We start from the raw sequence: 64,012 nt of genomic DNA, 5'->3' as shown, positions 1-64,012 counted from the left end.
ACCTCGGATAACGCGGTGGAACAAGGAGAAGTGGTGGTGGGGGGGGGGGGGGGGGGGTGTGATGTGAGGAACACCCCCTCCGGGGCGCTTCGTCCTGCATCGTCACGCTCCGTCGTCCCGCCGCTCTGCCTTCATATTTAAATCGACACCCCCACCCCCCTTTTTTCTCCCCCCCCCCCCCTCCTTCAAGACGGGATGATGAAAGTGACAGGACTCGGGTGAAAGTCGCCCGGTTGTTGGAGGTTGAGGTCACGGCGAGCGGCGACAGACGCGATGGCGGGGACTCGTTAGGTTGGCCATTCTTCCAGCTCGTGTCACAGAGGAATGACAGAACTCAGCAGGTTTCAATTAAAAAAAAAAAAAGAACCTGATTCAGTCGTTGGATTCTGGGAAGGAGTGAATAGACGGAAGGTTCGTGGACACAAAATGACCTCTGTGTGCGTTTCGGCTCGCTGACGCTATAAAATGTTTCGCCGCCATCGTGAAGCGAACAAAGAAAGCGACCCGGACTCGATCTGCGACGTGATTACGAAACGCCGAGCGGCCGACAGTGGGAACAAACATAATCGCATCATGAATTGTTTTTTTTTTTTTTTACGTTTTTCACCATAATCCACCGTTTTAATTTGTTGTTAAACGCTCAGCTGGTAGATTTATGATCGAACGCCTCGTCCTAGTAAAGCAGTCGCGTCGTCGCGCTACGGAAGTTCGTTAATCATCTGCGTAGCACCGGAGTTGACCCGCCTCGGCAAATAAATCAACGTCTAATCATGCACATCAAGTTTTCAAGTCAGTGACAGCGCAGATAAATCAGAGTGGCGAAAACGCCCTGATAGTGAAGTGCAAACTAACATCAACGCTCTGACCTTTAGTAATAACAATTAAAAAAAGACTAAAATAAATAATATAAATAAAAAATATATAATGCATAAATTCTATTAAAATAAAATAAAATAAAATAAAATAAAATAAAATAAAATAAAATAAAATAAAATAAAATAAAATAAAATAAAATAAAATAAAATTTAAAAAAGTAAAAACAATTTTTTTTTTAAATAAAGTTCTAAAACTACGAGCTTTTGTGTGCTAATAAAGTGAAGTGCGGGTCACAAAACGTGGGAATATGAAAGAAAAATAAGTAAGATTTAACCCCTTACATACAGAACTCACCTCTTTTGACATTTCACAGTTGTAAAAATAATCCAATTTTTTATTTTTTTTTTATTTTTAAGTAAATTTTTTGTATTATGGCTGCATATTGATATACACAGAAGCTGTTCTGTGTCCTTTTTGATTCATACCTGTTGTGAAAAGTGGTTCAAATGGGCTCAAGTTTCGACAAATGACGCGATGTTGATGCACGATGTGACTGGATCTTCAAATTGCCCGGTGACTACCGAGGTTCCTGCTGCATGGGTATTAAACCTGAACGGTATGTACCCAAAAGTGCTGAGTCATGCTGCCTCCGTGCAGTATCAGTGGTGAGTCAGCGTCTCACCGCCACTCCAGCTGAGAAAATAAACACACATCTCTGATTATGCGAGTCGGAGGATTTCAAATGACATTGAAGTCTTGTGTTTATAGACAGTTTGCAACTGTTGGTACTTTTATTGTTTTTTGCTTGAATCTCAAAGTCACACCTGAGAACGTCAACAAATCCAAGTGAAGAATGTTTACTTTATTTGATTTTAATCTATTTGTTTCTGTCAGATAGACAAAGACAAATTCTAACACCACACCTGAGGCTCTCCTGCACCCCCCAGTGGAGACACCGAAAGTTCAACTTTTTGAAAACTCTGCGTACGTTTGAAAATGCAACTTTTCTGAAACCGCGCTTGAAACGCCACGACTATCGTCAACAGTTCTTCTGCACACGTTGCACAAAAACGACACCGTTTGCAGCATTTCTACCACTTCCGTGTAAAACAGACATCGTTTTCACTACAATGCTAAACTTTTCGCAAACGAAAATGGAAAAAAAAATTATGCATTTCAACTCGAAGCATCGTCGGGTAAACAGAATGAGTCTTAAAAAAAAAAAACTATAACTAAATGTTGTATATAGTCAAGACTACTACGGCATTGTATTTCAAAATGGATCGTTACATTAAAAAAAGTCTCTAAATAGGCTAAAATTCTCAAAAGAGCTCCTGAAAAAGCTTCGGTGATCATAGATATGTTTTTTATTTTCTATAAAGCTGGAAGTCACCAAATATGGAAACATTCCTGAGGAAGGGTCGTTATATTGGGCTAATTTTGTGTCCGATATTAGATAATATAATAAAACAAAGAGAAACATTTTGGATTATAGATTGACACTCCTTCATTGGATCATTTCTGTTGTAGGAATTTGAATCACACGTGCATGAACAGCATTTTCTTTTTTTTTTAATAACTTTAAGTCACGTTAAAAAGTGTAATCCACTTTATTTTTTTCCCCATTTTTTCACACCGGCGCTGACAATCGAAGCTGCGTCTCAAACAAAAGCCTGACGGAGGAAGAACACGGGTCCCCCGGAAGACATCGGGGTTGTCGGCGTTGCGGGCGGAGCGACGGCCTGCCGTGTTCAACCCGGGGAAGAATCCGGTTTTCCAGCAGGAAGACACAATAGCGGAATTAGGATTGGCGGAGCGTGGCTCTGCAGGTACTCTTCCCAAAACGACTCGGCGGAGCCCTTCAGGCTACTGTCAGCCCGAAACCCTCGCAGGAGACGTACAGATAATATGCCCTCGGTGTTCCGGCGCGCCGCAGCAGACGGTTATGATATGGATTACGCTGACAGTAAGTCAATAAGACCCACAATCCCAGGTTCGCACCGGATTAGTCGATTGTCTCTCTCTGGGCCCCCTCCCCCCTCCTCTTTTTATTATTATTATTATTATTAGTTTTGTTTTCAGATCGCTCACGCTCCATCGACACGATTCTGACTCGCCCTGGAAAACTCATCCACGACTAATTTTATATATATATATATATATATATAAATTAAAAAAAAACAGGTAACCGCCTGCGGAGGGCGAGAGGGGAATTATATATATATATATATATATAGTATATTTGACACAAAAAACACAAGATCATCATGTTTTCCTTATCGTCGCCCACCAAGCTAAATTTGAGTAATTATCAAGAGAAACAAAGCCAATAGGATGTTTTACTAGATCTGTCAAGTTATCGGAAAAAAATATCTATCAATTAAAATTAACAATATGTAAAAGTACATTGCACAGGATCTATTTTTTTTTTTTTTTTCTTCCTGCTTTCAATTAACCGACGCTCCGTCCAACCAGGACCGGCCAATTAAACGCCGTCCAATCAAGTTTGGGTGAGGAGGAGGAGGAGGAGAGGCCTTTCATCACAGCGGGGGGTCCAGACGGCTCCTCGCGGCGCCACCTGCCCCGAGCACCGACTCGGAGATGGTCTGGAATGGATAATTAGCTCCTCTTCCATCCAGCGCGGGATGCTTCACACACACACACGCACACGCACACACACACGCACACACACACACACACACACACACACACACACACACACACACACATAATTCCACTTGATCTCGTCATCAGCGCTCGCCACGTTTTGATTCTAGATTTTCTTTTTTTAAATATGTCGGCATTCTGTTGTTTGATCCGTCGTCAGCTGGAGACTGGAGGAGCAGTTTGGGTTTGTTCAACAGAGTTTTGAGTGCAACCTGCTGAGCACGTCGCACCGCAGGAGGAGGAGGAGGAGGAGGAGGAAGAGGAGGAAGAGGAGGAGGAGGAGGGGGGAGGAAGGAAGGAGCTGGACTGGGACAAAAGATCTTTATTTATCTATTTATTTATTAATGTTTTGGTAAACGGTGGACTCGTCTGCGCTCGTCTCGGCTGTCATGTTGTTGCGGGAGCGTTCGGGGGGGGGGGCGGAGGGGGGGCGGGGGGGCGACGCATCGCACCTTCGCACTTCAAACGGCTCGTCTCGGCTTCGCTAACACTTTTGTTAAAAGCGATTCCATTTTTAGCTATCGTTCCAGGTTTTTTTTGTTTTTTTTGGGTTAATGCAAAAGACAAGGAAGGTGGATATTGGGGGGGGAGGGAGGAGGGAGGGGGGGTGATTTCACCGCAGAAAGAGACGAATGTATAAATAAAACCAGACAAAAGCCGGCGAGTTAAGTCGCCTCCTGCGCCGCTGCAAAACGTGCAGAAACTCCGTCTGCAGAGGAGAAGTGTTGAGTGCTCTCACAGCTGGAAAACAATACCACAACAAATAATGCATGAGGGGCCGGCAGAGAGAGGGGGGGTTAGGGGGGGGTGCACGGCAGCCAACACAAATAGGAATTATTCATTATACATGCAGCATTCACTGAGTGTGTGTGAGCGAGTGAAGCACGCCGGCGCTGGTTAATATGCAGTGTTTTCCATAAGTCAGGCAGGGCACCTCACCCCTCGCCGCGAGAAACAACCTTCTGAAACCCCCCCCCCCACTTCCTCTTCCTCTCTCCCAGCAAATAGGCAGAAGCACCATTTTACCACGAGAATACCGACGAGCCTGTAACGAGTCGCGGGGTTGGGGGGGTGGGGGGGGGGGGGTGTCATGGGGGGGGGGGTAAAGTGCTCCTTCCTCCTCTGGCGTTGAAGGAACAGTGGACAAAAAAAAAAAAAGGGCCTCAAAACCGAGACGCTCATCAGTGGTGACATACCATTAGTGTTCAAAAGGCCAATTACAGCAAAAAAAAAAAAAAAAAAAAAAAAACACAAAAAAAAGAAGAAGAAGCCCTACAAGGCACTCAGAGTCACTAACCGGCAGCCGTCGATTAGAGGCCTGACCCCGCTGCGATCTGCGTGCACAGCTAAGCACCAAATAATAGATAGAAGATCTTTAACATAATTACGCCTTAATGGACGGCGAAGGCGTGCTGTCAAAAAAAAAAAGAAGAAAAAAAAGAAAAAGATTTGATATGAGGGGGGAAGATGGCAGAGCGCATTTATCTCCACGTCAAAGAGAGAGAGAGAGAGAGAGAGAGAGAGAGAGAGAGCGAGAGAGAGAGAGAGAGAGGGAGGACAGATGGAGGAGTGACACCGTGACGCCACCCTCTCCACGATCATGTCCCATCAAGCAATTGTGGGTGCAAGTGCTATCCAGCTTAATTGCAAGCGAAAACACCCCCAACCCCCCTCCTCCCCCCTCCCCTACCACCACCCCCCACACCCCCCCTCCCCCCAAACAACCCTTTTATATTTAATCATATCCCCGCTCCTGTGTTGACAGAGCCAGATGAACATTCATCCCCACCACTGTTGCCTCTCCGTGTTGACCAACCCGTCCAAGGTGACCGCCGACCACCGTGGTCAGCTGCAGTTCAGCCACCAACACTTTTTTGCGAAGCTAACCCCTATTAAGTCGGGGGGGGGGGGGGGGATAATAGTGTGTGTGTGTGTTCTCCGCCGCGAATATTTGATCCGCTGTTTGCCCTTTGCCGGGCCACACGCTGCAGAATAATGGCCGCCTTTGAGCGTCGCGAGGCGGAAAAACCTCGGGCTCCTCGGAGCCCCGGCCCAATTACCCCATCAATTATTAATTCATCATAAAGGTCGTCCCTTTGCTCTGTTATAGACACACACACACACACACACACACATACACACACATACCGGCCTGAGCATGCCAATGTCACGAGTGTTAACCGGGCCTCCGGGTCAGAACGCCGCTCACACTTCAGACGACTCGTCTCGCCGTCAGAGGCGTCGAGGAATCCTATGTGTATGATTAATTAGGACCGTGAGGTTTAAATATTAAAAAAAAGGCTGGGATTGTATGTAACTAGCTAAAATTAGCATTTCGCCGACAGCGCTTGGTTGAACGATTCCAAACAGGAAACAACAAAGACGATAAAATAAATACTTGGGGCTAAAGTATAATGGCAGCATTAGTTAGCGGCGCCTTTAATTTTGTATTTTTTTTAATAAAGCTCTCAAGGACCAAGGGGAATCAAAATAATTGGCATTTTCTTGGTACGGTTGATACCTGCGTCCTAAAAAAAAACAACTTTAGGACAGATTTAAAGAAGCATTTATGACGTTATCAACACAAACTGCTTTTGCTAGCTTGTTGCTGCTAGCTCAACCGCTAATGACGCTAGTAAAATGACCATTTAACTTTTTTAAACGTGCTCTACACCTTCTGAATATTTGATTGAATTCATGCAACAGTATTGAAGTTTTAATATACTTTCCTGATATTACCCTCCAAAATAAAAAATAAACCCAGTTAGCAACAAGAATTATTTTAGCATGTGTTCGTAGTGACCCAACATGTGATGTATTTAAGCTTTCACGTTTAATAAAACACATCAGATGAGACTACAGGGCTTGTTAGGCCGCTATACCTCACACACTCCTCTGCTTTTAGAGGAATTCTATGTTTTTACACGTTTTCATGAGAATTTTCAGATAAATTTAGCAACTGTTGGATATTTACACCCCAACAATGGAACTTTTCGGAGCCAATTCCTTTTGCATGTTGATCATATCGATGCAACAAACAGAAAAAAAAATAACATCAATTTCTATGCAAGGTGGAGAATTGAGCCATGACCTGGATAAGTAACATGACGAATACGGTTACTATCGTAATCAAGTAATTTCGGAGGATGCGCAAAGTTTTCAATGTAGAAAAGCATCCCAGGTAACAGATAAATGAAAATAGGTTCACGATTCAGCGACGTGAATAATTTAGTTGTGTAAAGACTTGTGTAAAGACAGAGCAGTCCAATATGGCAAACATGCTGAGTCATCATCTCTAACAGGGAACAAATTAGGGTTCCTACTAATATATGTCGACGTGTCTACTTATATATATCTAAGAGACAGATGGCTGCTGATGTTTAGAAGTGAGATCCGGAATTTGTTTTTGCGGCTGAATTTTTTTTGCAACTGAATTTTTTTGTTGAGCTGAATTTGTTTTTGCAGCTGAATTTTTCTTTTGCGGCTGAATTTTTTTTGCAGCTGAATTTTTTTTTGCGGCTGAATTTTATTTGCAACTGAATTTTTTTGTTGCAGCTGAATTTGTTTTTGCGGCTGAATTTTTTTGCAGCTGAATTTATTCGTGCGGCTGAAATTTTTTTTTCAGCTGAATTTTTTTGCAGCTGAATTTTTAGACACGGTGAATTTTTACACACTGAATATTTTTAGATGTTGGGAAAAAAATCCAAAGCAAAAAAAAGATGCGTACTTGAAATTCGACAGCTTTTAAAATTTCTGATTTCGATGGTAAAAAAAAATTCCGAGTTAGAAATCTGGTGGCACAGTTTTACTTCCATAACTTGGCGCTACTGAAATAAAACTAGAAGTGAACTAAATAGACTTTCAGGAGGGCTCTTCCTCATTTGTCCGACAGTAACACCGTCTGGTTCGACGCGCCCCGGATGTCCAGGTGCGGCCGGCGCGCGGGGAACCGTCCATCATTGTCACTATTGAAGTGAAACCACACCGGCGACGCGAATGGGATCGATCCGGTTCCTGTACTCCTGTGTGGCTACACGTCAGCGCCGGCGGCGACCGCGACGGTTAAACGCGTCGTCTGCTTTGACCTTTCAAGTTAATGGCGCCGGCGCTACCTTCAGCAAAAAGGTCACGCTTTCGACCAATCGGGGCTCGCCGCGTTAACCTGAGGGGAAGGACGGGAATACGGACGCATTTGGACCGTCCCGTGATTAAAAAAGAAAGAAAAAATGACGACGTGTGAGCGTGTGACGATGGAATCGACGGCGGTGACACGGCGTGACCTTTTTTTTGTGGAGGATCCGGGTTCTATTCCACCATCAATATTTATGGTAATAACACCTGAGCATGTTATTACGCCTCTTCCACCTGCACTTCCAGCGGGCCGTCAACGCCGCGGCGCCGGTGGAATTGGACGGCGAGAGGATTAAATAGTTTCCGCGCATTAACAGTCAGAGCAGATTTTCAATTACGCAGCAAAGCAGGCTGCTTTGGTAAATTATAAATTGTCAAGGCTGTCTTCATTAAACTGTATTATTACTCATATTAGCATTAAGTGCATAATTGAATACGATTATCTGTAATTATTCACATAAATTACACTTAGGCCACTGATCACTGAAGACAAAAAAAAAAATAAAACCCCACAAGAAATTGTCTGTGGTTTATTTTTCCCCCCCATCTTCTAATTTGGCTGTCCTATTTAGAAAAATGTCCCCAAACCAAAGTTTAGAATTAATTTTAAATCAACTTTTCTCTCCCAAGTTGTGTTTGTTGAAAGTAGTGGGGGGGGAAAAAAGTGTGGACACATTTCTTTGGAGACTTGACAGCCTAAATAAGAAATGTGATTTCTATTACTATTAATTCTGAAGTAGTGTAAAAATGAAGAAGGGGAAAAAAAAAAAAAAAAAAGTAGCTAATGCAGTTATAATTCAGGCGCCGTCATGCTGTAATTTGTCACCATGAACGGAATAATGATAGAAACAGACCCACACGTCTCTTTCAAATCTTCTCTCTTCATCGGATTTCTTTTTTTTTTTTTTTTTGAGGGGGGGGGGGGGGGGGGGGGGAGAGAAAGAGAAACAAGAGTAAGGGCATTTTCAAACAGCGTGTCAAATCGTCATGGCAACATGGGAAAAGAGAAAGGCAACATGTTTGAGGAAATAAAGAGGAATAAAAAAAAAAAAAAAAAGTGTGTGTGGTCCTGGTGGGGTAGTGGAGCCGCCTGCCAGCCGCCGGCGGAGGAGACAAAACCGAAACAAAGCAGGAGCGTGCACGTGGGACCGGTGTGTGTGTGTGTGTGTGTGTGCGTGTGTGTGTTTGAAAGTGCTGACTGCAAAAAAAAAAATAAAAAAATGTGGGTTTCTTCAAGAGCTCACAAAGCCATGAAAGCATGCGATGACAGAGTCTGGTGAACACACTCGATCACTCATGTGGACACACACACACACACACACACACACACTCACACACACACACACACACACACATGCTTCACACTCAGAATAAAGGCTGTCACAGCAGATGGAGCCACTTAAATTTTGTTACAAGTACCTGCCTGGAATATGAGCACTGTTTGAAATCTGTGATACCATCTTGTAGCCCACGTCTGTCTGTGTGTTGTTGTTGTTGTTGTTGTTGGTTTTTGTTTGTTTTTTTGCAGAGTAACTGTACCGTCGGATTACAAACACAGAGCCAGTGAGCGCCACTCAAACGCGCTACAAATGTGCGCCTGTGCAGCCGTTAATTACTGGATTACTGTCACCCACTGAAGCATGTGTATCAACACCTTTACTTTCATTTAGACAAATATAAAAGAGCGTGTGTGTGTGTGTGTGTGTGTGTGTGTGTGTGTGTGTGAGTGTGTGTTTATATTTAGACACTCTGGGCTGTCGATTGAATATTCCTCTGTGATGGGTGGGCTGAGAGGACCACTTTACATAAAAGCCCTGAGAATCAAGTGACTGGCATGTTGCTGCACAAGAACCATTTTTTAATAATCAAATTCCCCCGTGGCTCCAGGAACAAATCCGTGTGTGTGTGTGTGTGTGTGTGTGTGTGTGTGTGTGTGTGTGTGTGTGTGTGTGTGTGTGAGTGTGTGTCTGTTCGTTCCTGTTCTCATTAGGATCCACACTACCGGGCCCGGCTTCAATGTTGTTTCCTGTATAGCCCATTACTGCTACCTGCCCCCGGGGTTGGAAGTTGAAGCCCGAGACAAACAGCGAGCCGTGTGCAGTAAAATGCACCCGGGAGATTAGCGCGGCGAGGAAACCGGGGTGAACTTAAGGTTGAGTCAACCTGAGGCCGGAGCCGGCCGCCGGTGGGGAGAGACAATTTCCAGCTTTCAGTGTGGAAGGGGTGGGGGGGGGGGTGGGGGGGGTGGGGGGGGTGAGAAGAAGAAAAGGCGAGGAGAAGGAGCATTTTGTGTAATTTAATTGAGAAAATGGAGAAATGCATTATTAAGTGAACCGGAGGTCGCACAATAAAGTCATAGTGGGCATTGTAGTTCAATCAGAAAGTGCACCAACACAGGTAAGACGTGTTGTAATGCTGCCAAAGCACTTTCATTAGAGCTTTATTGACTTTTAAAGCCTCAATAAATAGAAAAGGGAAGTTCATGTGAAGCCAATTTTTACGTTTTTTTTTTGATGGAGAGCGAAGTAATGAAGGTGGTTTTTTTTTTTACTTTTTACTCCATCCTGTTATCTTCAATACTGCTCGGACTGATTCATGGTTTCAGGCGATTGAAGGGGGGGGGGGGGGGTCGTTCAGGGGGGGGGTTGAGGCTGATCTCAGCAGAATATGAGGTGGGGTCGACCCCCTGAGGGTCGCCCGTCCATCACAGGGCAAACAGAGAGACGGTCACACATTCGCATTCACACCTCCGGCTAATTCAGACACTGATTATAGTCTTTTTAATCCGTCTGAGGAGAAAAAACCCTGAGGCCCTGTTTTGAACGCCACAACGTTCCAAGTGCAAACGCGTCGTTTTTTTTCGATTTTTGGTTTTGAAAAAGTTTTGCGTTGACACAGCAATGGCATGCCAGGACGCGAGTTGGTGCTGTTGTTGTTTTTATAATAAAACCACGCACATAGAACAATATGCCTGGATTGTTATTACAGTGACTGTCAAAATAAAAGTGCCTGGGAGTCACGACACGACGGAGGAAAACATTGTTGTTATTGTGCCTCTACTGAGCATGTGCAGAACAACCGTTTACTACGACCCATGGGGCAGTCGCAATGTTTCATAAAAGTTGCGATTTCCCCCGTTTCCATGGAGATAGAATGAAAGCATTTTTTTTTTAAGTTTCAGTTTCCGCGGTTTCTATGGAGACGGAGTCAGAGCACTCTCGTAAAGTTGCGTTTTCCCACCGTTTCCATGGAGACGTGGGGGAAATGTTGCTTTTCCCCCGTGTCCATGGAGATGGAGTCAGAGTGTTCTTAAAAAGCTGCTTTCTCAGTGGTTCAAAGCACCGTTGTTGTGTAAACAGACCCCAAACGTAGAAGCGAAACACGGGGGAGAACAAGCAAACCTCCCTGTGACGCTCCAGAACTGACTACTACTCTACCGTTGCAGTTCTATCTCCGACGATTGAGCGTGAATATCTGTGTTCTGAATTCTTGAAAACCGGACATAAGAGAAATTGCAAAATACATCAAAGAAGAATCTGAGTTCAAAGTTTCACCTCAAATTAAAGGTTTGTTTTTTAAAAATACATCCAACTCGACCAATTAAAGAGACGGTACCAGGATAAATCACTTTTCCGGCACCAGACGGCAGACGTGTTAATGATCAATCACTAATTACTGTCGTTAATTTCACAGAATAAGTAGAATTTCCATCGTGGCGTTATTTTTTTTCCGCCTCCACAAAACCAACACTCTCACAATAAGCGTTTTTTTTTCTTCTTTTTTCCCAGACTTATATAATAATTGCACTGAGAACTGTTAAAGAAAGTAATAAAAGGTGTTAAGTGGATGTTGTGGCGAGAGGCAGATTATCGCCATATATATTCATGACGTCTTTATTGAATCATTTCCAGTGGGACGCATGCCGTTTCCTGACAGCCTGTTAGCGAGAAGTCGTCTCTAATACACGGCGTTCTCACGCTTTTTTCTGAAGCTATTCGAGAAGGCGTGCCGCTACTCGTCATGGTGAGATCATGAACTTTGGTCGACACAATCGAATCAGTTCATCCTCGAGTTCGTGTGAATAATGAAGGGATTTCTGAAGAATTGTGCTTCCTGAGGAGAGACAGCCTCATATAAAATCAACAATAATGATAATAATAATATTAAAGCAAACAGAACTCTGGTATCAGAATAATATCGGTATTGGCAGATATCCAAATTCAGGTATCGGGATCAGAAGTGAGAGAATGTGGATCGGCGCTTCCCGGAAGTGACTTTAACCTTTCTAAAAATGGAAGGTTACAAAGACCTCAGCCGTAAATCCACTGTTTTTCTTTCATTTATCTCCATTCTGCTTTGAGCAAATGAGAATCTCTTGCTACAAAGGTTTCAGTCCGCAGTGAAAGTGGAGATTTTAGCAAATATCTCAATAAGAACACTGAAAAATAAAGTGGAGAAAGGTTCCAGGTGAACAATCGTCCATCCACCCGTCTGAAAAGTCGCCATCTCCACGTAGAAAAACTATAAAATCTGAACTTACCTGAAACACCGGTACTGCATGTGCGGGGGGAAACGAGAATCAAACAGTGCGTATTCAATAAATAGATTTACTACGACATCGCAAGCTTCAGTTGAAAACATTGTTCTCTAAACGCGAAAACTTTTCTTTGATCATGAGACGACTTTTGCAGATCCAGGTTCACACCGACTCTCACTTTGGACAGACGTATTGAAATACAGACAGACAGCTCTCCATATGCACTGACAAATAGTTTTTTTCCCTGCAATAATGCCGCCATAGAGTTCGGTGGAAGTGGAGCAAATGAGAGGATGAGAACAGGAACCACCAGAAACGTAAAAAGAAACTCCCCCATGCTCTCGCTGTTGCCGCTAATTTGCATTAAAAAAGCCTCACCGATTAATCCTGAAATGGTGGAAAGTGGCACTGTAGCTGTCAGCGGCCCCAAAATTGTGCAAGAGGTGGATTAAATCGGGTTTTCCGGCTCCACGGAGGAACTTTCACGGCTCTCGTTGGTGGGAAGCTTCGTTGAGCGGCGGCGGCGGCGGCGAGCTTCAGCATCGAAGAGGCATTCAAGGACAGTTCAAAGCCTCAGTCATTCAACGTGTCGGCAATTTTAGAGACGTGTTCAAGGACGGCCGAGTGAATTTCGTCGGCGTTTTAGAAAAGTCAAAGCCAGGCTTGAAGTGATTTCAGCTTTGAATGTCGAAAGAAGAAAAATGGTTACTGCATTAACATTGATAGCGGAGCTAAAAAAAAACATTTCTTTAAAAAAAAAAGTCAGTTTGTGGGGACTTCTGTTATGATTCTACACAACCCAGCTTCATCTGTGGCCTGTGAAAGGGTATTTTTGAAAACTAGAACGGGCACTGGACACAGCGCACACTTTCACCAACGCCACATTTGCTCGCGGAGTTGGCATTGCTAGCATGTTAGCCATTAGCTCATATCGACGCTAACTAGCCTATCGGGTAGAAACACAGAGATCAACCACTGCCCAAGTTAAGGCGTTCACACCGGTGTTTCTGAATACTTACCGAATCGAGATATTAGCCGCAAGCTGCAAAGCATCTCCATGGCAACAGACGCTGATCTCCTTTGATCTCCTCCCTGTGGTGGGTTCTCTCTCCCATCCGCTATATATGGGAGTTTGTTTGTTTTTTTTTGCAGTTTTTTGGGGATTTATCCTGAAAATTTTATACGAAAATGTAATCGATTGGTCCTTGGATCATGATGAGTCATCCCTGAAACTTTTATGCAATTCGGGCCAAATAAAGTTTGAGAACAGTTGGTAAAATAAATACATACACATATTTCCATATGTATATATTTTTCATAAACTTAATTGCCTGAAGTTTCATTAGCAAACTTTAAAAAAAAAAAAAAAAAGAAAGAAAGAAACTGCCTGAAGCCAAGCACAGTATAGAACTTGCTGGTCCTAAATATAAATAAACAAACTTTCCACCCACACATAAGTAACACACACACGTTATGTCAGAGAAAATGAAGCGTCGTGATGAAGCTTTGCCTTCATAGCGCCATCATGAGGTTTCACACAAGCACAATGTTATTGTCAATCCCAGTGAAGGACCATATTAAACTTTTGTGACTGAAAGTGTGACGGCCACAGGTCTTTCTTCTCCCAGAGCCTCTCTGACTGCCGGCCCCTCCCACCTCGTCTCACGGCCCCTCCCACCTCGTCTCACGGCCCCTCCCACCTCGTCTCACAATCGCCTTCACCTGTTTGGAACCCTTTAAAACTCCTTGAATCCAACATGGCTCTTGCTGCCTCTCCCTCCTGGACGGCTGCTGCCTTTCAGACTCTTCCCTTTGTTTCGTTTTGGGTTTTTTAAAATTTTATTTTGGTGGATCATCTTGAGTTTTAGCCTTTGGTTTGTTTAAATTCAGTCCTCTCAAAAAAGTTGTTTGTTTAAAAGCTGTTCCTGTGTCTCTTCTTCATGTTCTCCAATGAGCTGGGTTTCAGAAGCGGGGGGGTGTTCTTTTCAAGAACAAAACGCAACTTTACGAGAACACTCTGACTCCGTCTCCATAGAAACATCGGAAACTGAAACATAAAAAAGAAAAAAGCTTTCATTCTATCTCCATGGAAACGGGGGAAATCGCAACTTTTATGAAACATTGCGACTGCACATGCACCCTCATGGGTAAACAGTTGTTCTGCACGTGCTCAGTAGAGGCAACAATGACGACAATGTTTTCCTCCGTCGTGTCGTGACTCCCAGGCACTTTTATTTTGACAGTCACTGTAATAACAATCAGGCATATTATTCTATGTTGCATGGTTTTATTACAAAAAAACAGCGCCAACTCGCGACCTTTTTAAAATGAAAAGTTTTACTTACCTTGGGGATTCTCAATGAGGGCGAAGAAACAAACAAACTCTTGTCGACTTTTTAACGTAGCGAAATGCTGGACGTCCACGGATTTCCCTGCAAAAAACCAAAAAAAACCCTGCGAAGTGAGGAAACGCAGGAGGTTGAACCTCAGCGTGTGTCTTCAGTGACTCACGAGTCCGGTAGTCCGAGTCACGCACACGGCGCCATGTTCCCGCCCCTCCCCCCCCCCCGCTAGCGCCTTGCGTGACTAGACTCGTCCTGGGTTGTAGCAGGTGCCGGCGAGGACGGCTCCCGCCGATACTGTCAGTCACCGTGTTTCCCAATTACCGTGGCGCGGGCGCCGACGCGATTTGCCTGATTGGCAGCGTTATTTCCGTGGCAATTATTATGATTCTGATTATGTCAATCACTTCGCTCTCGGCGCCGTGTGGCATCAAATGGCAGCCGACTGGCACTCTACCTTCCCCTCGTGTGTGATTCCTGTTTGAGGTGTATTCTCTTTTCCTCTCTACCTTTTTTTTTTTTTTTTTTAACAGTAGGAAAACTTTTAAAAAATTCATGCCCCGCTCGCCTCTAGCACTATTACCTTTGAGCTCGGTAGCTCATTCTAAATTACTAACGGCCTGTATATGGTCCCCATAATGATCATTTTCACTCCGTGTCAGTAATAATTGCGAGGTTAGTTCTATTTTAGTGCAAGCTCAGGGCTTCTGGTTTTTATCTCGCTACTTCTTGTATTATTCATGTCATCCTCGTGTCTTTGACTTTTCCTACAGCGCCCTCCATTTAAACTGCAATTACTACTATTACCTCTTCTACACTCCCACAGTTTAGAAGAAAAAAAAAAAAAAAAGCCATTTTCTTCATTATCGTCGTCATCGCTCGCCACCGCCATCATCTATTTACTCCATGATTCAATTAGTGAGACATCAGATGAAAGGTCACCGCTGTAATCAGTCCTTTGAGAGCATGTTTCTTCCTGGTGTTCACCTTCCAACACGCCTGGCGTTGCATCGGAAAAATGGTGGCGCGAATGGACCCGTCGCCTTATTTTAGAACCGAGACGACTCGGACAAATGTACTTTTGAGTTTAAGTTGCATCCGCAGCAACACATGTGCTTGGATATAGGAGCTAAAGCCACGAGGAGCTGAGCAGGAAGTCCAGAAACTGTTTAAAAAGCGTCAGTCGTGGACTCCTCAGATGACGCTTTACTTTTAAAGGCCTTGCTTCTCGGTGTAGTTTCTCACTAACGGCTGTGTTTATCCATTTAACAGGTCATGACTTTGGTTTTCTGGAATTATGACTTTCATAGTTGAATTACATGAGTCAGTCAATAAAATTTTAACGTATTCCGATCCGGCAGAAACGACGAAACATCGTCGCTGGAATTCTGAAAAGACGAAACGCCGAGATTCGATTCGATTATCAATTCGCCTTTCAGTTTGCTGTGCCATGCTTTAAACCTCGTAGTAATCCAATCTTGCACACAGTCAACATTCACACTCTCTAAATCAGGACTGATCGTTGGGGGGGGCACAAAACCGTCATCCTTGCTCCCGGGGGGCCGTCAACGCATCCAAGACCCTTCTCCTCGGAGGCGTGTGAACCTCGGCTACTTAAGTAAATTAAATTCACTGTGTCTCTATACTGCCTTTTTAATTAACAGAGATGCGTTTGGTCAATTTCATCACCAAATGCATTTCACCGTACAGTAAATGTCGTCCATGTCTGGTTGAAATGTGGGTAACATGGTTTGCAGACCACAGATAGTGGGGGATGGGGGGGGGGTCGGGGCAGCCACTTATGTCAGATGCATGCAGCGATGAAGAACCAAGACTCTGATAGACGCAACGAGAAAGACGACGTAGCGCACAGTGCATTCTGGCTAATAAACAAAGCTAACCACCGATAACTGTTAGCTCATATCGATAAGACGTGTGAAACACTGAGCAGGGAGCGTCACCATGGCAACAGATGCTGACCTCTGATCTCCATGAGGTGCCTCTCCCATCCGCTTCGTATGGGACATTTCTCACGCAGTTTTTCGGGGTTTTATTCATAAACGGTTAGTCGTTAACGTCCCAAAATCTAACTGATCAGCCCTTGGATGAAAACAAATCATCCCATGCAATCCTGGCAAGTAGATTTTTGTGAAAATTGGTCAAACAGATGCATACAAACGAATGAAAATGGACGCAGACGAAAACGCAACCTCGGCAAACTTTGTTGGCGAAGGTAAACATAGTAAATCATGTTTGAACCGGAGATTTTAGTCGATTTCCATCAAAGCCGATGACCAGCAAGCAGGTGTTCTGCCCGCCTTCCCTCTGGTATACGTTAACGCTGACCGCATTAATCCAAGACGATCACACCATATGGAAAAATGTAACGTGACGCTTCAGTAACCAGCGCCCTCCCCGGCTGAGGCAGACGAAACGGTCCGACTGCAAACTTCCCAAGTGTTTGAGCAGTTTTGCATCGAGTAAAAGCTTGAAGCTTCTCACCTGCAAACTTTGAACAAAAGACATCCGGCACATGAAAAGAATCCACGTTCGGCGAGGAGGAAGAATACCCCCCGGCACCGCGGGTTTCTGTAAAATCCCACACATGTTCTGCTTTAAAATGAGGAATCGCGAGGCTGGTGTGTGTGTGTGTGTGTGTGTGTGTGTGTGTGTGTGTGTGTGTGTGTGTGTGTGGTGCAGGTGTTCCCTCGCGATTCGTCCCGACAAGCGCCAGACATCTGCTGAACTGAAGTTAGCTGGAGAGCAACGGCGGAAGATGTCTGCCGCACTTTCGATGCACCGTTTTGAAAGAACATCTTTGAACAGAAGGGAAGGAACTCGGCAAACTAGAACTTTTATAATTGAATCCATCTCGTCGTTTTTAATTGCTCACACTTTATGTGCAACACTTCGCCTCAGCTGTGGTGGACGTGCTGTATGAATAAAGTTATGTTGAACTAATTCATCATCAATCAATAATATATCCACTAGATTAAAATTTCAAACAAAAAAGATCATCAAAATCTTAATATTCTAAATATTTAATATTTAAAAAGTCTCTAAATTGAGAAAAAGACTCAATTGTACACATTTGATAAGCTATAGATTGAGGTATCCTACAATATAATGATATTTGCAAATAACTAAAGTGGTCTAAATAGGATTTTTTTGCTTTAGGTGATGTTTGAAAATGGACAAATTGTAATTTAAAATATTGTTGCGAAAAAAGCAAAAGACGTGCTTTTTTTTATGTTATTCTGAGAAATGTAAAGCAGAAGTTTCAGCTATTTTTAATGTTTCAAGAAATCCTGTACCTCAATGTCCTGCACTACTTCAATTACCGTATTTTCTGGACTAAATCCCACATCTGTCAAATTCCTCACCTCTTTTTCAAAAAATGTTCACACACTGAATCTGCAGCTTTTTCTTTCTTTTTTACATTTATTTTACTTTAAACTTTTTTGTGGCCTTTTTTTAATTAAAATTTTCTTGCTCCATTAGGTGAATTACGGTAGTAATGGAGGTTTTTCAGTGGCACTTTTTTTTTTTTAAGATTTGTTTAGTCATTTACCTTTCAGGACGAACCGATATCAACCTTTAGCCTTTTGTTCAGAGCTTCTTTCGTTGCATATGAATATTTTGAAACTGCACCACCTATAGCCGCTTCAACACCTTTCCTACTATATGGGGTCTTTTGGTTTCTACTACCATTGTCATTTCCACCTTTTTTAATCTCTTCAGTCACTTTACGAGCACATACGATCGCTCACGTTGACATTTAGTCCTGGAGCGCGGCAGCAGACCCGTATTGGGGGATATAATCCTTGCTCAAAGGCAGCCCACCTGATTGAACTCGTAGCCGCCAGCTTGGAAACATTAATGTCAAACGTACTTTAAACCATACATCTTCTATAGCGCTTTGTTTTAAATGTGGGCTGTAAATGGGTGGCTGTTTTTCAGACCGAGGAGGCCGCAGTGGAACGGGAGAGCCCGTGACGCTCGTGTCGCATTTTTAAAGTCTGATAATTTCACGCGAAACAGCCATTTTAAATGAACAAAGCGTTTTTGCTGTAGCGAGCCGGCGGATTATTCTGAGTGACTTTTCAGTGACCTGAACATGAATGAAAGTTGATTGACACACACTCACACACCCATACTGACACACACACCCATACTGACACACACACCCATATGTAATCACCTTTACATCAACATCTCATTTGTCCTGAAGTCACATTCTGTACTACGCCCGTCTGATCAAAGACAAAAACCGTGTGTGTGTGTGTGTGTGCGTGTGTGTGTGTGTCCATATCAGTAGCTGCTCTGTCAGCAAACTTCCAGTCCAAGTGGGGGACGGTGTGTATGGGGGGGTCCGTCCACACAGCATGGCTAAAGAACTCATCAACAACCCCAGGCGCTGGGCTTGGTGTGTGGGATGATGCACTGCAGACTCAGCCTCTCAAGCCCGGACACACACACACACACACACACACACACACACACACACACACACACACACACACACACACACACACACACACACACACACACACACACACACACACACACACACACACACACACATCATCGTCTTGGACCCCGCCTGTACACACATTAACATGCTTACTGTCTGCATTCATCCAGAAAATACGCCTGTTCCCCGCGAGGATGGGCGTTTTTTTCTTCTAACGGGGGTTAAGATTCCAGCGTTCAGAGGGGGTGGAGGTGGTGGTGGTGGTGGTGGTGGTGGTGGGGGGGTCGATGGGGGTGCTCGTTATGAGAAAGTAGGATTTGATTTGTTATGAATGCAAAGCACATGGATAAGAAGCTCCTGGGGTATTTAGTTTCTGGCTATAGGCTTAATGAGTTTGTGTGTTTGCACGCCGCTGCATGGGCCAAAGAAGAAGAAAAAAAAATGGCGTGTTTGCTTTGCACTTGTCAACGGCGAGATTCCCCCCACCCTGCCCCACCCCACCCTCCGGGCGCGCTCGCGTGATGTCCGCGTGCTAATTCCACGCTAACAACTCGGCGACGGCACATGCGCGTCCTTGCCCTCGGCCCGGTGGGCCGCTCCGCTCTCAAAGCAAAAGCAATTAGCCCGGGCCGCCGGATCCGGGTCTGTCAAGCAACAACCATCCCCCCCCCGCAACCCCCCAACCCCACACACCCTCTCCTCCTCCTCCTCTGCAGAAAGTCATCCTCAACTTTTTTTTGCCTTCTCCTCCTCAGAGGCATTTGAATGAAGAGTGAAAGGGGCATTAATAAGCCCCTATCGCTGACATGAAAGACGTCCGGCCAGAAACATCAAATGCACAAATGCTATAAGCCGCCTTGCCAATTAGCCAAAATGGCTATTTCAGTGACAAATCGTTTGAATGCTCGTCTGGAGCACAAGCGAAGGGTTGGGGGGGGGGGGGGGGGGGGGATGAATGCGGGTTTTAATAGACGCATCAGCACACACTGAGGGATTCTTTGTATTTTGGGGGGGTGGGGGGGTGCTCCGTCACGGTGGAGGTGGAGGAGAGAGCCGGCGAACATGAAGGTGTCAGAACTCGCCAAGTGAACCGACTTGACACGGCGCAGTGTTTGTGGCGGCTCCACTGTGGGAGCAGCTAATTGGATGGTAATTAATGGAATGGAGGCCGATAAATACCTTTGTGAGCCGACTTGTCAAGGACACGGAGGTGATTGGGGGGGGGGGGGGGTGAAGCAGAGAGAGAGAGAGAGAGAGAGAGAGAGGACAGACACCTTTTCTTCACTGTGACAGCTAATCCTCATCCCTTCATCCCCGTCTCCTCAATTCCTAAATGAAACTCCTCCTCCGCCGCCGCCCCCCCTTTTCCTTCCTACCCCCTTATCAGCCCGTTCTCCCCCCCAACTTCACTCGTTTCCATGGAAACGCGGGATAGAAAGAGTTACTCCTAGATTAAATCAAAGATTTTGAAGTGCCGAAAATATTACAAGCTCCTTTGAATCGTGTTCCTCGAGTTCAGGATGATACTATTTTCTCCTTGCAGATAGCGTGTGAGTGTGTGTTGGTGTGTGTGTGTGTGTGTCGGTGTGCGTGTCCCGTTCTTCACTGCAAGAAGAAGAAAAAGCCCATTCACACACTGACGCAAACCATAGGACCCGTCTCCGAGGGACCAATAGATGCTTTGTGAGTCGACAGTCTCTCTTTTCTGTATTTCAAGGCTTTGTAGGTGTCGCACGAATCTGCTCCACCAATCCAGAGGACGTTTTTTTTTTTTGTTTTGTTTGTTTGTTAAATGCATAATTGAGCGCATCTGGAAAGAGATTTCTGGTGACGTTCCTGTAGGATAAGTGACGGTAAACTGCGTCGTCTTTCATCCTCGGCCGGAAGCGTCTCGGTTGAAATCGACACGACGAACGCCGGCTTAACGCCGTGAGCGGCTCCTGTCGGGAGCCGTTTGGTAATTCGATAAAAAGAAAATAAAGGTTTTAATCTCATACGGGATAGAAAAGAAGCTCCATTATGAAGCTCAGTCTGCAAATAAGCCGAGTCTTTTTATATTTTGAAGCGACATTATGAAAGTTGTCAAAGCCTAAATAAACCACACAATAATTACCGTATTTTTTGGACTAAAAGAAACTTTTCAGGCCGGTCATGTGACCTAGTCACTCATAAAACTCAAGTCAAGTCGTCATTTTTGGGCGGAATGTTGAACTTCTATTATATTACTATTGTTATTATTGTTGGAACCTAAATATATAAAGCTGTTTATTGGACCTGCAGGTATTTGTACCTGATGTTGAGTACATTTGTTTGACTTTATCCATAAAAACACAAAGGTATTTCTCTTATAAAGCACTTTTTTACATGGCTAAAGCGCTTTTATTTTGTCACATTCACACCAGTGTTGACAGTTGCAAGTCCACAGTCATCCTGATATAGAAGCCAACTGAAGCTTTCGTCATTTTGCTTTGTTGCTCAGATATAAAAGAGAAATGTAAATAATATTAATGAGCCTGCATGCAAGAAGACATTAAAGTATTAAGAAGGAAACAAGAATGTCGTCTGGTAAAAGACTGTTCTACTCTCGAAAAGAAGGTTCTGTTTTACAGAATATCAGAACTTAAAGATGGATTTTCTATTTTATCTGAACTAAACTGTTGTGATTTTTGTTTGGGAAACAGTTTGAGACTTTTGAGCGTTGTGTATATCTCAGGATGTATTCACACATCTGTTAATCTGTCGACACATTTAAGCTCAGAAAATCATAAGGACGGAGTTCATAACATGCTAAGCTAATGTAGCTAGCGTTAGCTCCGCTTACATTGAGATTTTACTGTTAAATTATGAGTTGCATTCGGGATCCGCTGTAAAACGACAAATGGATTTTAGCCTCTTTTTTCCCCCCCCACAGAAAGCTAAAATGGTATGATTGACTCCACGGGCGATGTTTAGCTAGGAGCCCGCGAGCCGCCTTCTCTCCCGACCGTTCGGGGGAAAGACGGCTGTCACTCGTCCGTTCGGCTCGGTGCAGACGAGCGGCGCCGGATCCGCGGTGACACCACCGCCACGTAAAGCTTTTACCAGCAGCCAGCTGAGCGTGTCCCTCCTTCACACATGGCCGGGTCCTGAAGGAGACGGGGAGTGCGGGGTACCTGACGGTGTGTGTGTGTGTGTTTGCTCTCGTCCCCTCCACCAGGACACGCATTCATCCACACACTCACAGATCTGGACTATATTTTCGTGGGGTTTTATTGGCTTTAAAGCAGGTGGAAACTTCTTTATCGTGACCATCACGAGCGTCAAGATTTAATTTTTGGTCGACGGGAAGCGAAAGTGTGAAGGTCTGTGATGCGAGGGACACACAGACACACACACACAAACACACACACACACAAAGAGGCAAGAAAGTGGCGACTTAATCCCAGGAGAGTCTGGACATCGCTCCACCAGTCCATGAGGGGCAACCATTTGAACGGAAGCAGTCCACTTCACTCCCCGTCAAACCCACCCCCCCTCCCCCGACTCCCCCCTCCCCCGACTCCCCCCCATCCCCCGCCAATCATCACATTTCATGTAAAAGTACGCTATTTAACATCGCGGCCCGTTTTTCCCCTTCCAAGAGGAGAAATCAGAGCCGTGTGAAAGATCTCCATCCACTTGTACAGTTTTCCCAGCCGGCGCATGCATTTTTCACGCGCGCTAACGGGGGTATAAGTTACGTTCCTCTGTCTTAGCACCTTCGCCGCGCTCCGGCGTGAGAACGGCGGCGCGTTCCGAGAGGCTAAGAGGATTTCGCAGATGGGGTTACATTAATGTGCCTGAGCCTTCGCCGGCGCTTGCGGAGCCACCGCCCAGCTCAGGGTGATTTATGGAGGTACACACCGGCCAAATTACACCTAATGAATTGTATTGCCCCTGACTGAATTCAACGCCCCTCCCTCCGTCGTTTTACTGCCTTTGTTAAACACGGGTTAACTGCCACAGGAATGGCGATCAATGCTGAAGTGGTTAATGAGTAAACGGTGCGAGAGACAGAGAGAGAGAGAGAGAGAATATGAAAGATTGATCTGCTCTCGTCCTAACTGGGATTTATGGTGAGTTTTCTCACGCCGGGCCTAAAAGACATTATCCCCCCCCCCCCCCCCCCCGCCCCCACCCCACGGTCTGTACAGCTATGTTTGTGAACGTTCAGTTCAGAGGTCGAAAACCTGCAGCAGTATACCAGAATCATTTTATGGTCTGAGAAAAAGACAGGCTCGAAAAGTGGAACTAGCTAAAATGCTAAAAATAGATCATCTGGATAAAACTAGGTGGGAAAAAGTTCAAGAAGACAAAATATCTAAGGGTCACAATGGCTGGAGCAGATAAAACCGGGGGGCGACAAAAGCTAACGTAGCAAAAACTGCTTAAATCAATACAAATTAAATTAAATATAAAAATATATATATATATTTTTATATATATATATATATACATATATATTACACAAAAACTCAAAACAATTAAAAGTGTGAGATATAAAAAAAGAAAGTAGGAACTGGCTCAAATAGCTAACTTAATGCAAACACCTAAAGGAGGCTTATAATTAAAGGTAAAACTTGGTACTAAAAAAAACAACAACAAAAAAAAACATGAATACGCTGTAATAAGCTATAACCTTATGAGCCGTTAAGTTAAACACGTTTTGTGGCTCCGGACCGATTTAATTCATGAAAAGTGGTCTTTAAAAAGTCCCGGGTCATAAAGGCTTCGAACGTTTTCCCGTTTCCTGTGTCCGCGTGCTCGTTGAGATCTATTCACCGGCCGGCATAAATAAATATCATCCTGCGCTCCCGCTAACGTGTCGCGTCTTTTAAGTGGGTGGACAAACGGCCCGCCGGGGACCCGGTGCGACGGAACGCTGCCTCCCGTCGTCATTTCCTTAAAAGTCTCTACGACTCAATTTGGCGAGCCGGGAAAATAAAAGATGTCGGAAGCATCCGGGGGTGCGGGGATGAGTCGTGGGGGGGGGGGGGGCAAGAGGGGGGAGGGGGGCCGGAGGGATGGAAAAGGGGAAGATGTGATGGGAGTTTATTCAGAGGAGCTTCTCCAGTCTCTGGACCTGTCGACTGTCGCTCTGATACGAGTCTCCCTCTCAGGTCCTCTCCTCCTCCTCCTCCTCCTCCTCTTCTCTCTCTCCGCCGTTATTCCAGACCAATTGGGAGCGCACACGCGGGGGAAAAAGGGAGGAGAGGGTCTGTAATTAAAATTCTGTTCAGCATGACAACGCTGTTTCATGCCTCATTTTTTGGGGGGGGGGATGGGGGGGGGGGGTGGTGGGTAGAACGTGAGACGAATGCGGGATGAGACTTTGGAACAGGTAAATCCAACGCAGGAGAACGCGAGGCTGTGATGTGTTCTTACTGAAGTGCGCTACGCTAGCATCCCACGACGTGTTTACTCATCGAAAGAAGACGGACGGGGGGGTGGGGTGGGTGGGGGGGGGGGGGGGTGAGATTTGGGGGCTACAGTGAAGACCCTCTTGAGACGGCGGGCTTGTCAACCACTGTCACTCAGTCATCAGACGTACGTATCCATGCTGCCTTGCTCCGAGGACGACCCCCCCCCTCCCCCTCTTCCCCCTCCTCAATACAAAGACAGCAGCAGCTTCCAAAGGGACCATCACTCCAGCAGTGTTTAACCTCTGCTACAGCTTCTCTCCGTCTCACTCCATTTCCTCCTCTCCCGCCCGCCTCCATCAAAGCGTTTCTGGCTATTTTGCTTGGCGGCTCTGCAGAGAGTTTATTGCACACGACAACGATCAGGCCCGTTTATTTTCCTCCTGCGCCGCGGCCGGGGCTACTGTTACCCTATGATATTCAAGCGCTCTCCATTAAATATGCATGAACCCAGGAGATGAAAATTAATTTTGGGAATGTTCTTTCTTTTTTTTTCTTCCTTTCCTCCACCCCACCACTCCCCCCCCCCCCCCCCCCCCCCCCCCCCCCCCCCCCACTTCTCTCTATTGAATGCTCGAATATGCTTCATGCACCTTTTGTGTCAAGCCGTGAATTCATTATTACATGATGGCGTAATGTGAGATGCTGCCATGGCGCCATATTGAGAGAGAGAGAGAAAAAAAAACAAACTGTGGTGAAAACACGCATAGCAGGAAGTGAGTTTTCACACAAAGTTTTGTGTGTTTTTTTTTTTTTTTCGGTAAAGTTTTGCCCTGAGCTCTTATCGCTCATGAATATTTAGAGCTGCTAAATGGGAAAATATTAAATTGAATTATGCATGTATGAAGCGACGGAAATCTGCAGTAGGACACTGCGGATTCTCTGCTGTCTCTTTCTGCAACACGGCCAACCCCCCCGCCCCCCCCAAATGTGGTGCTGCACAACTTTTCGAAAATGCTCCAACTCCGTCTCCATGGAAACGCTGCTACTGTTCACACGCTCCACGGCCATGATGAATAGTTCTTCTGCACATGCTCAGTAGAAGGACAATATAAAACGTGCCAAGCGAACACGCTTGCCGGAGACAAACTTCTTCATAAAGTTGCTCGTCTGTGTGCGGTTTGTATGTTCTCCTTGTGCTGGATGGGACTCAAGACACTCATGACTTATACTAATTATTTTGTCAGGCAATTCAAGTGCATTCGTTTTTAATAATCCGCGAGACACGCCATCGATTACACGTTCGTTTGCTCGTATTCTCCAAACAGTGATTGGATGAGGTGCGGAGATACAAAATCTAACGTGATACCATGGATTTACAGTATGAACGTATCGGAGCAGGACCACAACCTTAATTTGGAAAAAACTGAAGAAAAGATGCAGCATAGGTGAGATGCTTCGCGACACAGATGACATAGAATGACTAAAAAGTGCTGATTTAAGGAGAAAAGAAACCGGTTTCACACTCGTTTTTCAAAGTTCAGCCACTGGATAAACATGTCTGACTGTGATACAAGTTGAATTCTGATCCGTGTTAATGATTAAGCTCCACGTTGATAGCTGTAGTATTAATAGATCTATGTGTGCACATGGTCCTAGATCACTGCAACAAGCACCGCCGGACAAGTTCTAACGAGCCTTTTAGGCTTTTTGAGGGTTCATGATAAAACATCTAACTTTCCTAGCTGAAGAAATAAGTAAAAGTAGTTCTTGACTGGGAGAATATCAACTCTCAGTTGAGCCTACCTTGGGTTTTCCCCGAGTTCCAGCTGAGCACCACGAAGTGTTGATGGTTGAATCTTCCTCTGGAGATGCTGAAGGTTGGTCTTGGATCGGCAGCTGAACGTCTTTCTTCTTGGGACACTTTGGTTCATGCACGAAGAGAGCTTTGTCTTCGGATTGTTAAAATAGGATCTTTGCGTTCGGACGGATTTGACATTGTGAGGTACCGTTTGCCTCCCCCCTCGTCTACGTTTCCAAGGTAAAACTTCCGTTGCCATGAGAGGCGATCAATGGACGATCCATACCCTACAGGATTGTGTGCATGTTTCTGTTTAGGCTCACCGTGTTGTTGAATGAGTCTCTCCACTCTCTGTTGGGTTTTCTTACCTGTTTGTAGGGGGGGGGGGGGGGTCGGACATGTCCCACAGACTAATCCTTTGGGTTTGCCGCTGATTCGCTTCGCCATGAATTAGCCCCCCCTCGCCCACATCTCTTCATCACCTTCATGGTTCCTGCAGTGGCACCTTGTTTAAGCCCAGTCAATATTAGCAAAGAGGGATGTTGCTGCCGCCGGCTGGTGGACGACCCCTGGAGTTCTTATCAGGTAAAGTGGTTTTGATTAGTGTTAATGGCCGGGACTAAATAGCCTTCAGCTTTTCCACTGGCTACACTTTGTGTGTGTGTGTGTGTATGTGTGTGTGTGTTGCTCAAGGGCATGCCAGCAGTTCATCACGTCGACAAAGCTATATCTGCTCTGCAGTGATGAACAGGTTTTATGCCTCAACCTGCTCCCTAAAGTCTTCTCTTTAACGCCGTCTGGCTGCTCGGAGCTATTTTGAGAATGCTGCCTGATGGTGTCCGTGGCTGCGGAGAGGAGTTCACCGCAACACACACACACCAAGAATGAGGTTTTTCCCGTCGGTCGTGCACGCCGGAGCCGCGATCTCCTCGTGGCCCAGTAAGGACAGCCTCGCGAGCGCCCGTATCTTCCCGAAGCGCCGCGGCATCTGGCGCGGCAGACCGCCTCGCATGCTAATGCCGAGCCGATATTATTCTTATGAACTGCGAGTGACTTCGCATGTTGGCGAGCGCTCTGTCAAATAACGTCACTTCCACTAATGCCGCCCGTCCATTCCGGCGTTTCCCCGGGCGGCGCTCGGTGGGTCTCCGTCCTCCCCGACGAGGAGCGACGCCGAGCTGGGGGGGTGTGGGTGGGGGGGGGTGGAAATGAATGTCCCGACTCATTTATCACACGGGCCCCAAAAGTACAGGCGGATCCAGTGATGAAAATCTGTCCTGAGAAATGTCAGGAAGATATTAACTCCAATACATCAAAGTGGAGCTGCGGTTTTAGGAAGCCGACTTGCTCCACGGCTTTGGTACCGTCGTGGTGGCGGTGGAGGAGGAGGAGGAGGAGGAGGGGGGGGGGGTTGGTGCTCCTTAACACCAGTACAGATGAAACTCTCTTTTTATCCCCCCCCCCCCCCCCCCCCAGTCTTTCGCCAATTCGGACCATTTGTCACCCAGAAACGAGTAAATAAAGACACGAGTCACTTCCGTGTGAAGATTAACATCTGAAATGACGCGGGGCGAATTTCATTAGCGCCCGGGCGCCGTTCTTTAGATCTGTCTGATCCCGGTGAAGTGTGAGAGTGAGCGGGAGAAAAGACAAGTGGAAATTGCCTTTTCATGTAGATTTCTCTAATCGCCATGCACCCACCCCACCCCTCCCCCACCACCATACTCCCCCCCCCCTTAACAAAATACAGCAGACTCCCACTATAATAAGTAAGTTCGGGCTCAGTGGACAGATAGAGTGAAACAGCACAGAGGCTAATGGAATTGAGAGCTCTTCCATGCCTCCGTGGGTGTCTTAATTGTCAAAGAAGGAGATTCTCAGATGAGCGTTTCCGGCGCCGGCCGGCCCCGGCGGATTGTGTGCGGAGCCCCCTAAATTGGGAGTGCGACTCGCCGGCCTTGTTCGAAAAAGGCAAGAGCCGGACCAAATCCCTCGTCCCCGAGTCCTGCAGACCGACTCTCTCCAGCTTGCGGCGCGCCCAGCAGGCTTCTCCCATCAAAAATCCATAACTCCTCGCCGCTCCCGAGCTCTCCACGTCTCCCGGTGAATGCATCATGGGCTCGTTTATTTCTTGCATGGATTTATTTATTCATAAATATTCATCCTTGAATGTCAAATATGTGACTCATTTGAAAAAGAAAAGAAGGTGGTGGTTGGGGGGGAGAAATATTGCTTTTTTCAATGTCGGCCAGCGTGGATTTATTGCCTTTCGTTGCTATTGTTATCGCGCCACCTCTATAGTGATCTATCCGGGCGCCGCCTGCTCTTTACTAGTTATTACAGCACGAGAAATTCCGAACCACTGCGGTTCATTAGGAGTGGAATTGGAGTGCAAGGAGGGGGAGGGGGGGGGGGGGGGGGGGTAGGGACTCCGGCAGGAACGCACTTTTAATCTAAAAAAGGTCAATGTGCGCCGGCTATTTTGGAGATTCACTGCGAGCTTATAATTGGGCGCCTTGTCGGAGGACGACGCGGAATTAAATGAAGACAAAGTTAGCGGGCGCGCGGCCGCGGCCTCTGATGAGAATCGGGGAGTGAGGACCCTTCATTTGCAACCTTTAATCAGTCCAGTGAGATCAGACTCACAATGTGGAGGAGAAGAAAGTGTGTGTGTGTGTGGGGGGGGGGGGGATGGGGTGGGGGGGTGGAGAAATGAAATGGTAATTAGTATTGATTACCTATGCACATGTGACCCCGCCGTCTCCCTCCTGCATTCTTAAATCAACCCAAATTATTGAATTTTCTAATTTCATGCTTGGGAGTAAAAGTCGCTGGCTACATGGAAATGCCTCCACAATGCCCCCCCCCCCCCCCCCCCCCCCCTTCCCCGTAAGGAAAATTACAGTGGAGTGGGACAGCGGGCTACTTTTATGTCGAACACGAATTAACCGCGGCGCTTTAGTTAAGGATGATAATTGTTCCAGGAGTGTCCGTGGAGAGTAAGGTGATTCAGGTAAGCTTTTACTTCAAATTACGTCTCACGTTGGCGCGGCACACCGGACAATTTATTTGTGGGGTGTAAAAAGAAAAAGAAAAAAGAAGAAAAACATCCATTTAGGTGGGGGAAAAGAAGCCCAATTACATGTATACACAATTAATACACCCATGGGAAATTGACATTTCCTTTTTAAATGATAAGATTAATTCCTAATTACGGCCGCACATACACGGACACGCGAGGCCTCACACCGCTAATCTGCTTCCTGTAACACGTGAAAGTGTGAGGAGGACAAGTGGACAGCGACTGATGGGAGGGAATCCGTGTCACCGTGGACCCGATGAACCGGGAGAGGGGAGACATGTGGCGGAGCTCTGCCGCCCTCTGCTGGAGAGGAGGTGCAATGACAGGACAGAGAGCTGTGTCTCCATGTCCCTTCTGTTTGTGTAAAAGGCTTCCGTTTGACGCGACGGTGTTTTCATTTGAAAGTGGAAAGATGCGGTGCTCACAGACACTGAAAACGCAATTTTTTTGAAAATGCTGTGACTTTATCTCCATGAAAACAGGAGGGAAAAGCAACTTTAAAAAAAGAAAAAATGCTCTGGCTCAGTCGCCGTAGCTAAAATGCAACTTTTTCTAAATCGCTGTTATGGCATATATGAACATCTGTCGTAGTTTTATAGTTGACGGACACCCAGAATAAAAATTCAACTTAAATCCTTAACGTTTATAGCGTATTGATCTCTGTGTGTACAGCTTCATTACAAAAACAACTCACCACCTATACTGTTTTCACAATTACTGCATTTTTCATGTAAATAGGAATCGTTGCCATGGAAACGCAAAACCTTTCTGAAATGAAAAACGCAAAAAAAATGCGTTTTTACTTGAAACGAGGCCCAATTCTTCCCCATCCGATTCTCCGCTTCCCGTCTCTTTTGCAGCTTCTGTGAACCGTCGAGTCTTTAGAAAGTTTAGTTTTTCCCAGCAGCTTCCGTCTCTCTGGACTGACGAGTTCGACCTTGCGGCAGCGAACGTTTACGCCCCCAAACAAGGTGTCGGCGACCCTCGACTCTACCGGGCGCCCTCGCTCGTTTGCGTCTAATCAGCAACTTCGGTGATCTAATTCACTCCGCCGGAGGGTCAGTCGGTGCAACGCTAAAACCCCGGAGGAATGAGAATCGAGGAAATCTACAGTCACGATGACGCAGGGTTTGAATATTTCATCCGGCGAGTCAAGTGTGATGTTTTGTGTGCGAATAAAAAAATGTGCTTGATTTTCAAGCCACGCGGATAAAAGGGGGGGGATTAAACGTCATGTTTCAGGGCAACATGAATAAATAATCCACTGACAATAATTGATGGGGTACACCTCTGGAGTGGGAGTTTATTTGGTGGGAAACATGATTCTCGTACACGTCTAACTTGGTGCAATATGACAGACAGCTACTCGGTACAGCACTGCCGACAATTAATAATATATCCATGTTTACAAGCAAAAAACCCCCAAAAAAGACAAACAATGTTAAAAAGATAAATATTAGTTTCAGTGTAGAGCGCGGGACGCAGTTCCCTCGACTAGCAGCGGGAGAGGAGAACCTTGTATTGCATCAGTCTCACATAAATACGCTGAACACTTGTTCTCTGGGCAGACTCCGGGCCGGGTTTGACTGCGGAACCGGCGCCGCGCTCCCGGAGCGTCCGCACGCGGAGAAAAAGTGCAATTTCCAAAGAAGAACGCTAAAAAAAAAAAACATTAACGACGTGGACACACAGATACGTGGCAAGACAGTGTGTGTGTGTGTGTGTGTGTGTGGGAACCGACTGTGAGCGGAGAGACGGCGACGGGGAATGAAGGAGGCGTGTGGCGCCGCACCGACACGTTGTTACTGGAGCTCTCTACAACACACGGGGACTGCCTTGCACCTGGAACGTGGCGGGCGGCGGCGTGTGGCGGCGTGCCGGCTCTACATGGCGACCGAGGCGTCCGACTCTTTGGGCCGGTTGTGCACCACGTGCTCCAGCTGGCCGGAGTCGGAGACGTCGTAGCTCGTCTTGTACTTGGCCAGGATCTTCATCAGGGGGCGGAGCTTCAGCCACCACTGCTCCTTGGGGATCCGGTGACTGGAGACGCAGGAGGAAACACTCGGGTCAACATTTGTTTGTTTTTTTTGGGGGGGGGGCACAGGCTGAAGCAGAAAAATGACCAGACGGCGTCTGCATCAGGATTATGATGCGTTTTAAATTAAAATCATGTTCTGCATGATCTGGTTTCAGAGTTTAAAAACGTGCATGTGAAGTTATTTGATGAACTAAGTCTAACTTGTCTATTCGTGTGAATGTGTGCTGGACTGTTATACTGAAACTGTAACCGAAATAAACCATTGATTCATTCATTCATTCTGCTTCCAAACTGGCCTCACAAAAAACAAGTGTTATGCAACAGCAATAGAAGTTTGTTTTTTGACTTTTCAGTATTTTGTATTATTAAAATAGGCTACATGTTGAGATTGTGGTCCTTTTCTGTAGTAAACGTTTTGGTTTTTATCAAAATAGAGACATTTATAGTCAATTTGCAGGTTATCCTGGCACTATTTTAACAGTACGGCTCATTTAAGATTATATTAGAACTAAAATGTGTTGTCGTGGAAGTTTTCCATTCATTTTCTATCAACATGCTGTAGAAATGAAACGCAACATTCAGATTTCAGGCGGCGGGGTGGACTGTCGTTGCTAAAAACTCCTGTGACGTTCCCATTCGAGTGTTGGTGAAAACGTACATGAAGTCGGTCTCGTCCTTGAGGCCCACGACGGGCTGGAAGATGAGCGCCCGGCGGCGCATGCCCAGCAGGCAGCAGGTGTCCTCCGAGTTGGCGAACACTCGGCCTGATGGGGAAACGACGCGGCAGTCAGGGGAGGAAGCACCTCCAGACACACACGGATGACAAATGGAGGGTGTGTGTGTGTGTGAGGATGATGGATGAAGGTGGAGGGGGGGGGGGTGAGGAGGACACACACACACACACTTGCTACGAAGCAACTTAAAGCTACACCAAGCGCATGTGGAGCGAGCGGCGGCGTCATCAAGCGCAATGGACGGCGGCGCCACATGAGCCTGTGTGTGGTGAAACGGCAGAGACAGTGACACACCAGGGGGGGGGGTGGAGCTAAATCATTAGGATGGAGATGGTCATGGAGCCAGCATGGAAGGAAAAAAAAGGATTACCTTCGTCTTAAGTCATCCAAGTGTAAGAGAAATAAGACATAAAAACACAGAAGAGGAGTTTTCACTTTCATTGTAGCCTTCGGACACAAACTTGTAAGAACTCAGAGTGATCAATGGTTCATTTCCTCTGAAGGGACTCGTTTCGTCAAAATGTCGGCCGCAGTGACTCCATGACAGATCTGCTTCACGACCACGTCTCTGTGGGGAGGGAGGGAAACACCCACTACCACCACACGGCAGCCCGCTAACGGGGACGCAAAGGAGGGGAGTGGTGGGGGGGGTGGGGGTGGGGGGAGGAGGGACACCAACCGCACCTTGTCTGAACGTCTCCACCAGCTTCTTGGAGATCCACTGCATGGCCTTGGCCGAGATCTTGGTCCCGAAGTTGCGGTCGAAAGGAGACGGCGCTCCTCCCTATTCCAAAAGGAACAAGCGTCTCATTTTAACGCGACTGCGGGTAATGGTTTCATCTCAAGGAACGCGCGAAGCCGAACATTTTACGATATCCAGTATTATAAAGTCCCAGTGAAATGAAAATTCGACCTCCAAAACACTCTGGCTGTCGCTTCAAGGATCTTTTTTAAGCTAACTAGCCGAAGGGTAAAATGTTAAAACACGGTAATCTACGAGAAAATAGCCGATAATTTCCGCTGCTGGGCGGAGCTTCTGACAATAATAGAGTGACATCACGAGTTGTGCACACGCCCAAGTTGTGTTTACATTATGGAGGATCAGAGTTTTGACGACGAAGAGGCTGAATTTAACGACATTTCATCATCATCGTCATTTCAAACCCAGTGATTGATGAAGAAGACACAGAATGTGTCGATCTGCCATTGGTGACCCCGTCTGGAACATGTTTGAGGAAGCAGAAGACGCTTCGTCCTCCATTCGTCCTCGTCTCCTCGCCTCAGCAGCCGCCAGTTTTCACCTTTGAGGCTTTGAGGCTCCTGACTTTTGGCAGAACGACTCGGCTTCCTGGATCCAACATGTCAAAGCGCTTTTCCGACTGCGCGGAATCACCGAAGATGAGTCCAGGTATTACTTGATCGTCTACTAGCCGCCCGAGCTAACGGCTCCCGCTAGCCGCTAGCCACTCTCGCCGCCCGTGCTCCTTTTCTCCTCTCTCGGTCTCTTCCAGGCTCAATCTTTCACCAAGGCTCATAAAACGCTGACTGTAACTTCAAAACATTGTTAAAACTTGGATATTTAAGAGGGAAACAACAAGCCGATGTAAACACAACAGATGGAGATCTGCACAACTCTTGACGTCATGCCCACAAAGAAGAAGGATTCCCCCGACTTCCTCGGCTGGAGATTCAAAATTCAAATAACTTTGTTATGCGACAAGAGTGGTGGGGCAGAGTCGGAGGAATCTTGGAAGTCGTCGCCCAACTATCGTTTTAAACAAAGTAGTGTTTTGCATTTCACTAGGCCTTTAAGCTGGAGGCGGGGTTTGGGATCTACCTGCTGCATGTGACCCAGCACGTTCTTCCTGCAGTCAAACACGCCCTTGCCCTCCTCGGTGTACAGCTGGTAGATGAAGTCCGTGGTGTAGTTCTCGTTGGAGTTCTCGTTCCTGCGCACAGAGGCGGAGTTTATGGTACAAATGCCGACGGCTGGAGACATGACACCCCCCCCTCGGCGAACCGTTGGAGAGAGAGAGAGAGACGCTACCTGAGGACCAGTCCTCTCTGAATGCTGGTCTTCATTTTCTCCGTCAGATGTTCAACGTTGGCCTTGTGGGAAGAAGAACATAGCGTGTGAGGGGTGTTGGCCACCAGGGGGCAATGTTTTATTTTGTTAAACGTGAAGAAAATATGAGCATAAATTCTGTCACTTCTCTGTTCGCTGCTCAAGTTCAATTAAAAAGTGTACCTACTTTTTTCCTCCCCATTATATTACTAGACAATGTGTAAAATTTAAATAAAGTGACAATTTGATAAGTAAATGTTTATTCGCTCAAAAGATCTCCAGACGAGTCACTTGGAAATGTTGTCATGTAAACACGGCCGCGCTGTGAGGATTAAGTTTTTGTGTAGAGGTCAGGACATGGATTACATGACCGGGCGGAAACACGAGCAAACATTTGTTTGTTTTTAGTTTTACTCATGTTAAACTTTAAAAACAGGGTAAAGTCCAGTCCAAGATGTCAGACTTTATTTATCAATTCTATTTCTTTTTTCTTTATCCAGGTCTTGGTCTATCTCGGGTTTGGCTGCATATACTTGCCTACATACTTATTATATTGTTATTTTCATTAATCTTGGCTTTTTATTGAACTATTCTATTCTTATGTATGTTTATGTATTTACAGTTTCATAATATTTTATTATTATTGCTGTCAGAGATGATGTCCTATACTTACCTACGTACTTATTATATTGTTATTTTCATTATTCTTGGCTTTTTATTGAACTATTATATTATGTATGTTTATGTATTTACAGTTTCATAATATTTTATTATTATTGCTGTCAGAGATGATGTCCTCCTGTTCTTGCCGTTTGGCCCCGAGTTTATTTTCAATATTAACCTTCCAGGACCTGGATCACTTTGAGTCGTCTCGACCACAACACAAAATTTATTTGGATCTTCGGAGGTTAAAAGGGGTTTAAATATGTATAATTGTGGAGTTCAATCTCTCTCTTAGGGTCCAAAATAAAAGACCTCAAACGTCTTGGCTTTTAATTCAAAGCTAGAAATGACTACATCCACGAAGAGGACTGAAAATGTGACACTGCCTTTGTTGCTACCTGCAGATCTCTGATGTCAAAAGACTCCTCGTAGATGTAGGCGGCGTCGGCCCCCGCGGCCAGACCCCCCACGGTGGCCAGGTAGCCGCAGTAGCCCCCCATGGTCTCGATGATGAAGACGCGCCTCTTGGTCCCGCTGGCCGACTGCTTGATGCGGTCGCATGTCTGACGGGAGCCAAGTTCTCACAGGGTCAGGGTCACGGCGGCGGGTCGAACGCCAGCCGAATGATTCGGCTGGCGTTCGGGTCCCACTTACTGAGCTCGCTTTAATGTTTGTTTGTTTTTTTAAGTGCAGAGCCAGTAAAAACTCACATACTGTTAACATTAACTCCAACCGGAGAAACGACAACATGCTAATTTGGCGGCGTGCAAATCAGGCAAGTCAGATTCAGTATAAATGCTTTTTTTTTTTTCACCAGACAGACTTGGAGTTCTGAAAAGGATGACGGCGCACATCGAATGGCGAAACTATTAAAGAAACAAAAAAATTTTGTTTTCTTTTTTTATATCTGTAGTTTAGTGCTAACATTGTTTCATCCCTCAGTGTTTTACAGACAGAAAGGAGGATTTCATGTGGTTTCAATCAGTGACTTAATGAACCAGAAATAGTGGTTCAATCACTTTGACTTAACTTCAGTGTATAACGTTTGGTTTTTTTTTCCATACAATAGCCAACATTCAAATCGATTTCTGGACATTTAACAGCTAAAATGAAGCTAAAGGACGGTTATACCTACAACCTTCAAGTCTTGTTTTATTTCACACTGTCATGAATAAGTGTCTGCGAAAATGGAGCTCGTGGTAATTCCTACTGTTATTGCTAACTCGATTCCCTCCTGGTGCACTGGGTAAAGTTTAGAGTTTGAGTGGCCTGGGGTCAAATCCCAGCTGAGTCCAGGTAATGAGTGGGAAGAGATCCCCAAACACTGAAAAAACATGTCTGAGTTTGGAATTTAAAAAGGATCTTTACACCAATGTATGGTTAAATAAAGAACCAGCGACCATCAATGGTGGATTGACATTGTGTGTGAGATTTATGTTATGAGGGGGGGGAAATATAGTCTTCCCTCAAAGTAGAAAAAGAAAAGGTTTACAGGATCGGGGATGTAAAACCAATCAGATTTGGCTTCATGTGACGGAACTGGTGCTCCGTGTGAGGCGACATTCTAGTCTATGACGGCGCCAAAGTGGCATGACAAGAAAAGGACTTTGATTAGTTTTCTTTTTAAACTCTACACATATATCAATTAACACTGAACATCATGTGTGATTTTCATCCTTTCAGTACAAGCACCCTAAACACAAACGGACGGCGGCGGTTCGACTGCCTTACCTCCACGATGGCATTGAGGGCCGTGTCTGCCCCGATACTTAGATCTGTGCCCGGCACATTGTTACTTATGGTGGCAGGCAGCATACACATCGGGATGCAAAACTCCTCAAAGGTAGCGCGAGCGTCATACAGCTGCAGCAGACACTCTAACGCCTGAAGCGGCAGTATGGAGAGAAGGCGTTAGAGCCACGGTGAATAGAGGGAGGGATTCTGCCGCCGAGAGAGAGAGAGAGAGAGGGGGGAGGGGGGGTAGACGTGGTGCGACTCTCTCTCTCTCGGCGGGCATGAGCGTATCCTGCCAATTCCGGCTCTTTCCGTGTGATAGCGGCTGTGGCTTCCCTTTGGCAGAGAGGATGGGAGGACAGGAGTGGAAGAGGAGGAGAAGAGAGGAAAGAGAGGCACATGGAGCAGAGAAGAAGAACTGAAGGAAAGACCTGCGAGCTCAGCGCATGTCTGCGGTGGCGGGCGGGACAAGCAGCTCTGACTGAGATCAGGAGGAGGTGAAGAAGAAGAAGATGATGATGGTGATGATGGTGATGATGGACAGGCTGTGTTTGTCGCCTCCTGCAGGCCGTCGGTGTATCTTCATTTATTAAACCACACAACAACACCCGCATGCTGTTAATCACTGTGGATGAAGTGTGTGTGTGTGGGGGGGGGGGTTCAAACACACGAGTCGGGGGAGGGGGAGGGCAGGCAGAGCAAACATGGCGGCATACGACACTTGTGCACCTCACAGCATGCCTCCATGTTGTCGCTGGATTACTTACCTGGTGGGGAATGGACCGGCGCTACATCTGGCAGTGCAGATGTGACTCAAGAGGTCTGGACTGGAATTTTCTACGGTTTTAATGAAGTTCTGTTCCAGACGGGGTTGACGGGACGTCGCAAATTTCTCCCTAATTATCCCGTCTGACTGGTGAAAAGACTGAGGCCCCCCGTTCACACGACAACGTTTCAAGTGAAAATGCGTCGGGTTTTTTTTTTTGCTCTGGCAAAGTTTTGCGTCTTGAAAACAAAATCTGTTTAAACAGAAACAGCAGAAACGCTTGAGACTGTGTAGCTAGCGACAACTGAGCACGCGCAGTCACGGCGTTTCAGAAAAGTTGCCATGTTGACTATGTTGTATTTGGCGCTATACAAATAAAGTTCTAATTGAATCGGGTTTCTGACGTTTCCACCGAGATGGACCGTTGCTCTTGCCCCCGTTTCCACGGCGACGGAGCATTTTCAAACAGTTGCGTTTGGCCCCGTTTCCGTGGAGACGGACCATTTCTCAAAAAACCCTACACGTTTGGGGCGGCGTTTTCAAAATTTGCAGTTGTTGTAAGCGGAACGTCGTACATTTTCACTTGAAAACAACGAACAACGGTCGTTGTGAACTGGGGCCTCGTGTTCCTCCCCCCCATCCCGGTGCAGCGTCCCGTCTATTCTCGCCAGCAGGGCCCCCCCACCACTCCCCCCATCACTTACAGTAGTGATGGCGTTCAGAGCCGTGTCGGCGCCAATGCTGAGGTCTGAGCCCGGCACATTGTTGGAGACAGTGGCTGGGACCATGACCATGGGCACACAGAACTCGTCATATTTCCCGCGAGCCGTTAACAATTCCAGCAGTGACAGGAAGGCCTGCAGGGCAGAGCCAAGGGCTTTAGAGTCTGCAGGCTGGGGGGGTGTAGGGGTGGGGGTGGGGGGGGGGTTTCAGACAGGTGTAGCTCTTAAGTGTGTCTATTCAGAGGTGGAGAGGTGCGACTTGCCAGGAAGGGGAAAGTGGGGAGAGACATAAAGTGAAAGTGTGCCAAGGGGAGGAGCCAGGTCTATCACAGCGGACGGCAGCGAAACAGACAGGTACCACTCCACACACGGCGCACTCATCCGGAGGGACAGTCATTTACTTGCGTACGTCACAGGAAAAATAAACAACAACAACAACAATAACAAAGCTGGTGAGCGTCTAAGTGGGAATGCGTGGAAAGAAGCGGATGTTCCTGGTTTCCAAATGAAATCGTACTAATGGTTTTGCTTTATTTACTGACGGACACTTTTTTATTTAAAAGGTCCCATATTTGACGTTTTTATGCCTTTTGTTGTAAAATTGAAAGTATGAAATATTTGTTTTTTTATTTGAGTGTCCGAGTTATATTGGTGTCGAGACACTTTTTATAAAAATCTGATAGCAGATCCTTTCACAAATCATTCGGTCGGCAATTTTATTGAAATCGAAACACGAGCCAAGAGATCTGACAATGATGCATCGTCTTTTTATGAATCCCGACGAATCGTGTTTCTCACGTTGGAAGTTCTTTTAAATGAGTTGAACTTTAATCTTGTATTTTAAACTCGACCTCATACTGGGAACGGTGCATTTCCACCTGAAAAGCCTCAAGTTTCCCTCATTATTTCCATTTTTTATTTGTCTGGACCTTTAATTTATGGACACATTAATAATTGACATTAACATCGAGACGCTAAAGCTACACATTTCCCTTTCCACAGTTTAACTGGTAGGCCTGACTTTATTAATCCCAGGGGGAAATCCTTTAAACCTCCCCGAGCGTTGTGATACGATGAGTGAGTCTATACAGCCTGTAGACCTTAAAATAAAAGAATAAATCATAATATAGGACCTTTTAAATAATTCAAAGCCGTCTATTTTAAAGAGGGTGTACTAAATCCGCTCAGTGTTGCTCTACCGTTTCAGTTTTAGTCTTTAAAGCACGATTATGAACACAACTATGGGTGAAACCATACAGTTGGTGTGCTAATAAACAAAATGGGACAAGGCTAATGGAAAAAGATCAACACTGCACATTGTCACGTTAACTGGAATAACACAGGCGTTTGCAGAGTTATTTCGTAGCTCTATGAATATTCACCAACGTCGACCGGTTAAGATGGAAACGTACCTCGAATCCACCGATCACAAGCAGTGCGTTTATATTGTGCTTTCGCATCTGCTCGGCAATTTTGTCCACGTGCTTCGCGGGGAGCGTTCTGGAGGAGGGAAATAAAAAAATAAAAAAATACATTAAAAAAATGAGGGTGCGATGACGTCCAACCCTAACCCTGCCAATCTAAAAATCTAGAATTGAAGTTGAAATAACATCACACTGTGCGATTATTCAATTGTAATCTATCCCCTTTCTCATCCTGCTCTTTTACTTATCCTTCATATGCACCTTATTTTAAATGTTTGTCTGTCTGCACTACTTTTTTTAAATACGTTTTTTTAAATGCCTTTTTTACCGGTTGCTAAGCAACGACATTTCGTTGCCAGTTTCCTCACTGTGTGATGTACTGTGCAATGACAATAAAGAAAGTCTAATTCACCCGCTCATATTTTCTATTATTTCTGCAATTTTAGGGTTAAGTATGTTTATGTCCGAATGAATAAATCATGTGAGAATCACACAGGTGAGGTTGTGCCGGAAAAACAAAATAGTAAAATATGAAGGTAGTGAAATGACGTTCAGAGGATTATTTACCTTTTGGTCCCCAACAGAGAGCCGCCTTGCCCCGTCCAGCCGCCAACATCTGCCCATTTAATTTCCTTAATCTGAGAAGATGACAAGCGTCTTTTGATTAAAAAGGGAATCGCCACGTTTCCTGATCTCTGTCGGACTGAAGCGTCTCGGCAAAACACTTCAATTTGCACGTTCTTGCCTCCGAGTTGCTGGTGATTCAACATTTCCCCGCCACATCCTCCTGAGGCTTCGCTTCAGACGCTGAGTTAATCTGCCCGACAGCCTCTTTTTTTTTTTATTACATAAAGTGGACTTGCTTTCGGTGAGAACACAGCGAGGTGTGCAGCCCCCCCCCCCTCCCCCCTCCACTCTAATCTTCTCGGGGTCAGCTGGCAGAGTCTCGCCGGGCCTCACACCGAGGTGTTTAAACTCGCCGCCGACACCCGAGACGCTCCGATGAGGATAAATGGACAGACGGCTGCTTTTGAGCAGCGAGCAGTGATCCACAACCTGGACCCGGGTGGATTCCGTGTTTCTAACTGTGGGGGAAAAGGTCAGACGAGGACAAAAAGGAAAAAAAAATTAAAAGGCGTGAAACCAGTTCCGCCGGTCACGACGGGGAGAAACGGGATCGTCTCGGGTTGCAGGTCGGAACAGGCTCGGTTGAAGAAGATCGCACTGGCGGAGCCGCTTTCACTCTGCATTACAAACTTCTGTGTTTTGCTCCCTGACACAGTGAGAGTGAGCTCTCAGGGATCTGTCTTTCAATATTCCAGCATTTTGCGAGAATGTTCTGCTGCCATCTGCTGGACCGTGTCGTCACTGCAGAACTCGTTTGTGAAGGTTTGTTCTGATTTAAAGTGAGTGAAGTGGGTACACTCTGGATATTTGCCTTTTCAGAAGCAGTGGCATGTAGGACAAGTCAACCCATGGCATTTGCTCATTGTCGCAAAACGCCTGTAAAATGTATTAGTTAGCAGCGTCTGCCTCATTATGACCCGCCCTGCGTTGCCGTTCTGGATCTTCAAAAAAAAAAAAAAAAATCTATCAAATTGTATTTATAAAGGCCTTTAGAACACTCAAGGTGACAAAAGTGCTTTCCAGTGAACATCAGACAGTAAAATGAGAGAGAAAAGAATGATAGTAAATACACATACAGTATAACAACAATGGAGGAAAATCAAACCAAATAAAATAAAATACATCTCATGTATTTAAATTAAATTAAATAATTAAGAAATAAAATAAAAATGATTAATTAATAAAATAAAATAAGTAATTAATAAAATTAAAATAATGATTTAACAAAATTAAAATAATTAATAAATAAAATAAAAACATATAAAATTAAATTATGAATTAATTAAATAAAAATAATAAATAAATAAAATAAAATAATTAATAAAATAAATAAATAAATTGTCACCATATTACAGAGTATTAAAACCCAGTGAGGATAAATACATTTCCTCTCCTGCGGTGTGTGGATTAAACCCACCTGTCCTTTGTAGAAGCCCTCGAACCCGTCGCTGACGGCGAACATCTTGTGGCCCTCGGAGATGCCCACCCTGACGGCCGAGCGCACGGCGGCGTTCATGCCCGCCGCCGGCGCCCCCACATTCAACACGGCCACGTTGAAGTTGCTCTGGCGGGAGAGGAAACACTTCATTAATTCCACAAACGTGTAACAATTTCTTTTTTTTTTATTCTCCTGGCGCCATGGGCGACATGCTGGGGGGTTACGGAGGTCATTACGGAAGGTGTGTGTAGAGGTGGGGGGGGGGGTGTAACCTGAGGCGAGCGAGGAGCCTGCTGTGCAGCCTCTCCTGGCTGGGTTGAACAGGTCATCACTCAGTGGGGGGTGAGGGGGTGGGGGGGGGGGGGGGGGGGGTGTCATCCGATATCAGCGTTTGGCAGATCAACAGTGAAGCACCTGGGCTCCAGACGACCGCAGGTGAATGAGGTCAAACCCCTGCGGCCTTTATTGGCCCGCCGCTGCTCTGTAATCACGAGCGCCACGGCGATGCACCTGTTCTATTTCAAAGCCACAAAAAACCCGGAGGATGACGTGTGATCATCCTCCGGGTTGATCACCGCGCGGCCCCGGACCTCAGAGTGACGGGGACGACAGACGGCGGCGGCGGCGGCGAGGTGGACTTACGACCGGCAGCTCGCACTCTGGTTTGCGGTGAGCCAGCAGCTTGTACGTCTTCAGGTTGTTCTCAAAGCTCCTGCAGTCAAACAACGGAGGGGAATCGTTTCAGCATCGACACTCTGGAGAAGGTGCAACTTCTGATATAAAGGGAAAATGAATTGTTGTTGTTGATAAAAGGTCAAGGATCTGCCAACTGGAGTTTTTTTGTTTTATTTTTCTAGTTTGAGCTGAACCATTTTCTCAAAAAACACTTTTTGGCAGTATTTCCCCAGAGACATTATAAAAAAAAAAAAAAAAGCCACTTAGACGCGAAATAAAATCTAACAAGTCACAGTGTGAACAGTAAAACTTAGAAGGGATGAATATTTGACTGATTGCATCAATGTAAGAGTAATTTTCCTTCAAACACGCTTATATGTAAAATTACTGCAGTGAAATCATCAATAACAGACATTGGAACCAGTTTACCTGCAAACAAACGGAGTTAAAATTATACTTTACGTGAATAGTTTGGAAACAAAACGATTTCCTCAGAAAAAAAAAAATCAGATGGAAAGGTTTGAATATTTACTCTAAATATTTGCAGAAAAGTCGATTAGATGGGGTAATTTTTACTTAGATTTACATGAAATTAGATATCGGAAAGCAAACAAAAATCTTCACGAGAGCAAAGAGAAATAACTATAATTCTATATTTTTTAATAGTTCGTGTCATCCTTTGTAATTCAAGTCATTGCAGCTTGAGCCTGTTTATTTTCCGTTTATTCTTCCAACAACTAACAAGATAACCAGACACAACAAAATACTGTTCATTTTAAACAACCAAGAAAAGAAACAGGCTGAAGCTCGTAGCTTATTTATACTTAATTAACTCAAAGGAGCACAGGGTTTCTCCAAAAATTCACCATTTTGAACAATCCTGGGTCTCATTGGTTCTTATCCTTGAATTTCTATGACGAGATCCCAACACTTGAAGACCCAGACTACTTGGGGAGAATATTTCTTTTACGTTTTGAGAGTATTTACCTGATGTACTTGTTGACGGACAGCTATCCACTACTTGAAACGAGGTCAGACACATAAGATTGTCGGGTTTTGAAGCGAAAAACGTTGAGAATTTGTAGAAATTTTCCACGATTAGTTGAATTCTACAATCAAATAGTTTAACTCTTGAAACTGCAAACTAAAAAAAAAGATGAACGATGCTTGTGATTAAAACAGATTTGTGCTGCGGTTAAAAAAAATGAATCGTTCCAACAAAAACAAGTCGCTGTGGTTGACTGAGCACAGATGTTGAGGCTGAAATTGACATGTTGATCAGATTCTGTTAATTTGAGTATTGCCTGTGACCCAGAGGGTGTAAACTCAAGTGATCTACGTTCCTACCGCGCTGAGCTCGTACCTGCCGCGGAGCTTCACCGCTTCCTCGAAGCGTTTCAGGTCCATGGCCTTCTGCACCTCTTGGGTCTGACGGCGACAAGTCACACATTACAGAGAAATCTCACGAAGCCGTCGTCGTTCGTGAAGCGTGTTTGCAAACGGACAGACTGACTGACAGACTGAATGTTGCAGTCGTGATGTTAAAAAACCGGCCGCCTCGGGAAACATATCGAGATCTTCCAGCGGGCAAGAACTGAGCTCCTTTTGTACTGTGTTTCCATGGCGATGGGACTCCTCTTACATCATGCTATTGGCAGGCTTCAGATGATCATTAACCCCGTCTCGACTGCCTCTCAGACAACGCAACTCTCTCGTGAGCACTGAGTGCCTCTCCAAGGCCAATTGCTGCTGCTGTTTGTCATCATTAGCTGGGTTGAATCTGCATTTTACACGTGTGTGTGTTTGTGTGTGTGTGCGCGGTGGTCCTGGATGGTTTCCAGCGCGGGTTGCAGCACTCACCATCTGCACACACTCCATCAGAGGGAGGCGCACCGACTGGTTGCCGCACAGGGAGACGACGCAGGCCGGAGTGTTGGCCGTGGTTTCCAGCAGGGCGAGGACGGCCTCCACGCCCATACGGCTGGCCTGGACACACACACACACACACACACACACACACACAGTCCACCATTAAATCATTCCAATTCTATTCACTCAATAAATCCAAAAAACTGAGTTTTAGCCTCCACTTATTTCACTTTTTTGGGTGCATTTGTTTCAAAGAACTGAAGATTTTATTCCGTCTGCTGCAGCCCTTCACCTGCTCCCCACTTTATTTAATATAATTAATGAATTACGCCAGAATTGTCACAATAAAAAGCCATGAGATCCAGTTGATCTTTCAAGCTGCAAGTCGTCTGGCCTGATAGTTAAAAGCTTTCACTGAAAATATATTTAAAAAAATGGATCTTATCTATATATTGAAGCTATAAAATCTAAATTAAGATCTTTTAAGGCTTTTTAATGATATAAAATTGTCATAGAAATGAGCTCCTGTTTAATTAATTATCACATGTTTTAGTTTTCTTCCGTTCCTCAATGCTTTCTGGAGTCACGTCTTATATTTCACGACTCCATCCTGATGTTTTCTTGTTCCCCCCCCCCCCGGCTCGGCTCTTGAGCGTTCACGTCTTTGTTTCTCAGAGTGCTGCGGAGACGCGCGGCTCCACGTGCTCGGCGGTAAATCTGTTAATGTGCTTAACCTAAAAAGCGAGGCTCCTCAGACACCACAGGATTACGGCGGCAACGTCCTGGGCAGCCGGGCCCAGGACGTCTCTTGGAAATAACAAAGAGGAAACGGCGGCTTAAATGTGTGATCATATTAAAGTTTGGCGTGAAAGGTTCAGGGAAAACTGGAGTCATTCACCAGAGCGGTATAGCTGAAAGTTTTTAAGTGCTGCAGCTTTACAATGTTATATACCGTATTTTCTGCCCTATAAGGCGCACCGGACTATAAGGCGCACCTACATTAATTGACATAATTTACAACTTTGTTCATATATAAGGCGCACCGCCCTATAAGGCGCATGGAATAGACCAGTGGTCGGCAACCTTGACAGCTCAAAGCCATTAAGTTACAATTACCACTGATTCTAACACCCAGAGAGGTGCACATGTCTTATTTTGATAATCCTACCTGCAGCCTATGCCAGGACGACACTACACACAAAACCTTCTTCACTGCTGGTTGACAACTTACAACTACCAGTAATAATAATGATAATAAACTAAACTACGTGAAGTAAGCAACAAAAACACAACACAACACAATTATTACCGACACCACAAACCAAATAGAACCCCCAATAATTGCATTTAAAACACCACAAACAGCTGCAATGAATTATGGGAGTTTCTATCGGCTGCACTGAGGAGCTCAGGATGTCCCATCATGCCTTGCAGTGACAAATTTTGTGTTGTTGGAGGTTATTGTGGGTTGTTGTTGGGCTTGTGTGTGTGTTGATTGTGTTTATGTGTTTTTGTTCCCCAGTTTAGGGAGTCATTATTTCATCTAGTTTATTTTGGTTTGTTAGAATGTTGGTGTGCAACCATGAGTGATGAATGTGTTGTGTGGAGTGTCGTCCGCTCTGAAGATCCAGTAGCGAAGATAGAGTTGTCAAAATAAAAGCTTCTGGGTGTTCAGCTGGCAAATAGCAGTCTCAAGTAGCGCAATTCTTCCATATATAAGGCGCACTGGGTGATAAGGCGCACTGGCAGCTTTGGAGAAAATTTGAGGTATTTAGGTGCGCCTTATAGGGCGGAAAATACGGTATGTCCCGACTCGCACTGCGTCTTATCATGTCAGATAAGAGTTTTATTGTCATCGGACTGACGCATACGCAATAGAATGTGCTCCGCCTGAGAGGGGAAACTGGACAATGTGAGTAATAATATAAACAATCTGATCAAAGCTACCATGTGGACGCAGACAGAAACGCAAATCTAAAAAGAAAATGCAGAAAATGAAAATGATTCACGACGAAATGAGCCAGACTTTGTTTGGTAAACACACCCAGTGTGTGTGTGTGTGTGTCGCTGACATTTTATGAAGCGACAGCGCCGTCACATTAATCAGCAGAGTCTTTTAGTTTTAGTTTAGTTTGTGTAAACTGGAACAATTTTCTTCAAACGGTTTGCAAAGTTTGTGCACGATCTGGTGTCTGAACGAGACGCCACATAATAAGTCACTGAATACTTTCATCTCCTCAGAATTAATCATTTGGCGTAAATCTAAATAAACGTGGCACAAGATGAGTACATTCTTTTTTTTTGAAGTATGCATGTTGTATTTTCCTCTGGTACACATATGAAAAAATGAGAATTAAATACATTATCGTTTAACTGAGAAAAGATCAAAGTCCTGATGTTTTTAAGATCTGTGGACCAAAAAAAAATAAAATAAATGACAAAGTGACTATTTTCCACATGATAACAAAGATCTGAGAGAACGAAGTAAGTGATTCAGACATTCAGTGTCACAGTTGGTTGATGTCCATGTTTTTAGAGTTCTTTCTGGAAGATCAAAGGGGAAACTTTGACACCAGACTGAGAGCTTCTAAAAGTTAAAGATCAGCCAGCAGCTTTCAAGACTTCCACATTAACACGCCGACAGTAGTTTGTTTGATTCGGAGCTGATAAGTGGCCACACACACTGGAAGATGACTGAAACGAAGGTGAACGTTTCCTTCAGGCTTTGACACCGTCACAATAAGACACACTCAGGATCCTTTGAAAACATGGATTTTTTTCTTGTTTTCTTAACACAGACAGGCATTAGCCTCAAAGCCATGCTGTTTGTAAAAACTCCCATAATGCAACCGCAATAGAAGTTGTTTTTTGGACATTTCACTCTTTTTGGCACCAGAAAATTTCATTGAAATTGGTTTTATGTTGAAATTGTAGTCATTTTCTTTGCAATCGTTTTTTTTGCACCATAACAAAGAAAAACATTGAAGTAGGGCCGAGCAAAAAAAAAATCGATTTAATCGATTTATCGAATTTGTAGTTAAAAACTAATGTGTTTTGAAGTTATCCCCCCCCCCTGTTTTTCAGCATCTTTGGCGTTCCATTCTACGATTCCTTGTGGGTTTCCATAGTTTCTCTTGCACTAAACCTGGCTTAAAGCTTGAATTAATTGAATGGCTGAGCCGTATTTACTTTTTATTTTGGGATTTTTTTTATATGTATTTTAACTCTCAGGGCAATCACAGCAATTGAGTTGCACTTTTGACAATATATCTGATGTCTGCGGTCATTTTTAAGTGCATTGAGGGAAAAAAATTAATCGAAAATCAAGTTGAAACTCAAAATTATAGATTTTGTTTTTTTAGGCCAAATTTCACGGCTTTACTTTGAAGTTTGAATTTAAAGGCACATTTTTTGCCCGCCTCCCAATCAAGATGGCTGTCTTCACTCTAATGCTTTGGCCGCCTTTCCTAAAGACAAACTCTTCAGGGAATCGAAGACGGGAAACCACCGGTGCCGGAGCGGGTCTGGATCTCGGCGGTGGAACCTACCAGGATGCGGTCGAAAGCCGACGGAGTCCCTCCTCTCTGCACGTGTCCCAGGATCGTCACTCGAGTGTCGAAGCCCAAGCATTTCACTACGAGCTTAAAGAAAGTTGAATCACACGGGATTTAGCGGGAATTCACGGGAAAACTCTTGTTATGACTCAAATCTGTGACAAGACGGCTGAACGGATACACCACAAACACAGACACACAATTTATTTTTAAAAAAGCCGAAGAAAAAGGGGAAACAGCAAAGCACAAGCAAGCCATTCTAAGTTTTCAGTCATGTTAGTGGGGAGACTCTCAGTAGGACCTCAGGCAGGGGGAAACGCTGAATCGAACAGAATACACCTCCCGAAAAACAGAACGAAAAAAAAGGAAACCAAAACACTCTCCAACAGTTAGTAGGAAGTCAGGCGATAATCCCCCGTGTAAGTGAAACTATGTGTGACGGAATTTTTTTACAGAACACGTGTCAGCGTGTGAAGGTTGCGTGAGCGCAGAGGGGGGGGGGGGTCACTTCAAGTGTGGCGAGAAGCTGTCGTTCCCCAAAAACTAGCGAGTGATGCCTGAAAGAGCATTCCAGAAACACAGCAACAAGAGGTCAAAAAAAGCCACACCGGGGCAGCAGTACAGTGGAGGAGGGGGGGGGTGGGGGGAGGGGGGGGGTGGGGAGAGAGAGAGAGGGGTCGCCGTGTACTTACATCCTTTACATAGTCAGTGGTTATGGCTTTGTTGTTACGATCAATCGCCCCCTCGGCTACTATTATGACATTCAGCCTTTTCATCCCTGCTCGGTTCTACGGAGAGGGGCGTGGTGGAGACACAACATGACAGAAACACTCAGACCGTGGCTGTGACCTGGGCTTTTTCTTTTTCAGAAGCACAGGGAGGGGCGGTGACGCGAGCGGCGGCGGCGCCCCGAGGCCTGTTTACACTTTACGAATCAGCAGCGCGCTGCTTTTATTATCAACAATTGTGGGATTAGAGCGGAATGTCTCGGGTGTTTTTTTGGGGGGGGGTTGTGGTTGTGGCTGAGCTGGCTTCCATCACGTCAGGCCTCCTTGCTTCTGGCTTCCCCCTTTTTCTTCTCACAATCCAGATACTTACTTCCTTGACATAACTAGAGGTTATAGGCTTCCCGTGCCTGTCAATGGCGCCCTCCGCAACTATGATTATGTTGAGCCGTGTGCCCCGGGAGCGGGTCTGAGTCACGGGAACGGCGGCATGGAACGACACAAGGAGACGTCAGGGGAGGGGGCCGAGGCTGGACCCCCCCCCCCCCCCCCCCCCCCCGCATTGGGCGGAGAGAGAGAGGTGGAGTTTAACATTAATCACAGCGTGGAATAACTGGGACGGTCCGCGAGCAAACGTTTACCGCAGACAGTTTCTGACACATCTTGTCCTCCCAGCCGTCCTCCGGGGGCATCTCGGGGATCAGCACCCAGTCGGCGCCGCAGGCCAGAGCGCTCACCAGGGCCAGGTAGCTGAGATTTGCATACACACACACACACGTCGGGATTATAACGCTCCTCCTTCCTCTCTCAGCCCCCCCGAGGAATTCCGTGTGTTGTTAGCGTTAATGCGCTCTTACCCGCAGTGTCTTCCCATGACCTCCAACACGAACGTCCTCTGGTGACTGGAAGGCAAGAAAACACTGCGCTTTAGGACTTCATTTGACAAGAGAACCGTGACGTGACGTGCACTTGTAGCATGGAGTTAAACTACACTCCAAACAAACATGTTTACCCTCGTATCGTCGGGACGCCTGGAGATATCGCAGCGGCGAAAAAACAAATGTGTGTGCATGTGGAGGTTTTGTGTGCATAATGAGATTTACTGGAACGTACTTGTGCATATGCAACAAGTAGGACTGGTGTTGTGTGCAAACTGATCCCATCCTGCAACTCCAGAGTTTCTCTGCCCTCAAACCTCGAACTCACAGGAAGCCAGGTCATATGCAGTTCCTGTTATGTATGAGTTCTGCAGGGGGTTACGGATGCTATACAGCTAACGTGACACCGTGCAGATTTACTATTTAAAAAAAACAACAAAAAAAAACAGCAGGCCGCAAGAGCAAGAGTCGTGACATATATAACATCGTAAAGCTGCAGCAAGAGCTTCCGAGGAGGTGAAGACAGAGACATTTACAGGTTATTATAGAACACGCGAAAATCTAATTAAACATCCACATGCATGCACATGGTGAAATATAGCATTTAGTACAGCGAGGCCTCGTTTAGACGAGTGAAAACGGAAACGTTTTGTTGCGTTGAGTATCCAATTCCACGACAGAGGAGCTCGGAACCACGGAAAATGCAACTTTTCGAAAACGGCTCCAAAGGTGGAACTTTTCGAAAACACTTCGAGTCCGTCTCCGTGGAAAGGGGGGGGTACGCAACTTTTTGAAAATGCTCCAACTCCATGGAAACGGAGGAAAACGTTACTTTTTTGTAAACGGCCTGGCTCGGTCTCCGTGGAAACGGGAAAACGCAACTCTTCTGTAATGCCGCAACTGCACTGGCGCTACACCGCTGTTGCAAATTCTTCTTCTGCACATGCTCAGTAGATGTTCAACAATGTTTTCCTCCAAAGTGTCATGACTTCCAGTCCATATTCTCCAAGACTTAGTCGTTTTATAGTTGAGACACCTGGAATAACAGTCCCTCTGTCCTCTGTTGCATGTGTGCGATTTCATGACCAAAACAAACAACAGCACCCACTAGTGTCCTGGAATACTAACTGCATCATTTTCAAAAATGTTGACAATGTGAACGCGGAACTTTTCCGAAACAAAGAAGGCAGAAGAGCTGCGTATTCAGATGTTCCACCATCCGGGTTTCATTCACACCCTTCATGCTAACGTTGGGACGCTCTTTACCTCTGTGCCGTCGTCATGATTGCGTCCACCACCTCGATGATTCTGTGCAGGGCGGAGTCGGTGCCGATTGTCATGTCGGTTCCGCAGAAGTCGTTGTCGATGGAGCCGACCATGCCCACGATGTGGAGGGCCGAGTACTTCTGGACGGACTCGGCTTCGATCACACCTGCAAGCATCGGGAGCGTCGTGGGGGGAGGGTGGGGGTAGAACTTGACGCGTGCGGCCATTTGTTGCCACGATACGGAAGCGGGCCGCCGATTCAGGGAAGGTCTATATCAGGGCTGTCAAACTCATTTTAGTTGAGGGGCCACATCCAACCTAACCTGACCTCTGGAGGGCCGAACAAGTCAAACATAACATAGTAAACTGCAGATATGGACAAATGCAAAGTCTTTCCTTCTTTTGATTCTTTTGTAACTGCAAGGATTTGCCAGTCTATTCTGAAATATACATATTAAAGGAAATCAGATATTATTATATTTGCAAAAATGTTTTATCTGGATATCATATTTTTAATCAGGATTAAAACAATTTGTCATCATCTGGAAATTTCTTTCAGTTTACGTGTCTAAAGTATAATTTGGACTCATTGTTTTATTGTGAAAGGTGCGTCATGTGACCTCTACAGATGCATTAATGTCGGGGGTCAAATTCTGATCAAGTGCCTTTTTGCCAATCTAGTATTTTTAGATCAGCCTCCGTCGGTTTTCATATTTATACTTTAAAAATTGTTTTTAAAAAATCACATGGCGGGCCGGATTAGATGCTCTGGCGGGCCGGATGTTTGACACCCCTGGTCTCCGGCGTTACCTTGCTCCACCAGCTCGTTCAGCAGGCCGCTCCACTCCTCCCTGAAGAGGTTGGCCCCCGTCAGGCTGCCGTCCCCCCCGATCACACACAGGTTGGTGATGCCGCGTTGCACCAGGTTGTGGGCGGCCTTCAGGCGGCCCTCGTGAGAGCGGAACTCCTTGCAGCGGGCGCTGCCGATAACGGTCCCGCCCTGGACGCAACCAGAAAAGCAGAAAAAAGAAAAGTCACGGCTGTGGAGCTTCCTTGGGGATTACTACAACTTCGTGGGGGGGGGGGGGGGGGGTCCCCCACTGTGCTGGGATGTTCGGGGTCGATGTCTTTAGCCACAAAATAGCCTCGTATTGCATTTCACATGACCTGCGTGTTCTGCACAGCGGAATATGTTCACTGCAAGTTCCTGCAATTAAAAGAAAAATAAACCACCCAATAGATACAAACAAAGTGGACCCTGCACTGAATCTGGTCGTTTTAGTCCACAAAAACCAGAAACATGTGTCCTATGTGATTCTGTGATCACATTATTAAACTTTGTCATACAGCGCCCTACCAAAAAGGGTCTTCTTTATATATAAAAAGGTTTTTTAAAGGATTGTGTGCATAGAAAGTGGCTGCAATGAGCTTCCGTGTATCCTTACGCTATTACTTTAGTGCAACACAAACAACGAGCCTTTCCACCTTCGGCATCCAATCCAAACTGTTAAATCCCAAGAGAACGGCTGAGTTATCGTCCCGCTGCAGTGATTGTGTAAGATTGTGTAATAATGGCGCTTGTGACAGTGACTCACCACTTGCAGCATGCTGGAGACACTTTCCCACGTGGCTTCCTTAATGTTCTCCCCTCCGTCCACCATACCTTGGTATCCCTGGTTTTAAAAACAAACACAAACGGCATTGTGCATCGTGTGCAGCGGCTCGGCAAAAACAAACAATACAAACAACATCTGGCTGGAGGGAGAGAGAAAGCGCCACGACGTGGGTGATAACTTGTACCTGACATCAACGGAAACGTTCCCGTTTCCTGCAGGAACTCACAAAGATTGTAGGGGAGGGTCACATTATGGAGCATCTGCTAAAGCCTGCAGTCAGTTATGTAACACACACACACACACACACACACACACACACACACACACACACACACACACACACACACACACACACACACACACACACACACACACAGACAGATGTGGTGGGATGACAGGATGAGCACGCAGCGCTCCTCCGACATCTGCTGCGGGAAAACAAACACCGGAGCATCCATACTCAAAGAGTCGGAGGTGTTTGTCCCTTGTTCGCGAACTGCATGACCCAGTAAATATATGGGAGGCGAAAAGGTTGTTGAGCCGATGTCGTTCGTGAGGCTGGCGTCAAATTACCAGCGGCCGATGCTGGTGACGCCTTCGGGGGTTTGGCGCCCGTCCGCTAAAGTTTGCTGGAGGAAAAAAAACGAAGAAGGGGGGGGGGGCGTTGGGAGAGTTTGAGCTCACCTCGTGGATGAAATAGACTTTCGCGCCGACGTATAAACCCATTCGGACCACAGCACGGACCGCGGCGTTCATCCCTGGAAAAGAAAGGAAGGGGGGATTGGATGTATGGTTGGACGATCACTGAAACTCTTCGGCTTCGGGGAGGGAAACCGAGGCCCCCCGTTTTCGCGACAACGTTTCAAGTTGTCCACGTTTCGGAAAAGTTTCCCGTTCACACTGCAACGTTTTGAAAACTGAAACCAGTCGTTAGAACGTCAGTCCAGGAGTCGGTCCCGTTGGTCGTTTTCGTAATGAAATCACACGTGCAGTGGAGAACAATGTGCTATAAACATTAACAATGGACACAGACAGACGGCCAAGTTGGATTGTTACTATGGTGACTGTCATGACACTCTCGGGGGGAGAACGTTGTTACTGTCCACATTCTGACCTGAATAAATATTTACTACAGCCGTGGTGCGCATGTGCAGTAGCGGGGTTTTCGAAAAGTTTTCAGTGCCTCCAAGCACCATTGTCATGGAAACTGACGAAAATTTGATTTTACCTATTTATATTTTCTTGTATTGTTTGAGTTTTTCTTTTGAATTCTGCATCTTGTGGCTATTTTTTGCTTTTTGCAGTTGCAACAAACTGCTTTTTGATACAAATGTGAAGAGAGAGCGGGATTTCGTTATGTATTTACAGATTTCCAGTAAATCCGGTAATAGAAGCATCATGTTGCAGACTTGATTGGCTCTTTTTTTTTTTAGAAACCAAAAAAAATCCAATACGTTCCCCGCTAATGGATGCAGCATCTATAAACCCGGTTCAGCTCAGGATGAGTCAACAGACATTTGACACCATTTGACTGGAACTTCCAGAAAAAAAGGAAAACCCGAGAGACATTACTCCAATAGTGACATTTTCGGTTCTATTTCAGTACAAAGATCATGATGAACGAAGAAATCGTCAAACCTTTGGTTGTGTTTTTGGTGTAAATTTATTCAACGGTGCTCGAAGCCACTGAAAACGCATCTTTTTGAAAATGGATCCTAAGCTGGAACTTTTTGAAACCCCCCCCCAGCTCCAAAGAAACGTGGGAAAGGCAACTTTTCCGAAACACTGCAACTGCCCAGGCGCACCGCAGCCGTGCTAAACAGCCCGCCCCCTAGTGGCCCAACATGACAACTGCATTGTTTTCCATGAGTCGGCCGTTTCATTGTAAACAGACATAGTTTTCAAAAATGTTGCTGTGTAAACATGAAACTTTTCTGAAACAAGAACACAAAAATGATTCGTTCTCACTTCAATTGTGACATAAACAGGCCCCGAGTTTAATTTGTACATACACAAAAGTTTTCAGTCCGGTCGGCTCATACCGGATCGCAACATCGTATCACTCCTCCAAACAGTGTTTCCATCAGAAAACTGACATGTTGTGTAATTGTTTCTCACTTACAACGTTTCGTTTTAAAGAAACAAGAGAAAACTGGAAGTGACAACTGACGCAAACAAACTTTTAATGTGATCTTGTGACTGTTAAAAAGTTACTTTCTGCAGCTTTTCAGTGGAACTGACTTTATAAAACAAGCTGTGGCAGCTAAAACTTGCCAAATCCTTCCTACGGACTGTGTTTATGCTGTTTCTCTGTCTGTTTTTTAAGCCAAGTCCCCCCCCCCCCCCCCCCCCTTCCTCTTATCCACACAGCACTGCCATGTTTGGTCAATAGGTTTCCCAGCCGGCTCAGGCAGCCTCTCACTCATTCCTCCAGTGAACGTAGGAGCCGGTGAGACTTTGCTCTGTGCCTTGAATGTCAATGTCAGGTTGGCTTTAGCACCCACTGAGGGGATGACAGATAAGGCTTCAGCCACAGCAGGCTGACAGGATCTTGGCCAACTGGGAGAAAACAACGTCTAAAAGACCGGCTTTCTCTAATGAAGAGACGGCACGGCTCCGACGCCAACCATGCGGAGCCGTAACTAAGGCAACGCAAAAGGTTTTAGACCAGTGGTCTCTTTCGTCCCTCCACTGCGGCTCCTTGAGCCTCCGTCCCACTGCAGTTCATCCCGGAGGGACGTAAGGAGGCAAGGCGTACCCCAGAGTGCAGTCCCGCTACAAAGAGTAGGGTAAAATGTAGGGTCGTGAACGACGTAGCGATGTGACGTCATTACGCAACAATAATGGCATGAAGAACGTAGAATTGCGGCTCATCTGGTTTCTATAGCTGGGAGCTTCCTGTACCTTTCACAGTAAAAGCGCTGCGCTGCGGAGCGCCGACGATTCCAGGAGGTTCATTGCAGACTTGTTGAGAGTGACGGCAAATAATAGTGAATTACACAACAACTACAGGACAGTAAAGCCACAACACTCACACTCATGGTTCTAACAATCCCAGATCTCCCACATTTATCTTCCATTTTAATAATGTGTAGCAATAAAGGAGCTGAGAGCTGCAATGCATCATGGGAGTTTCTGTTTGTCGTGTTTTAAATGTAATTATTCGGGTTATATTAGGTTTGTAGTGTTGGTAATAATTGTGCTGTGTTGTGTTTTTGTTGCTAAGTTCATGTAGTTTAGTTTATTAGTTGTAAGTCGTCAACCAGCAGTGAAGAAGGTTTTGTGTGTCGTGTCCCCCTGGCATGGTCTGCCGGTGGGACTGTCAAAATAAAACGTGTGCGGCTCTCTGGGTGTTGTGTTCAGTGGGAAACGGGACCTAGTGGCTCTTTGAGCAATAAAGGTTGCCGACCCCTGGTTTAGGCCATCAAGGCAAGAAGGAAACGGGCAACGGAGGGGAAGAAAATGGGTTTTCTTTAACGTGAACGACAGACGGAGAGAGGAACAATACTATCCAGTGTTGCGCACCTCCGTGCCCTTGTCGTCTGGTTACGTAACCCGGCTGAGCCGCACGCCGACAGGAGAGGGGGGGCTGTAAAGACGGTCGCACACGCAGCTATTTCTCACGGACGGGTTCAGAAGTCATCAGCCAAGCAGACGAGGCGGCCCTCATTCTGCATGACTGACACTTTCTCCTGCAGAATGGGGGGCGAGAGGCCGAGGCGGAGGACACACAAAGCCCCCTGACACTGGCGATCAGCTCCCGTCATGCATGCTGCAGCCGCACCGGCTCGCTCGTCAGGCCGGTTGTCAATTCAAAACGGACACTAGACGGGAGTTTATTCCTCCAGGATCAGAGAGAGGCAGACGTTTACCCCCTATAGCAGTGGTGCCCTCACCTTTCTTTTTAGCACGATGGACCGGTTTAATGTCAGGCAATATTTTTAACGGACCGGCCTTAAAGCGTGGTGAATAAATACGACAAAGTAAAATCACACGACCAACACAAAAACTGTGGTATTTTGTAGATATAATAATAAACGTGAATCCACTGTGTACTTGTATGTCTTTCTATTTACTTTTATGTTATTCTTCTGTCTCCTCGCTGGACTTTTCCCCTTTTTGCAAAGAAACTGTCGAAAGACCACTGTTTTTTTTACTCATTTTGCTGCTTGTGGGTTTAATATCAGTGTTAATATATCATGTGACCGACACAAGCACGCGTCATAGATGTAGCAGAGAGAATTCAGTCATTTTTCAAAATAAAGGATTGTTCAGACTCGGATAATAAATTAAACGGAAATTATGTAAGTTATTTATTCTTTCTATGCAGACCGACAATGTTGTGCATTGGTTAAAAAAAGATGTACTGAAAAAAACAACGAGTGTTTTGGAAAAGGTTGGTTATCAGGTTTGGTTTTATAACCGACCCATCACTAAAACAAGAGCGGTTTGTTTTCACCAGCAAATTTTAATGCGTTCTTCCTTTGATCAAAATGCACCTGTGTACCAATTTATGTTCACTCCCTGGCTTTGGAAATATCTCATTATCAGACACACTAATTTTACAACCTCCTTGGCGGAGGTAACAAACAGATGGTTTACAACTTTTTTCAGTTGAAACCCACCCAGATTACCCCCCCCCCCCCCATCACTGATTAACTCGAACACTACGCAGAAGCCAAACATGAAAGCAGGAGATCTTGCAAGCAATGTTTCCCAGGAGGCCTCCCAAGACATTTCTTGAAAGTGAACACGAAGCGATAATCAACAACTGCTGCATCTCGGCTGTTTACATAATATTATGCCCCTCTTCACGTTTGACCATAATTCAAGGTCAATATTAATATTTAACTTTAGAAAGATTCAAACGGCATTCCACAGCTTGTAAGTTTAATTTCTCAAAAACAGATATCTGGATTTAAAATGTTGTCGATTCGGTGCTGAAATTGGACAAAGCAGTGTGGGATCTAGATTATAATCTGATTCCTGATGGGATTAATAATTATTATTATTATTATTTATTAATAATAATAATTATTATTATTATTTATTAATAATAATATAAATAATATTATTATTATTTAATTGTTTAATAGTGCAACGATGTGCAGTGGCACGCGAGTGGGCGTGAACCTTCCCGTCAAATCGAGAGGCGAGCCGGTGATCACGTGACCAGGGTTTCCTCCGTGACGCCGCCGGGAGCCTGTATGCTGCTCATCACGTACACAGGATGCAGGCGGCGGGCATCGCAGGCTCCGCATGCAACAAGCCACCAAGTCACCTCCTCCAAAGGGGCTGCGGCAGCGCAAGGCAGACGCCGAACCGGGCGTGCGGGATGCAATATGGCCCCGCTGCTTTTTGCAGCCCGGTTCGACCTTGACGTGTGTCTGCGGCCGAGATGCCACCGGATCGATGCGTTAGCGCGTTGTTAGCACGCGATGCTAACCGGCGGGCTCGCGCTATTAAAAAAAAAAAAAAAGAGACGCCGCGTACTGTAACATGAAAAACTGTCCCCGGACGTCCCTCCACATGCAACAACGTCGCCCGTTATAACATCACACACCTCCAGACGGGTTGTTTTCTCCCGCATACACTAACATAACTACTGCTTTGTGTCCGTGAAACTATACATGTACAGTTGTTTTAATTTTTTTATTTTTTTTTATTTTTTTTACCTTGAGCATCTCCTCCGCTCGTGAGCACCGCGATGGCTTTCCCCGCTCCGGACAGGTTCTCAAAGAATATCTTCTTGGTGTCCGGCTGCGCCATTTTCCCACAGCTAATATCCCACGGCAGCTCGATTAAAAATCCAGAAACGAGAGGGGGGATTAGAGGCTTTAATCAAGGTGCCGGAGTGATGAAGGGCAACTATAGTACGCCCCCTCCCTGTTCTCTCTCCACTTCTCCCCTTTCCGCACTGATCTGCGTCGGGAGAGTGATTGACGCCGGCGAGAGCCAATCAGAACACAGCATAGGATCGGTCGTTCGCTTCTGCGCCAATCAAATGAAAGTAGGCTTAACGGTGGGCGGGCTAATCTGTTTAACTCTCACTGTGCGTGTTCGCGTCGACGCAGAGACATAAATTAGACTTAATTATGGACATTTATCAATATTATGAACATTTATCATGGATTTTTTTTAGTTTTTAAAAGCCTGACAGAATTATATTGACTGTTAGTATTGGCAGGTCAATTCATTTCTGAAGCTTGAATAGACCCACGCAACAAAACTTATATAATTTCAAAACAACCGGGTTCCGAGGATTATGTTTGATACCCCTGGTTTAATTGATGGAGTGCAATAAGCTGGGTGCAAACAGGGCCAGCTCTCCCGCTTCCCGAGAAAAATCTCAATGTTTTCTGTAAACATGATTTTATGGATTTGGATTATTTCGACACCACACAGGTGCCCATGTTAAAACTCATTATTACCCATTTTATAATATATCACTTTATATCAACAGTGGAAAAAAGTTGGTATACACAAGTATTACAAGGCTACAAGTCAGAATTCTTCAGAATTCATATCTTAAGGATGGCGAGACAGTTTTAAAGGGCTTTTTTTTTGTCCACCTGCCTTATGGTGGCTTGAAAAGAATACAGAGATACATGAACAGCACAGACAGTGGGAAATAACCCGAATACACCCCAGGAGGCTGCACCTCGGGTTCATGGAGCCACATCCTGTCAGTTTCGAAGGAAACTGTTCAGTATTGAACTTAATATAAATTGAAAATGAGCTACATCATCACTATACATCCATATGTCTCTTAAATATTGACGACATCACCTGTGAAATTAGACACACTGAAATCACATTTGCACACCGTTGTGTTTTCAAGTTTGTCAGTAGCGAGCGGCTTGAATATTTCTGTCATATAGAACAAAATACAATAATAGAATAGCCACACAGCTCTCGGCACTATAAATACGATTGTAGTGGGTGGGGATGAGGCAAAAGTTGGTTTCTGAATTTTTTCCGTTGAGATTCTGAGAAGTGCAGCGGGTAGAAGACCTCCCAGGGTCAGAAGGGCATTTTAAATTACCACGTGTTCTAGGAGATTATTAATTTATGATGCACTCTGCTACCCTCACCACCGACCGCACGTCGCAAACCATTATCACAATGTAAGAATAATTATTAATGATTCACTATTCTAACTGTTGAATGTCACATTTTGACATAACCTTTGTTCATTCAAAGAGGCTTCCAACCTCTCACTTTGAGAAGAGGAAGTGCTCCTTCCACCGCGGCCTGAGCTCCTTCACCTCAAGGCCGTGACTTCCTGTCAACTCAGTGACGAGACTCTCCAAGGCAACCACTGCCTCCTGCTGGGGTTTGCTCAAGAGTCACGTCAGCTCGTCGCAATTCCACTCTGAATAAAGCAACGAGGAGTAAATGAGGGCTAGAAACTTGTCTCCATCATGTGGCTTCAAGCTCAAACTGCAAGTGAAAGAACAAAAATGTATAGCGGATGAAATGTGAATAAGAAATGTGACATAAACACTAAATTGGCATCATTCGACCTCCAACATGCAGTAGTCTAAGCATTAATTTGACGTCTGAGCCAGAAGCTGGTTTGATTGAAGACCACTCAGAAATACTCCTACGAATAAAAAGAAATAATCTCAGTCTCTCTCATCACCAGAAGACTGAAACTCAGTGAGACCTGGGTTTCAATCCCACAGACCAGTAAAGTAATTTTGCTTTATTTGAATATTGTCATTTTAGCTGTGTGTCTTTGTCTTATGATCTGACAATCATAAGACTTTTTTTCTTTTTTTTGTCAAGCATGTGTACAAGAAAAGTTAGAACTGACCATAGATAGATGTATTGATGCTATTAGCAGTCTCTTAAACTATATAGAACTTACTCTTTTTAGCAAAAATACTCTGGATGTGAAAATAGAAATAACACAAGGACGATCACAAAAAATATATATATACAAGTATATTGAGTTTTTCTGTGGTAAATGTTTTGTTGTAATATTTGTTGTACATATAATATGAGTAAAAGAGACTCAATGTACTTAATCTGAATAGATGGAAATGTGTGGTATGATTAAATTACATTAACCTGACAAATTATGTGAACCAGAACTCTTATAAAAAAATATGGATTATTAAAGAAATATTCCTCTGTGATTAATTAAATGGTTCTATTCTATTCTATTCTATTCTTGAACTCATTTTCTTACAATGTCAACAAGTTGGCCAATATTGCTGATTGGTGAAAAAAATCATGACGACACCAATGGCAATGTTTCATTAAAAAACTCTCCCATAGTCAAAATAGTCCATCACAAAATATTGTTTTCAGTTGCCTTGACCCTTCTGGGCCACCGTGTTTTATACTCTGCAGCCAGAAACAACAATACTGCTAATCTTTATTAATGTATTCATTGTAACCGTCATGCACTTACATAATAAAGTGAGTGTCTAGAGTTAGTTCGTCTACATGGACACTTGGTGGCAGTAAATCTCCAGTTACATGCTGATAAACTCAGAAGGAGGGAAGAACTAGTGGAGTGGTATTTTATTTAAGAAGAGGGCGTTTATGATGGTTTTTGAGAAAGGTTTTCCTCCATCGCTGACAAATTTTGATCAACAGGCTCTGTAGGAGCCTAAAATGCAGTTCGTTAAAAAGATAAATAATTCAAGTTAATCTAAAACGGCAAGAATGTAAATTATTTCATTTGGAAGGAATTAGGAGGAGCATTTACAGGTATTTCAGTTCATATGGGCAACAATGTAATAAGTTAATCATTTAAAATGTTTGTGGTTAATTTAAGTGGATAAAAGTTTAATTTATGTGTTATTTGCAATGTTTGGAAACTCTCCTTTTTTTTGGTCTCTTTTTCCTTGGATGAATGATTCTGATCGGATTTAACGGACAATTTTATGTAACTTGGAACACCTTTGGACATTTTCTTTCTGCACCACCCTTTTGTTTGTTTTATTAAACTTTACGAGTTGGTCCTGTGGATTTGTTCGACGTGGATAAAGAAGAGGAGAATGGACAGAGCGTCAAGCTAGTGGAAACTACAAGCTCTGTTATTAACAGAAGTGTTTGAATGTTCACGTCTCTCATTGATTCTCTGGACGGTCCTGAATAGAAATGACCCATTAATGTCATTTTAATGTGACCTACTGTAAAAAAAACAACAAAAAAACGATATTAATAACACAAAATAACATTGAGCCTCAAAAACGACCGAAATGGGAGTTGCTCTCGATGGCGTTGGGGGGGGGGGGGGGGGGGATGAGGGGGGCAGGAATTTCCGGTTGCTTCAACATTCACAGTGGCCTCGCCGGCCTCGGGCGTCTCGCTCCACGTGGCTGCCGAGAAGAAACGGCAGCGGTGAAGCTGCCAGCTGGAAACTCGCTCTTCAAATGTCTCTTATCAGCTGGTTGAACACGTTTAAGAACGAGAGCTGTCGGGGGGTTGGGGGGGGGTCGGGGGGGGGGCGACGCGTGAACAAAAAAGAAACAGGTGACAAATAAATGCGACTGAAACACGGCCGCCTGCGACGATTCCAACTGCTGAGTGACGGGTCGTTTCCAATTAAACCCATCACTTTGAAAGGTGTGAGAAACACCTCAGTTATCTCTCTTGTGTAAGCAGGTAAACAGCTTTTTTTTTTTTTTTAAAGAAGAAGAAGCTCCTGTGACTGGCAGACAGCTACGATATGGTAAAAAAAAAAAAAAAAAAATGAGATGTGTGTATTTGAAGGGAACTCAGTGCAACAAGCATGTAATGGAAATGACAGGAGAATGGTTGAATAAACTGAATTGGAGGGAAATGAACGCCCTCAGTCGAGCTGCTGCAGGTAAGAGGAAGAAGAAGAAGAAGAAGAAGAAGAAGAAGAAGAAGAAGAAGAAGAAGAAGAAAATAAAGCTGCTTCCAAAAAGTCTCCATGCTGCAGCGAAAACCTTTCCTTCAAGTCTCCATCGTTGTTGCTAAGCAGCCATCGCCCAGATGTTTCTGTTCTGAAGTGTCGTTCCTCTGGGAATTGCACTTCTCATTCCGTATTTTTTTCTTCTTGTTTGTTCTGTACGGAACTTGTAAACACGCAGCACCTCTTATGTGCAAAGGTGTTATTTGCTTCCTGGAAGTAAGCGAGCAAGAAAGTGTTGTCTTTTATAACGACGAGAAGTTTTCATTTTAGATCAAGATGTAGTTTGAACAACTGTTCTGCTGGAGGAGCTTGAACCTACAGACCTCTTTAAAAAAGAATAGTATTCATGTTGGTTTTTTGATACACTTTCTGGTTTTTAAGCCCAAAATCTGATTAAAAATATAAAAAAAACATAACATTTAATAAATTGATTGTAGGTAATAAGTATTTTCTAAAAATAAAAAAAATCAAGTATTTAACTGTATGTACTTTTATTCAATTGCCTGGATGGTCCCGTAAAAAAATATATCCGTAAATGCTTACAAAGCCACCAGATGTCACTGTAGGACGACAGAACGCTGCAACAGTAAACTCAGAAAAACCTACACAGCCGGAATTACACCTAAAAATTACAACAGAAACACAGGAGAAGAAACCATTCGGATAGTTTGAGAAGCTTGTAAGAGAAAAGCAGAGGAGCTGTTTCCGTGATGAAGAAAACAAAGAAGGCTAATCGTGGAACAAGTTACCAGAAAGTTCTGGAACAAACGCTGCTGGACCAGGATTATCAACACTGCAGTTACAACCAGATGTGGACAAATTAATGTGACTTAAATAGGATTTTTCCTCTTCGTGGCACTTTTTACATTTTTTTTTGACAAATATGACTTATTTACTGTGAAATACGGTAGTTGCTTTAACCGTAATTCCCAGACTATAAGTCACATTTACTTCAGTAGTTGAGTCAGGTGAAAAAAAAAAAAAAAAAACTGCAAAAAATGTAAAGCTCACCGCCACACAGCCAAATATCAAGGAGAATTATGGAAGCTACGTTAATGAGGAGGACAAATTGACTTGAGTAGTGATCAATATGGATGCATTCAATTCGGCCCAACTTGGAATAATAGGAAAAGAGGTGACACAGTGAGTTTGGAGTTATTTCGTTTCTCTCAATCGGAAGGTGGCAGGTTTGATCCCCCCCCCCCCCCCCCCCACCCCCCCCCCCCATCTGCCTATATGGTCGGAAACCCCATGAAAGGTTTCTACTGATTTCTACAATAAAAAAATCAGTTTCCAAAAATGTGTCCTGGCTCGCTCTTTCCTAACCATAGTCTGTCTAAAAAATATTATTAAGCACTCATGAAGGTCACTTCTCCATTATAATTTTAAATTAAAATGTATATTAATGGGTTGTAGAACCTGAATGGAGACTCAGTCCTGAGGCCGATTGTCCCCCCCCCCCCCTTAGAGGTCACTCACGACACCGTCTCCCATCCCAGTAGAACATCTGCCGCTTAAGGAGAAGCTCCCTCCCTGTCAAATTACATTTCCTGCTTGTAATTTTACACGGCGGACCTCGTCCCTTATTGCCTCGCTCATTGCTGCTTTGGATCCCGGGGGAAATCCGATGTGCCGGTCTGGACAGGTCTCTGCAATACGGGCTCACATTGATTTGTTTGCTTATTGGCTGCAGGTTGTCATTTAGATTGGACCTCTTTTGTGCGTGTGTGTGTGTGTGTGTGTGTGTGTGTTTGGTAGATGCAGTGACCCAAAGGGACGGAGCTCAATCATCTTCATCCGTCCCAGAAGCCGCAAAACAAACTCGTGCAAAACATCAGTCAGAGTAAAAACCCATTTAGAAAGTTGACCTCGTTTATTTGCAGTATTCGCACACGTTTTCCGTGACTTTAACCTCAATCCCAACTTTATCTTTAAATAAGTTCACCATTAAAAAAAAAGAAAAGATTTCCAATATTGCTGTTGTTCATTTTTTTTTTTTTGGGGGGGGGGGGGGGTGTTTCTATTAATAGTTGTCTGAATATTACCGGGTCTGGGGGTGTGTGGTGAATCGTGAGGAGTTTATGACGCGGAA

At 45.1% G+C, this 64,012-nt stretch overlaps 1 protein-coding gene across 1 annotated transcript; it reads right to left on the bottom strand.

Moving 5' to 3' along the window:
- Nucleotides 1-30,502: 30,502 nt before the first annotated feature.
- pfkpa (phosphofructokinase, platelet a) lies at nucleotides 30,503-57,903 on the bottom strand. The gene is made up of 22 exons (XM_080515012.1): nucleotides 57,698-57,903; nucleotides 52,707-52,780; nucleotides 52,002-52,079; nucleotides 51,217-51,406; nucleotides 50,407-50,572; nucleotides 49,120-49,164; nucleotides 48,904-49,012; nucleotides 48,230-48,325; nucleotides 47,532-47,624; nucleotides 43,975-44,100; nucleotides 43,478-43,542; nucleotides 42,082-42,151; nucleotides 41,419-41,565; nucleotides 39,942-40,012; nucleotides 39,363-39,450; nucleotides 36,460-36,612; nucleotides 35,127-35,291; nucleotides 34,048-34,109; nucleotides 33,838-33,949; nucleotides 32,685-32,784; nucleotides 31,925-32,030; nucleotides 30,503-31,268 (listed from the first exon to the last, which is right to left on the bottom strand). Exons 1-22 carry the CDS (start codon nucleotides 57,789-57,791, stop codon nucleotides 31,112-31,114), a joined length of 2,367 nt encoding a protein of 788 aa, XP_080371138.1. The 5' UTR covers nucleotides 57,792-57,903; the 3' UTR covers nucleotides 30,503-31,111.
- Between the last annotated feature and the right edge of the window lie 6,109 nt (nucleotides 57,904-64,012).

The sequence above is a fragment of the Blennius ocellaris genome, assembly GCF_963422515.1.
Source record: "Blennius ocellaris genome assembly, chromosome: 19".
Classification (NCBI taxonomy): domain Eukaryota; kingdom Metazoa; phylum Chordata; class Actinopteri; order Blenniiformes; family Blenniidae; genus Blennius; species Blennius ocellaris.
The sequence above is the reverse complement of the archived record's forward strand: the minus strand, read 5'-3'. Positions and strand labels throughout refer to the sequence as shown.

What these genes read in the sequence shown, in the direction of transcription:
- pfkpa (XM_080515012.1), bottom strand. Translation starts at nt 57,791, where the DNA reads ATGGCGCAGCCGGACACCAAGAAGATATTCTTTGAGAACCTGTCCGGA. An exon ending in CCACTGACTATGTAAAGGAT is followed by an intron (nt 47,625 to 48,229) that starts GTAAGTACACGG and finishes ACTTTCTTTAAG; the next exon opens with CTCGTAGTGAAATGCTTGGG. An exon ending in TGATGGAGTGTGTGCAGATG is followed by an intron (nt 43,543 to 43,974) that starts GTGAGTGCTGCA and finishes TGTCGCCGTCAG; the next exon opens with ACCCAAGAGGTGCAGAAGGC.